This window comes from Coenobita brevimanus, chromosome 75 (genome assembly GCF_032717465.1).
Source record: "Coenobita brevimanus isolate Jiangsu-jjx chromosome 75, ASM3271746v2, whole genome shotgun sequence".
NCBI lineage: Eukaryota > Metazoa > Arthropoda > Malacostraca > Decapoda > Coenobitidae > Coenobita > Coenobita brevimanus.
The window spans coordinates 1975463-2044003 of record NC_137028.1 but is presented as its reverse complement, the minus strand read 5'-3'; the positions used below and the strand labels follow the sequence as shown (position 1 = coordinate 2044003).

Below are 68541 nucleotides of genomic sequence, written 5' to 3'. Positions count from 1 at the left end.
AAATTGAATCTACCAACACTACAAGAGAGAAGGAATAGAGGAGACATGATTATGCTATACAAATGCATCTCAGGGAAAAAGAAAACAGACTTATATGAATATATGTCCTACTGGGAAGCATCAGCAAGAGGACACTGCAAAAAAATACATAAAAAGAAAGGCGATAAAAACGTAAGGAAATTCAGTTTTCCAAATGGGGCAACTGATCGGTGAAATGCACTACCGAATGAAATGTGTGCCAAAACTATTCATAAAATTAAGGATAAGTAAGATAAAACTGGTTTAATACACGGGACAGCACGAGCATGAGTCATTCCTGTAAAGATACAATTAGGTAAGAACACACACACACACACACACACACACACACACACACGAGCGCGCGCACGGACCTAATAAACCATTACAGTACACCCTACAGAGCTATCGTCCCTGCAGGTGCCTCTCTCATTTTTGGATGTAACAAGGTAAGGAAACGCTTGGCGTCTCACGAAGAAGATAAAAACAAAACATCATCATCAGCATCATTATCCTACCCCTATTTTCCACGAGTCATGCTCTCCCTTACACAGGAGTTGGCCAGTAAGGATCAGTCGGCCCACTGCAGTATCTCCCCTACTGTACTCTAAGCAGGAATCTGACAGAGAAGAAAATATCGTTGCCCTCGAAAAAGAGACCAAAGAGAACGACTACAATAAAGAGAACTTATATGATGCATAACTTGCAAACTACAATAATGACACTTTATAAAATACCAAAAACCTAATAGAAAATGCTATCTAGTTCTGAAGTTCTATCTTGTCTTCCTTTACATACAGGTGCAGGATGGCTGGTAAAGAGATAGTCTGAATTAATGTAAACTATACAATATTATCTGTAACCCAATCATTCCACGAGACGAGCAGAGAACGATTAAGAATTATAGGGCCTTAGGGGACGCCGTGCATCTTGCTGAGGCCCCCTTACACTGATTTGGCAAAGCTTTAGACATCTGCTGCATTTTTAAGTTATACCTAGCCTATACTGAAATGTCCAAGGTCAGTGTCTACCCTGTCCTGTGGGGGCCCAGTTGTGTGAAGATCGCAAGGTTATATCCTCAATAGTCTTCTCTCCTTTGTAATCCGACTCAGTACTAGAGTTATTATTTAAATGATTATTTTTAAAAGGGTATCTGGTAAAAATCAAGGGCGTATTATGATCTGACCGTCAGTAGGGCTTAACCTCCAGTCCCTAAGAACTGAATTCACAATACTGTATAAAGATAACCTAAAATACAATTGATTTCACTAAAGTTGCACACGCACTCTCTCTCTCTCTCTCTCTCTCTCTCTCTCTCCAGACGTTTTAAGGTCTACGAGAAGAGGCGAAGGCGGGATAAGTCATTCATTAACCCCTTTACGACAGTGGCTAGAATTAAATGAAAGAGAGAGAGAGAGAGAGAGAGAGAAAATTTCGTGTCGACCCAAGTGATCAGCTAGTCCCCTACAGTAGTCAACATCACGTACATGCCATTATTACTTCATAAAGCTTTGGTAAACACGCGTCTCGGGATGACTTGTCAACAGTACCCACCCAATTTCGACTCTCTCTCTCTCTCTCTCCGTTAATCCCTCGATTTGCAAGAATGTGCACATGTAAGGCTTCGATTTCTCTCTCTCTCTCTCTCTCTCTCTCTCTCTCTCTCTCTCTGTATTCAAATTGGGAGGTACTTTTCGAAATAACGATAAATTATACATATCTGTTATTAACCTCTTCAATATAAGCAAGTTTTCCTTTGGTGAAATGAATTATCGGTACACAAATAAATACATAAAAACAAGTAACTAACTACAGTAAAAAATAAATAAATTCTTAATCGCATTGAAGGGATTGCACTTTGACGGGTAAACGCCTGAGGTTGTGAGACATCTTAAAAGTATTACATTTTATCTACTCAGGATGCACTTTCTGTCCTATATGGGTACAAAAAATCATCTTGAGTTGTGGGTAGGGCAGCGAAATGGCAAGGAACAGGGTGACGTGAGGGTGATTTGTCTGTGGCCACCCCATACGGCATTGAGGCGCCTTGCTATAGGTAGACAGATAGAATAACCCCTCTCATAATGCGGGAAACTTAACAATTTTATCTTTTCTACCAGCTGACGATTTTACTCAAGGGCTGCTCGTCCTCCAGGGAGACACACTTGATAGACAGGTATGAGGAGCTTCGTGCTGTCGATGAGTTGACATTTTTCTCTTGATAAGCCTCGTTCTGTATCAGTCTTCACCTTAGATCGAGTGTTGATGAGAGATTGGCCAGTGTTCTCGACAGTTAAGGAAGCTCCCTGATATCTCTTCCCAAGCGATTTATTTTGTTTGCTACACCTTACCGCCCTCTTTTGTTACATAAATCTTTCCAATATCACCATACCCTGCATGAATAACTTACACAAGGATATTAACCAGCCATACCCAAAAGTAAATCGCTGAGGAAGAGGTATTAGGGAACTTCCTTACCCAACGAGAACATCAGTTATTGTGTCGTGTCTTAGTTGGATTATGAGACTTCCTTGCACCTGTCCCTCAGCGATTTGTTTTGCCCAATTCACATTAAAACTCTCTTTTCTGACTTATACAATTCCTTAATACAGACACAGTTGGCATAAAGAACATACAAGAATATATCACCATACCAGATACAAAACAACAAACAAAACGAAAAAAGTGGTAAAAATGAGGTGTCACAATGCTTCCTTGGCCGACGAGAAGAGGACCAGTCATTTTTCGTTGGATTAAGTGACCGTAGCACCTCTTCACTGCCTGTTTATTTCAACTTATGGCATGTTAGTAATATCGACGACAATATTTATACAAATTACACCGATACTAAAGACCTGTAAATAATAGGAGAATATTAAAATGTGGCATATCGTTTAAATCGCTGAATAAGAGGCGCCAAGAGATTCGAAAAAGCATCCCCGTATCATTTTCTTGTTTGTAACTTGCCCCCCCCCCTTTTTTTATAAAGGTATATGTTACATAAATGACATGACGACAAAGTATTAATGTACAGTTGGGGGACAAGATTTTACATAATATTTCATCTCTAGCTTTCTCAATTCCCTCTGCTGGCAAAATATTCGTAAACTGAGAAAGGCTTGTTATATTTCTCGGGCTAAAGTTAAACGAATATTTCATCTCTTCTATTTCTCACTTCCCTCTCCTGGCTAAAGAGATACAGACGAGCGCTTTTATGAGCTATCCTTATCTTTAACGACGTACAAAATAGGTTAGCTCTCCTGATAACGCTTCTCTTTTGGCAGATAAAAGAGGTCCATAGCAGATGGGATGTTGACTGTTTCTCTCTCTCTCTCTCTCTCTCTCTCTCTCTCTCTCTCTCTCTCTCTCTCTCTCTCTCTCTCTCTCTCTCAGTGTATTACCCAATCATACATCTATCTATCCATCTATCAATCCAGTCATTCATTCATCCATCCATCGACCGTCTTTCTATCTATCTATTTGTCTATGTATGTGTGCTATTTCCTAACATCATGTAACACGCGCGAGAGCATGTGTTCGTGCTTAGTCTTTCCCAATAACGTGTGTGTGTGTGTGTTCATACCTAATTGTTCTTACCTAATTGTATCTTTACAGGAATGAGTCAAGCTCGTTCTGTCCCGTGTCTTAAACCATATTTATCGTACATATCCTTAAATTTGTGAATTGTTTTGTGTGTGTGTGTGTGTGTGTGTGTGTGTGTGTGTGTGTGTGTGTGTGTGTGTGTGTGAGAGAGAGAGAGAGAGAGAGAGAGAGAGAGAGAGAGAGAGAGAGAGAGAGAGAGATGATAAGCCCAGAGACACACACAGTACCCTCTCTACTTAGTCTACGTCTCAACCAGGAACATGGATGACACCACCACCACCACCTCCACCTCCACCCTCATTCTCTTCGCCGATCTCTTCCTTCAGAATGGTATTTATTGCAGTTTATCCCTCGTTTCTATTATCCCATTTTCTATTTCTATTTTCGTCATCATCTAACGGAACTGAGCCAATCCCTGAACTCATTTCCCTCAGCCACTTATCTGGTCTCTTCCCTCAATACGGTACGCATTATCGTTTGTCCACCTTCACCTCTTAAGCCTGAGTGACGATTCTACTATAAGATTCGGAAAATAGGCTGCCAAAGGACGGAAATCGCCAAGTTTAAGTGAATGGACTGTGGAAAATGGCGTTACCGAATTCATGGAGTTCCCACACATCGGTTTTCTGTGATTCATCGCTCGCTGCATAACAGTGTACGGTGTTTGGAAAAAAAGGAAAACATGAAAGAATGAATGAAAGAAAAAGGTAAAGAAAAGAAAAACGAAGAAAAAAAAATGAACAAATGAAACTACATGATTATTAAAGGAGGAATTACTAAATCTATGGCTCCTATAACACACCCTTAACTGTTTAAAAAAACAACAACTGCAGCAGCAACAACAACAACAACGGCAATAATAATAATAATAATAATAATAATAATAATAATATGATGATGATGATGATGATGATGATTAACAGGGACAATATCACCACTCTCAAGCTCCTATGATTCACTCTCAGCTTCAAAAAACCGTATGGTGTCCATTGAAACAGAAATCTGAATTTTCAAAGGAACATAAGCGTAAATGAGGCGGGGATTCTCGTTCTTTGGCAGATTATTTCCCTCAGCTCATTGGGTGAACATGACAGTACTATGGCTATACATCTTTTTCATAACACTTCTTCGTGACTAGCATAATTCATGAGCTCCCGTATATCACTGACTGGATGGGACTGATATAATTCTACAAACTTTTCATAGCACTTCTTCGTGTCTGGCATTATACGTTACCTGATATCACTGGCTGAATAAGTGGCTAAATTCTACAACCTTCTCACAACACTTCATCATGACTAGCATCAATTTCTAGTGTTGATCTCTTCTAAGAACAGGACATTCAAAACGGAGAGAGGGTAATTCTTTTAAGGGCAGGTTGGAGTGAAAGCAGAATCGTAATGAAGGAGAGCCATTACTAACGCATGACACAACGTTAACCGGGTTTCATATAATCACGAGTTGGTATTCAAGTAGTGCGGCAATCCAGCGCCGTTATTGTATTTAAGAGAGACTAGTAACCAAGGAGACTCATACATCTCATCGAATTTCATGCAGTTAAGACTTACATGTATAATAGTCATCGGGTTATGGGTGTGGTTCAGTTCCGTCAAAGAGAGAGAGAGAGAGAGAGAGAGAGAGAGAGAGAGAGAGAGAGAGAGAGAGAGAGGTTCCTCTCCAGCATCACATGATACAAAGGTCAAATCGCTCAGACACAGGTGTTACGAAACGACCAAAGCCACCTATAATGCGTCCTTAACATGAACCAAGTGACACGATATCCTAATATATGATAAACGTGATCCATACTTTAAGGGGAAAGGTGACTTCGGTAACTCTCTCTCTCTCTCATACTCTTTCTTCCCTTCTCAGCTCTCCTCCCTTTTCTCTCACTTTCACCATTGTTTCCTCTATTTTTCTCGACCCCCCTCCCTAACTCACTCGCTCTTCTACTCCTTGCTTCCTAACCTCCCTAGCCCATTCTCTTCACGTCCTTTCTAACCTCAACGTAACCTTTTCCTTACATTTCACTCTTACCCTTCCGTCTGGCCTTGCTGTTGGGGTGTCGGGAATAATTAATATCTTTTTATCAGTCAATCACCGTACGTCCTTCGTCGGTACCACAACACTTCTACCTCTCGTCCTTTTCTCGTCACGTACCACAGTTCTCCTTTCTACCATTTTTATCATCTCATCTACCCTGGGACGACACGGTACCCTCCTGTTACTTTACAAACTTCTCTTCAGTTTCTCCTCATATGCTGCAACTCACCTTTCTGTTATCCTATTACCTTACACGAATGACCGAGGGACAATGTTTGTGTGAAGTGGAGGTCTAGCTACAGTTTCCGACATTCATGCATCATAGTTACCAGGACACTTCACATAATATATGGCACGTTCGTTCATTCACGTCAGTGCCACCAACAAGTATGTGATTACGTCATGGTTGTTACGTGTACCAAATGCTAGACCTCTGTTACGTACTGATATTGTCCTAGATTTATATGTTGCTAACTGTACCATCCATCGCCCCTTCTCCTCGTTCTTACGTACCCCAGCATGCCTTTCTACTTTCCTATTAAAATTAAACACGTTTCGTTAGCCGTTCTCGTTCTTACGTACCACAGTCCGCTTTCTACCACCTTCCTATTATCATATGCATTTTTCATATCCCCTTCTCGTTCTATCTTCCCGTTACCGGTGCTATGCGTACTGGACTTCGTTCGCCCTTCTCGGTCTTACATACCACAGCAAGTCTTTTTAACTTCCTATTATTTTACAAACCGTTTGTTTCTCTCCTTATGTGCCAGTTCGCTCTTCTACCTTCCTTTTGCCACTCAATACTTCTCACCACCCCTTCTTAATATGCCTCTCATCTTTCCTATTGTGCCTTCATCTTACCTTATGTACCCTCCTCTCATGCCTTCTTCCTCGCTCCTTATGTACCGCAGGTCGCCTCTCCACTGTACAGTCTTATTATACTGTATTTAACTTTTTCTAATACCACATCTCTCTATTTTGAATGCTGAGTTTACACGATAGATTAACTCTAGAATATGATGCTAGTCACAAAGAAGAGCTATACAGAGGATGAAAAATCGTAATATTGACCTTTTCTGCCTAGTGAAAATGGACGAACTGGCAAGACTTGTTTCTATGATTACTACTCGTCCCTCCCTCCTACCCAGCTCGCCTTTCATCTTCCCATTACCATACCTACCGTCCCAGTTGTACGCGGAAAAGGAAAGCAGCTTGACCCACATTTATTCATAAAGGTATCCATCACCTTAGGATCAGATGAAACGAAGACGAACGATGAATACACGTACAGTTTTATTTATTTTTATTTTTTCGTTCGATTTGGGTCAGTACGGTTGATATTAATTTGACTATACCACTGGGGGCGGTAATTCCCTTAACTCAATCCGATGTCATATTTGGTTTTAATTTTGCTGTATCCAAACTTTTTTTTTTCTGCTTGGGGGAGATTTAAATTAGGAGGGGATGAAAACTCACTTCATTAACTCCGTCACTACTACGGATCCTTCCTCAGCTGAATAAAATCGTCTGGAGAGAGAGAGAGAGAGAGAGAGAGAGAGAGAGAGAGAGAGAGAGAGAGAGAGAGAGAGAGCGTTATTTGCCTGAAGGGGCTAAACCGTCTCGAAACCACCTCATACGCTAATAAGATTCATCTAAATTAATCAGGTGGCATGGAATCGCAACACCTTTTCCTCAGTGATTTATTTTGCATATTACTCTTCCATATCCTCTTGCACGTGAGTAAGGCAAGGTATGTTGATACCAGAAATACATAAATAACACACATGAGAGCAACTAGCTGTAATATGCAAAATAAATCGTTTAGAAGATGCTACCAAGCCTACTGTATGTCACCCTGATTGCGTGGGTCGGCAGGGATATCTGCTCTCAGGGGAAGGTTATTCCGTATTCTCGGCCCTACTGCAAGCCGCCCGTTACAGCACACACACACACACACACACACAATACTGTGGTTGCAAATTTCTCACACAGGCTATACTCAAACGATAATCCTGGCTGACGGTGTGTGTGTGTGTGTGTGTGTGTGTGTGTGTGTGTGTGTGTGTGTGTGTGTGTGTGTGTGCTATAGTGATCATATTTGAACTTTTCAGTAACCGTGGAAATAGGACTATGGCGATGCTGACGCTGATGATGACGATGGTGACCTCTTTATGATGTATTTTAACACGGTGATGATGATGATGATGATTTCTTAACCCATTTGTGCCCAGTGTCCTAAATATAGGACGGAACTAGGTATGTTCAATGGCTAATAAAGGGGGAAACCCAACGGTAGGTCCCTATGAGCTTTGCGAGTACGAGACGATAGGCGAAGGGAGGTACGCTTAGTACCCTACCTGGCACAATCCCTCATGCAGGAACCCTGGGTACTAATGGATTAATGAAGTTTCAGAACTGTTAATAAGATGAAGCTGTACGAAGATAACAGTGAAATAATAAAGTAAGTGGAGTAATTAATGATGAAAGAAATGTCCTTTAATGTTTCCAAAAACATTTTAACTTGGGCAGATCAGAAACATAAGCTGTAAGTCTGCCCTCAAATACATAGAAGAAAATGGTCTTCTCTAATGTAACATGCTCTACACATTTGGCTTTATTCTAGTATTGTTAAAACAAAAATATATATTATTGATATTTTTCATACCTATTTCCAAAAATCAAAGAGTAGGCTTAATCAAAACACTAAAAATTATGAAATACTAGTACCTGGCAACTCGCAGATGTAAACATTGATCGAGCGGAGACCGTCTGCAGTTCGCCATAAATACAGCAGTGCTTGTGAGTATGGAGGAAAACTTACTACACCAGCGCAGAGTGAAGACCAACACTGATTAATGTAGAATATAAGTTTGACTTTCATTCCCATTACTAGACTAACATTAAGGTGAGCACCTGAAAATATAAACTAGCAGAACAAACAATACTTGAACATTTTCTTTGCGTTATGCCTTCAGAAATACCGTGTGAAATGCGTGATCGAGCATATCGAATATGTCGGGACTATCTGCATGGAGCCTGGAAGCTTATTACGCCACGAGAAATGATCCTGAAGCAGATAAGGTAAGTGTAAAAGTAGATGCAAGGACACTGTCAACGCAGGACTCCTCCATCATCAGTGATCTTTCCCTATCGCTTTCTTCTACAACTGACCTTAGGCAGATAAATAGATGATAGATTATTTTATACAATACAGATGCTCTAGAGGACTGGACGGGGAAATGGCATATAAACAGATGCCATCACATACATTTCACACGATCTCTCCTCCATTCCGTTCCAGTACAAACTATACTGTATATAGCACCACCCTTGCCACACCCCCGTCAGTTAAATACTTATGTTTTTACCTCTCACCGAACTTAAGCTGGACAACATACACAAGCAGCATCAAGGCAAAGAGCAAAAATCTGCGGGGCAATTCGTAACAGGTGGTGGGCGTGTGGCGTGAGAAGTGTTGCTGTAATGGACGTGAGCTTGGTCCTCACCAGGGGTAGGGACCTAGTGAAAAAGATTTTACTGATGTACCATAAAACCCATCGACATGTAAAAACACTCCTAACATCAATACATCAGCCCGGAATAAGACACTTCTAGCATGCATTCGATATGGACAGTGGGTGTGAGCGCCTAAGTGGCGACCTGTGTAAAGTGTGTGGTACTTAGGAGGACTGCTGGGTATCAGGAAACTCCTTGTTAATCCTATACCCAGAGTAGACCGCGTAAGAAAAAAAAAAAACTTAATAAAACACTCGGGCGTACACTACTTTGACACCCTCTAGGACACACACACACACACATCGGGCGTACACTACTTTGACACCCTCTAGGACACACACACACACACACACACACACACACACACACACACACACACACACACACACACAAATATTTAATCAGAGGTTAAAAAAAAAAAACTGCAAGATGGATCTGACAGGATGGCAAGACGCTACGACAGTCACTTTGCTAATACAGATGATCAGGCCGACTTAAACGAGCCATATTCACAAACAGCACGTCATACAAAATCACAACTTTAATAACACGGACAAAGACACTTATTTACCTCCTGCACATATACGATCCACATGAGGCGGCCATAACCAAAAATTCCACACACATCAAGCTAGCAATGACATCTACACATCCCTCCCCCCTTTTTTTTTTTTTTCATTGCGAACCATCGGAGTAGAATCATCTCCCATCTCACTGAGTTAATCCTTCATTTCGAGGACTTTTCTTTTCTTTTAATACTTCATTTGCCATTTACAGGTGTTTAAAACCGTAAGCACAAGTTAACCACGATTACCCAACACACGTGCATCTCGTGAATAATAAACATAGGACCATAAATAAAATGGGGTGTTATTAAATTGTAAACTGAATAAATGGAGTATACAATCGAAGCACAAGCCTTTCACCCAATATTTTCCCACTTCTGTATGTCCATTACAGCTTTGACACTACAGTTATGTCATCAAGAAAGTTTATTAAATACTACAGTGTCTTATCAGTCGTATCTCATGAATTCTGAGGCCTATCTGCACCATACGTCAACAGATGTCTTCTATGAGAGAGAGAGAGAGAGAGAGAGAGAGAGAGAGAGAGAGAGAGAGAGATAATAATAATAATAATAATAATGTCTTACATGAAACTGAAATATATAAAAAAAAATCCATGAACCTTGGCTACTTTGCTTTACGGATCGGATTCTGAATGGCTTTGGAGATAACACTTCTTCCTTAGCGACTCATTCTGCACGCTAAAACTGAAAACCCTCATAATACTGACGCTAACTACATCGATGTTATGGTGATGTAAATGACGTACAGCACAACCCCAAGAGTAAACATTAAAACGAAAGAATATGAAAAAAAAAAGAAAAAAAGAAGCAAATAGTACACTGCTATGGAGAGATTCTGCACACCGAACAAGATGCAAGATAAATACGGAAGCTGTATAATGTCTGTGTTTTGGTAGTTCCTATGACGATGAATCGATCGCCGAGTTGCCCCACCCGCCACTCCCATACAGTCGGATTCTCTCTCTCTCTGCACTGATACGAAAATGGCTCGCAAAAGGTTTGAGTGAGAAAATGTCCTTTCGTACCGTACCGTGCTGTGAACATGTACAGTACCGTGCTTTTTTGGAAAAGAAAAAAAAAAATCCGTACCGTACCGCACTGCCAGCCTTACTGTGCTTTTGATAACACTGACTAGGCAGTGTCAAGCTGTGTACAGTATACTATATGGCTTCCTTAAGAAACCAAGTTTATTAACGTGTGACAGAATCATACGAAATTTTGCAGTAGTCATCGTCTGTGGTGTCTGTTGCGAGCGAAGTGTGCAACAATACTTTTTGATCGATTGTACCTGGGCCTGGTAATCTCAAGACTTTTTTTTTTGTTTGTTTTTTACTGAAATAAGCTCAGTGTAGTCTGGCACAAGAGTAATACCCCCCCCACACACACTCTCTTGTCATATTTATCCAGTATAGGTATCAGTAGCCTTGACACTGCCTAAGCTTCCTGTCTGGTATCGGGATCACACTCACTGTCTCCTCCCTTCAGTGTAGGTAGGAGCGACATTTTATAGTCCCATATAGTCCCTTAGTTAGCTATTTCACTGCAATGTCGTCTTTTACTTTATTTTGACTAAACCACGATGATCTTACCCAGAGGAAACAGTTAATAGTCCCGTATAGTCTATTAATTACTTTACTGCGATGTCGTCTTTTACATTATTTTGAGTAAAGCAAGCTGATCTTAGTCATTTTGTGTAGGAATTAAAGAATAACGAGGACTTCATCAAATAACGAGGATCATGTAGGACTTCATGAAACAACATGCATTATGACAAGACGAGGATTTTTCTGGCATTTTCGCTCGGCCAGACTTGGATTGAAGGCTCTAACCTCTCTTCGCTACCGTTTCAAGATATTATTTAACTTAAGAAAAAGCTCTCGCAGTGAAGGAGCTAACGACGTCTCCATTAGCCCTTTTTCATAATTTAAATCGGTGCCTTTTCTATTTTTCTGGCTACCTTCAAATTCTTATTCAAATTATGCAATGCCCTTTCTATTATATTTTCCTAATTGCGATAAAATTCTTAAATGGAATACGAGTCTCTTATTGTACATGGGCTAGAAACAGTATCCAATCATTCCTTCAGGATGATTTTGAGTGACAATTCTTGGTAAACAGGTTAGGTAGTCGTGTCTTAATATACCTGTAGTGTATTATCAGTAGATGAAGCTTTTTTATTTTTCCCTTTCAGTCCGACGTATTATTTTTAATTGCTTTTCTTTCACCACTTTATTTAGCTTAGGTTTCACTTTTCCGACTGAAGGTGTTAAAGAAGGCTGTATGTGTCTTCTCCAGTTCGAAACGTACCGGCATCCTAAGGTGAATAAAAACACACAGAGATGGCAAAAAATATGTGCTTTGGCTGGAAGAGTTAAGATGATGAAATGGATGGCAGAAGAAGAAGAAGAAGAAGAAGAAGACGAAGAAGAGGAGGAGGAGGAGGAAATAAAAATCATGTTTCTGATTCTGTGCGTGGTCATGACGATCTGTGTACACTTGCTTCCTGTCCCATACTGCTGAGGAAAGGGAAGCCTCAGCGTGCACCGTCTAAGCATTTTCACCCGGAAGACTTATCCATTCTCTCTCTCTCTCTCTCTCTCTCTCTCTCTCTCTCTCTCTCTCTCTCCTCTCTCTCTCTCTCTCTCTCACACACACACACACACACACACACACACACTAGTCCGTTTGCTTGTACATAACGTAACTGGATAGCTCGTATAACCTGAATACAAAGTCGCTGCTACAAGAAATTCGATGAGTCTTGGTTAAGATGTAGGTATCTGATTTCTTGCTTAACAGTCAAATCCACCCTCCAGTCTGACTACAGTACACTTGAGCATCTAAAACTGAAGAGGTTTGGGATATCCGTCTGGTTAAAAATCTGTCTATCAACCAGTCAGATTTTTTTATCTACCTCTCTCTGTATGTATGTATGTGTGTATCCGTATCTGCCTATATCTGTCTTTGTATATCTATTGTTTAGAATTATGTAAAAGTATGCTGCGCATAGGCCTAGCTATTTCCGTGGGGGGCGAAGTGTGCTAGATAACACATGTCATGCAGATTTTGACGGGAATCTTTTAATGAAAAAGAAGTACTATTTCGATAGTTGTGGACAATCCTTTAGAAGGCAGAACATTTTTTTATATATAAACTCGTCTAGTGTAGGCCCCCCCAAAAAAAGCATTTAATGAGTCTACTGCCCTCTGAAAGGAAGCTTGTACCCTTGTACGAAGATATTCATTGTTCTTTGTGGTATGACAGCTACGGTGGTGGTGTGGTGTTTATCATGAGTGTGTGATATGATGTGATACGATGCTGGTGTGGTATGCTGTGTTGTGGTGGCGGCGTGGTGTGGCGTGATACAATGGTGTGATTTGGCGTTGGTGCATGTGTTGTGGTGGTGGCGTGATGATACGATGGCGATGTGGGTGCGGTGTTTATCATGAGTATTGGGGTGATTGCGTGGTGTGGCGTGAAACGATTGTGTGGTGTGGGTGTGGTGTGCCATGAGCGTTGTGGTGGTAGCGTGGTGTGGCGTGGTACGTTGGTGCGATGTGGGTGTGGATATGGTGGTCGTCAGTGTTGTGGTGACGTAGTGTGGCGTGATACGATGGTGTTATGGTGTGGCGTGGGAGTGGTATATTTTACTGTTAGTCACGGGTATTGTGGTAGTGGCGTGACGTAATGTGGTGTTGGTCATGGGTGTTGCAATGGTGTGGCCTGGGGTAGTACGGGTGATGGTGTAGGTAACAGAGAATGCCCTGTAATTCTTCAGTGCAGCTAAGATACGGAACAGTCTCCGAGTCTGGATGTCAAGATGGTGTGGTGTGGTGTGAAATTGTGTGGTGTGGTGTAATAAGTGTGGTATGGTGTGGAGTGGAAGAGTGTGGTATGGTGTGGAATGGAATGGTGTGGTGTGGTAAACGTGTGGCAGTGTGTGGTGTGGAGCAGGGGTGTGGTAATGTGCTGGTGAGGGGGAATGGAGGCATCCCAAAGGTTGTCAGTGGTACGATCTCTGAGTCTGACAGTGGTTTTGATGTAGCGTGATGAGACGTGGTGAGGTACAGGTGTTGCAGTGTGTGGTACAGGTGTGGCGGAGTGTGGCAGAGGTGTGCGGGGTGTAACAGAGGTGTGGCAGTGTGTGATGGGATGTGGTATACAGTGATATGCATGTGGCAGTGTATTGGGAGTAATTAAATCACTTTAGAAGAGGCACTACGAAATCTCTCATTAACACAGATTTTTCCTGTCCTGATCATCCACTAGAAGACAAGCCACTGTACTTAGTTTACTTCTAGGTTCCCATTTGTGTTGGTGGGTGAAGAGGGGCAAGGGGAAAACAAAATGTGTCCGTGAGTCTGACCGGTCCAAGAATGAGACGATAATGTCATGTCTCTGCGTCTGGTTAGGAAGACTCACAAGCGTTGGCTGCAACCTATAGAGGGGATTCTCCTCTCTCTCTCTCTCTCTCTCTCTCTCTCCCATCGATCACAGCGTCCAGATCTGGTGGAAACTGGTATTCTTTCCCCCCTCTCCCCCTCCAGTGCGGTTAAATACAGCCAAATATAATCATTCACCCCTGCAATCTGATGTCGCGTTTTATATCTTACTCTTGCCATCTCCTGACGATTTTGTTTTCTATCCAGACGATTTTCTTTCAGCTTTGGAGACTCTGTTCTAATTGGAGGGGTTAGAGACGGCCTTCATTTACCCCTTCACTACAAGAGGTCCACCCAGGGCTGAATAAAATCGTCTGGAAGTGAAGGGGTTAAGCTGAGGGGAGAATCTCGTGGAAATCAGCAACTATCAACGACGTCATGTATTACAGCTACCGTCAGACGATTTTATTTTGCTTCATGGCTCAAAATCCGATGACACCTTTGATCGTAAAATTTCCTGCTTCCAGACGATTTTATTCGGCTTAGGAAGGACATCTTGGGGTGAAGGGGGTTAAATGAAGGCTCTATCTAACCATCCTGTTGGAAAAGTCTCTCTCAACCTGAATAAAATCGTCCGGAGGTAACAAGAATAAACCACAGAAAACGTCATGGGTTTCCGGGAGTTTAAAGAGAACCCCGACTGTTGAGGGAAAAAAAAAAAAAAAAAAAAAAAAAATATCGGTGTATATGGGTATTACGCTTAGATGCTTCAGATTATCATTCTTCTTCCGCTTCAGGTATTTCGGTCCTGCAAGATGTTTTTCTTTTATATATATATTCTTTGTTAAACGAGTGATTGCTGGAGGGTGGGGGGAGAGCTTCCTGCTTTGTCATTCTGTTTTGAAGGACCTGAAGTGCTGTGTGGTGTCTCTCTCTCTCTCTCTCTCTCTCTCTACCAAAATCCAGTAGGAACCGGTAGCAACCCACAACGCAGTTCAGGTTTTCGTGGCTATCCCCTTTAATAGGACGCTTTTACTCGTATTATATATTCATGTTGTAGCCAGATGACTGAATTTAGTATACCCGGTAACAGAAACTGGTGATGGAGTGGGATGCCTTCATGTGGTGGCACTGATATAACTGGGTGACTCCGCTGCTTGGTTTTGCAAACGTCCCTCAGCTACCACTCTGTTCCCCTTATGGAGGATTGTGGTCTGCAGGAGGCGGGCAACTTCAGCCTACAGGTCACTGGGTCCACGTTCAGATAAGCCAGGGTCCACAACAAGAACACAGTGGGGACCTCTCGAAGTAAAGGGATTATTGACAACGGGATCTTTTAATTCTCCGACCCCATAAGTTTTCCTCAGCTGAATGTCAACCACTTGCATTTTTATCTTGAAGAACATACCTAAGTGCTCTCCTAACACCGCAATGGTTATCTTGAATTACCCTTGCCAGTATATCCCCAACAACAGCCCTATCTCTCTCTGTGTGCATGTACTCTAACCTGAAAGAGATTCCTAACCCCCTTACAGCTCAGTTTATGGTCTCCTGTAGTCAGAATGGAGGGATGATTTGGCTAGTAACCAAAGAGACTCATTCCTACCCCATAACTAAGGCTCACTGAGTTTTTACATGACCATGAGGTAGTATTCAAGTTACGGGAGTGGCCCAGTTCCCTCAAATGAAAACAAACCAATTACACGAGACTATGCTATGTCCATGCAAAACCGGGGAAATCATTCTTAATTCCCTCTAATATAATTCTGTATAAAAATAAGTTATATTCCCGTTTCGCTTTCATATTATCCTACTGAAATTAAATATATACGAAAAATAATGCTTCCGTTTTACCTTATTTTACTGTACTGGAATAAATTATAAAATACAGGGAATTATTTTCCTGCTTCCCTCTTGCTGTATTGACGTATGACCTTTCCTGTTACGCAGCCACGTCTATTTTCATCAGTAAGCCAATCCTCCTACTAAAATAGAAGCGCTAATGAGAGAGAGAGAGAGAGAGAGAGAGAGAGAGTCGAACTTAATGCGATGGTGGTGGTGATGGCGGTAATGGATGTGATGGTGGTGGTGATGGCGGTAATGGATGTGATAGTGGTGGTGGTGTTAATGTTCCTTTATCTTAGCCCGTAATAAAAATGTCACACTCTTAGCACTATCAGGCTACCAGGACTCATTAAATGTTAGTTCTCTTATTAATCAGGCTACCATGACTCTCTTAAGTGTTTGTCCTCTTAATACACTGCGGCTACGCGGCCTCACTCGGTTGAATGGTATCGTCTGTGATTAGATGGAATAAAATACTAGAGTTGCCTCCACCATGAGACGGTTAATGGGGAAAGCATTAACAAACTCCGCTCTTATGACTCGTTCTCAGGTAAATAAGATAGTCTGGAATTAGAGATACAAGACTTATCCCGACCATGAAAGTGTTAAAACGTACCGGGCTTATCTAATGAAGTCGTCTCACTTTACTTTCCTCGCTTCTCACATTGACAATTATGGTTAACACTCGTACGTTTGGATTTTATCTTTTTAGTTTACAAGAACTCGATTTTCTTCATTAATTTTAGTGTCACAATACCGGTAAGTAACATGTGTAATACCGCACTATTTGCACATGACTGGTATAGGTAACGTCAGGTGAGGGTGAGTCATACGGGCGTGAATGTTAAATGCTAGTACTAATTGCCAAGAGATCTCTCGAATTATATTGAAGTTAAGGTCACATACTACTACTGGGCTGAGAGTTAGTCAAACCGACCCTTGAAGTGTTATGACGAGTAACAAGCCTTTCTTAGTATGATGCGGTTATGGCTTATTCTCGTTTACAATGTCTAAGCTATCTTGTGGAACCTGGGGACGTCTTTTTCATACACTTGCCATCCCCTGACGATTTTTTAAAGGTTTGTATAGCCTTCTCGAACTGGAGGGATTAGATTATAGCCTTGATAAACCCCTTCTTCTGTTTGAGAGGCCTTTCCAAAGCTGAATTAAACTGCCTGGTAGTTGCAAGCGTAAACTAAAATGGATGAAGAATATACTAAGATGGATGCCACTTGGATTTAGCGGGTTAGGCCTTGTGATCCTAGTAACTCTCACCACGAAAATGCGGATCAGTGATAGGCCTGACTGTGCTAAGTATGGAAATTTCCGATTCTGTACATTAGTTTGAAGCGACCTAATGAAACGGGAAATCGCATAAAGAAACGTTTCATTATTTTGATAATAATTTTTCATGTTTATTGTAAAAAAAATCCGTTTGTGTAGTGTCTGAACCTGTTTTTTGTTCTGAAAGCCGATGTTTTGTGGTGGGTGTGGAAAGTCCCCACCTGATTAAATATTAGGCTTAGCGTGACCGTCTGACTGGACGAGCAGGTCACACAGGCTGTAACCCGTATCACCCTGACCCACACCCTCACCTTACACTCACAGCCTCACCTTCCACCCACAGGCTCATCTTCCACCCATACGCTCACCTTCATACCCCACACGCCCACCTTCCATCCACACCTCTGCTTTCCCACCCCACACCCTCATCTTCCACCCACAGGCTCACCACCCAATCACACCCTCACCCACACTCTCACCACCCACTCACACTCTCACCACCCACTCACACCCTCACCCACACTCACACCTTCCACCCACCCTCAACCTCCACCCACAAGCTCACCTTCCACCCACACTCTCACCCCCCACACCAAACCATACCCAACACCCTCACCTCCACCTTATTTTTGGTCATTCATGGTACCCCTGTAAATGCTTGGTATGATCGGCCTGCATCCCAGAATAATGTATACAGTGTAGTTAGCAGCTATACAGAAAGGTCAGATGTACTCAATCATTATCACAACGCTCAGAAATAGCGAGAATTAATTGGATGTTTGTCCCTGCCTCTCACGACTTTCCCTGGTTCCTAACACACTCCCAGGCTCATATAACTCACAATCGTCAGACACTGTATGGAATTAAATATGAGTTGTCCCGATCTTGAAACGGTTACTATTGAGGTATTAGCATTCTCAGGCTCCTATGACTCACACTCAGCTGAATGAAATCGTCTGGCGGTAGCTTGAATAAAATGCTAGAGTTATGCCGACCATGAAAGCGCTACACCTTCACTGGGATGACGCATTTTTAAATATTATTCATGCTACCTCCACACAAACTTGTTCAATGATTATATTCTACTGTACTATTAAATGAGTTGATTAGGACTCCAGTTAGCCCCTTTATTTCGAAAAAATCTCCCCCACGGCTGGATAAAACCGTCTAGGAACAACACGAATCAACCAGTAACATACGTAAAGAGTTCGAAAAGCCTCCCGCTAGGTAAAGAATCGTCTAGAATTACCAAGAATGAATAAAATAACGTCACCGGATTAAAGGGGTGAGTAATTCGTCCCAAAATGCTTTTCAGGGTCAGGGCTGGCGCATGGTCTGGACTATTTTTGTCTCCACTTGCGACGTGTCTGGCGGGAAAGTTGAATCGGAAGGCTTATGACTTTTTAAATATTTTTTTTTTTTTTTAAACCTCTTCGGTCTGGGTGGCGTCCATTTTAGTTCAGCTTTTGATCTTTAGTAGTCTATCTGTGCATCGATCTGTCAGACTACCTATCCATATATCTATCTATCAATCTATCTGTACTATCTGGTATATCTGGTGCTCCTTTATCACATCCGTACTCGACAGCGTTTATCACGATACTCTCACCAGATTTAATACCGGAAATTACCGTCTCCCACGTGATAGTCATATATTTTTTTTATTTATATTGTTATACAGTATTTGCCAGTTCTGAATTTTACTTTATCGTCAGTAATGGAGAATATATTTTCCTTCACCATCAGTAATTTGATTATTATATTTTTTTGTTCACGTACACAGCAAAATATTGTTAATTTTTCCATTATACGATTCGCCAATGAAAACTTTTCCACGTACTGTCATGACTGAACTGTGCGCTGTGAGCAGGGTAAAAAATTATAAACATTACACCATACGAGAAAATGTTTATACGAGGAAATGTAATAAAAGAGAAAGCACAAATCAGCAGACAGTGAAAGAGAGGAATTCGGTACACGCTGCTTATTGTACCCCTTGCCAGACCTTGACTTTGTTGTTCCACGCGATGTTTGTGTTTTTGCTTTGCGCCACAACAGAATTACTTTGACTCAGCAGCCTCTGTTAGAAATCTGCTCTGTATGTACTTAATGTACTGATATATGTAAATGTAAATTAATAAATATGTAAATGTGTCCTTAGCATCTGCACATCATTGTTTCGTATTACGATGTGTGTTCAATAGTCATGAGCTTATCCATGTTATTTAGTCGATATGCGTTCAGTGTTACGACATGCATAATAATTGTGCGATGAGATTATTATAATTAAGTACCGGTATATAGCAGAACAGTTTTGATATTTTGAGCTGATACGTGCGCTATTCAAATTAAATTCTTCCAAAAACAGTTAAAAGCAGTTTGACTAGGATCTGTCAGGATACAAAAATCTTGCTGGTATCTGGCAATCGTACTAAATAGTCACAGTCACGTAATCCGGTTTCCCGAGCCAGTTTTAGGTGATATTTGTAACTCCTGGGGCGATATGAAGTTTCCTGAGCTGAACTTGTGCATAAGATTGTTTATTCAAACGTTCATTTTTTTACTCATACGGCTGCCAAATATTTCACAACCAAATCAGAGTGAATCGTAAAGCGAAAAATACGACAGAGCAAATTATCCCTTGTAATAATTAACCCATACAGAAACAATCGCAGAGAATGTCTAAGATCTCTCATGAATGTGGCTCCATACACTGTTCGTGGGTAGCCTCTTTTTCTGTCTTTTCCCACCTAGAACTGAGTTAGGGACCTGGATTTGTCAACTGGTGGTTTTGTGTCGTAGTCTGAGGGTTTCTGGTGCTTCCCTTGTCAGTCACGCGTAAACTTAACCTCTGGAGACGAGGATAAGGGTGGGGAATATGTAGGTTAAGTGATAATACGTATGGTCTCTCTCTCTCTCTCTCTCTCTCACTCTCTTTCGATTTGAAGGCTCCACGATATACTGCACCTGCATACAGGAATATCGCTCCACATTTTGGCCGAATAATTGTAAAACCCTTGCCAAACATTCTAAAAATTTGTTAGACACAGAAGACTGCAGTGCTAGGGTTCGAAAGTTATTGTTCTCTATCTCTTTATTTATCGTTATGAAGTGAATCGACATATATATACGTCCGCAACCGTACCTTCATCCTTGTCTGTCTATTCCCACATTCTCCTTTTATGGTTGAAAAATCTTGTCAGGTTCTGAAAGTATGTTTTTTGGAGAAGCAGTGAAATAAAAATGAAGGTAGCACTATGTGTGTCACTGCCTCTGTGGGGCCCAAGATTAGGGTGTGGGTGGAAATGTGGGCGGGAGGTGAGGTTGTGGGTGGAGGTGTGGGTGGGAGAGGAGGATGTGGGTGGAGGTGTGGGTGGGAGGGGAGGACGTGGATGGAGGTGTGGGTGGGAGGTGAGGTTGTGGGTAGAGGTGTGGCTGGAAGATGAGGGTTTTGATGCGGTCGTGGGTGGAAGATGACTGTATGGACTGGAAGATTAACATGCAAGCAGGTGTGAGTGTGAAGGTTAGAGCGTGAGTGGGAGGACAGGGTGTGGATGCACGTTAAGGTGAGGGTGGGAGGTAAGGGAGTGGGTGGGAAGTAGGCTAAGTGAATGGGTCAACAGTGCCTATGAATAAAAAGGAAAGAAAAATGAGTGAAGAAGAATTTGAGAAAGTTGAAGCAGAGTAGAAGATTAGCAAGGTTAATTACACGCGCCACTTAATACTTCAAATGCAGTTTATGAAGATTATTTTAAGTATTTATGTCTTATGAGTCATGGTTCACCTCTTTCTAAAGTTCAATTCTGGGTTTAAAATCGTATGGAGGGCAAAGGACCGGTTTTAGTGTGGTGGGGGTAATGTGGTGATGCGGTAGAGTTTGTGGTGTGCAGTGTGAAGTATGGTGTGTGGTGTGGTGTGGTGCGTTGTGTGGTAGTGGGGTGTGTGATGTGGTGTGGTGATGGAGCGTTTGCTGTAGTATGGTGATGGGGTGTCTGGTGTGGTGGGTGGTACGCTTTGTGGTGTAGGGTGGTGTGGAGTGGTGTGGTGTGATGAGATGTGTTGTGATGTAGTATGATGGGATGTGGTGTGGTGTGATGGGATGGGATGGGATGTGGTGTGGTGTGGTGAGGTGCTACGCTTTGTGGTGTGGTGTGGTGTGGTATGGTATAGTGTGATGTGATGTGATGTGGTGTGGTGTGGTGTTGTTGGGTGGTGCGGTGTTAGGTGTATGGTATGGTGGTGGGGTGTGGTGTGCTGGAGCGACTTCCTCCTCACTTCCCCTCCCACTCCTCCACAGTATTGATCGTACCTCCAGCCCTCCTTACCTCACACGTCATGCACGCTGCTTCATCACAGCTGCATTCTAGGTGACGCGGGAGGCTTCGTAACGTCTCTCCCGAAGTGATTTATTTTGCATATTATTCCTTGACATTCTCTCATCTGTTATTTATATCGTGTAAATACAGACAGTGTTTGCATCGTTATTATATAAGGCGATACTAATGTGTAATATGCATAATAAATCGCCTAGAAAGAGTTGTTACGAAATCTCCAAAGCCATTAAGAATACGAGCCTCAGCCATACACAGATCCTTAACCCCTCTTAGCTTTAATGATGGCTAAGTGTAGTCAGATCGGACAGACAATTTGACTAGTAACCAAGAAGTCTCATGCCTCGCTCAACCAAGGCAGATCGAATATCAAACAACTACGACTAAGCATTCAAATTGTGGTAATGACCCGGTTCCGCCAGTTGAAAACAAACCCACTACCCTTCCAGCGTGGTGAAGTATTATCTGTTTTATTCTTGTTGTCTCCAAAAATTCTGTCGGTCTTGAGAGATCTGACTTTCGAACTGGAGATGTCTGATACTCTCCTTCACATATTCCTGCACTACAAAATGTCTCCACAGAACGACGCGTTGTATTACTGCCTTGAAATAGCAAGCATATATCTCTAGAAATTTTAAAGCTAGAGGTGTTTAATATAGCCTACAATTAACAATATAGCCTATATATAATTAAACCCTTCAGTACTATAGGTCCTAAAAAAAAAAAAAACGACTTTTGGTAGTCTCAGTTAAATCAAAAATAGACATAAGATGCTGTAATGGGTAAGCCTGGGTATATATAGCCACACCTCGCCACGCAAGCACAGTTCCCACCACTATGCTTCCTTTATACATCAGCTTAATAGATGAACTGAGACGTCTAGCATCTTGGATCCTATCCCATCATGCATTCGTGTTTTTTTCTTCACTGATCATTCACAACGCATTGGTTTCATATATTTCCTTCTGCCTTATACCGTCTTCTCACAGTCCATTCCACGTACCGTCAGACTTATTATGATTTATATGGAAGAGACTTTTCAGACTGCAGATGCTGTCTATAATACAGCCGTCATCAGTTTCTTCACCACTAGGGTATTCTACCAAAGCTGGATAAAATCGTCTGGTAATAGTAAGAATATTGCAGAAAAAGGGGCCCTCGTCGTGAATGAGTCATATAGGTAAAGGTTCATTTTTATCTTCCGTCCCCTCAACCCGTGTTAAAATAGCCACCAACACTTTGCCACGTATGCACAAGTTCGCTGCCGCATTCCTGGTCCTTTTTTTTATCTACGGTACCATTTTATATTTACCTTTGACATAATACTCATCCATTAAATAAAATACCTTCATTTACCTTAAAATGGGGACTTGCAAGGAATGGCAGATTAAGGTAATGTGTAAATAAAATATAAACTAATAGTGAACAGCGGATGGAGAAGAGAAAATATAAGAGGGAAAAATTGCATGAAAACTATGAAATTTGTAGTGAATGAATGATTATTGTAGGAGGATGGTTGATGTAAGCTTTCTCTTAACTTCATTTTTTTTTTTTTAACCTTTCCCCGAACGCAGGTAAAAACTGCCACAGTCTTGCCACGTAGGCTATACACAGTCCTGACTGCCCCGTTTCCAAGACTCTTTTTAACTTGTCTATCTCAGCTGATTATATAAACTGAGATTTAATAACCCCCTATTCATCAATCGTAGCTATTTTATAAGTACCTAGGATATTATACTAATTCCTTTTAATTTCTCAGAAGTTAGGTTCCCTAGATATACACATGCGTTATTTTTTTTTATCTCTTTACTATTTACATGAGAGATAATACGCCCACTCATGTTTATCTGATTAAGTTAGTATATAATTGCCTATGATAGTCTGCCCATCCCAAAATAACTACTGACACTATTTTCTATATTCCTGATACGAGGTGAATGATTGGATAAGAAAATGCATTAAAAAAAAGTTGGTTATCAGATGAGGGAAAGAAAGGATGTGGAGATATGCTTACGAATTAATATTAGGCCTCTGGTGAACGATAAGTGAAGAAAAAATAACAATAAAATTAATAATCCTAAACTGTTGGAGGAAAAGAGAGGTGGAGAAAATTACACGAACAAAATAATACTTGTAGTGAAAATGTATGATGACTGAAGGAAAAGAAGTGAAGATGTGAACAGGGAAATGAATAGGTGGAAGAGAGACTGGGGTGTGATGGGGCAGGGATAACAATGAGGGGGAAGAGATGTGATTTAAATAGTGGCATTGGACAGGTTAATGGACAGAAAATAGGTGATACGTGGAGTGGACTAAAGGCATTGAAAGGGAGAGAGATGTGAGGAAATTCTCTCTCTCTCTCTCTCTCTCTCTCTCTCTCTCTCTCTCTCTCTCTCTCTCTCTCTCTCTCTCTCATGTCTGTCTGTATGTATGTAAGTGTCTTAGTCGGCGCGATATGATGGAGAAGAAGGTATCAAGATAGAATATATTAAGAAATGATGGGGAAGTCGGTTTGAGATGGATAGCGGAGTAGATAAGTACTGAGGGAGATGCAGAGGTGTGATGGTGAAGAATGGTGAAGATGGTGGGAGTTAATGGATAAAAAGACATTAGATATATGACATGGCAAGAATGGTGAAGGTATTAGATGGTGGTGGGGGCAGATCAGTATTGGTGTAGTGGAGATTCGAGACCGTGTGGTGGTAAGAAATGGTGGAGATGCATTTTAGACAGTAGAACATGATGGAGAAAAAGGTATTGGGTGTATTAGTAAGTATGATGGAGGAGAACGGCTTCGATGGTGGAGAGAGGGAGATTAGGTGTGGCAGAAATTTAGAGAAAAAGTGATGAGGAGTTACGAATTATGGTAGCGACATGGGAGGCTGCCAAGTAGGGCCTGGTGACGTAAGGGTTACCTTGGTGTGTGTGTGTGTGTGTGTGTGTGTGTGTGTGTGTGTGTGTGTGTGTGTGTGTGTGTGTGTGTGTGTGTGTGTGTGTGTGTGTGTGTGTGTGTGTGTGTGTGTGACATCATTTATTAAGTCTGACAGTGAGATAATTCTAAGAGGTTAAGTAATCACAGTTAGACTGATTAAATAACCAAAATAAAAGCAGATTCTTAGCTTCTATCACAAGCTATGCCACTGATGTTTTGGTGTTTTAATATTCAGTATGTTCCAGTCTATCATCATACCCCCCTTCCCTCCTTGATCACGGTAACGACTTTCTTGTACTTTTTTTTTTAAGTTTTCTTACCGCCAGACGACATTTTTCACCTAAGGAGAGACTTTTTGGCCTGGAGGGGTTTGATACAGACTTCGCCGGTCCCTTGAGAATAAGAAACCATTTCTACGATAAAAAAAATCGTCTGGAAGTAGCAAGAATTAAGTAAACTACTTGATACTGCTATGGTTAAGAATAATACTGATGAAGGGACGTTAAACCGCAAATACAGTGCAACAACAGCCACAAACCCAATGGTGTTTTCATACCTGTTTGTTGTCCCTGTGAAAAATATTAACCCTTTGGCTGAGGTGCCTACGAGTACGAGCTGAGGAATTGTTCGTTGTCAGCTGGAATAAAAATATTATGTTCTTTTTTCTCAATCAAACGTTAATAGTGACGAATGTTAATATTTCTGGTGCCGTAATTTCTCCAAAGCATAAAATCGTCTGACGTTAACCGCCATGAAATTAAAAGCAGATGTTTCGCTGCCACAGGTAATACCCCTTCATCAGGAGGACGTATTTTCATTCGTAATTCCCAGTAATCAGCCCTGACTTGTTGAACTGGGAGGTTGCATACAAGCCTTCTTTCATCTCCACTACTAAGGTGCTCTTTTGGTTGAAAAAAAAAAATCGTCAGGTAGCATGAAGAATACAATAAGTCACCGAACTGAGGGGGGTAAGAGCAATACAAAAATGCTTTAAATAAACAACGTATTTAAATTCCACAGCTATCACAAGTTATACCAATGACGCTTTCAAATTTGAGTTGTTCATGTGTAGTATTATGAGAAATACCGGTTAGAATCAGGCTTTAATTTTACTGCTGCCACAAGCAATATCAAACATGGATGTTTTCATACGTGAGCTGTTCCTATGCATAATATTAGAAATGCCTGATGCTGGATTGGAATTTTGCCTCCCCCCACTCTCTCTCTCTCTCTCTCTCCCTCCTCCAGCTCATAGCAGCACAAGTGTGGAACTATAATATGAGGCTACAAGTGTGAATCATTAATTTGTGTAGCTGCGTAGTATATTTCACCTTACGTCCTCTCTTCAAAGGCTGAATAATAGTAAGGAGGACCCAAGGACGAACAGCTAAGCGTTAAATCTGCGACCTGTCTGATGAAGCCTAAGATTTTCACATTTATTTGGTTGTCAGAAAATTGTTGTGCCTCAAACCAATACTGCATGCCTTTTGATGGCCCCCTCAGTGTGTGTGTGTGTGTGTGTGTGTGTGTGTGTGTGTGTGTGTGTGTGTGTGAGAGTGAGAGAGAGAGAGAGAGAGAGAGTGTTGTTTTTGTTCAGCTTTCTGCTACTGTGTTTGTTGTTGCCTGGAATTACCCACGGCAACTTTCATATTAACTGAGCAAATCTTACGTAGGATTATCATGCTGGTGGTTATTTTTGGCTGAGTATAAGGTTATGAGGAAGGCTTTGTTGCAACTCTAACACCTTATTTCTAGGTTTTCGGTATACTCTATATCTTTAAGTAAGATTCCGAAGTCTTATTACGCTTTAACTTTTAGACTGGCTAAGGTTGAGTTTCTTCAGTCTGATACGTACAGTCTTATTCCTCCTGTTCCTAGATGATTTTATTGAGCTTATGGATGGCCTCTTGTACTGATGGGTTAATGAAAGCTGTATCCAACCCCTCATCTTCTAAGAGTTTCCTAAAAAGATGTATATCACTAAAGGCAGCAGGATAAAAAGAAAAATGGGACTGACAGTGAAAAGGTTAATGTTAAGTCTGAATCTGAGGTGTTCGTCTGTTGCTATTCACCTGCTTTGTTACGTTAGGTTATTGTTTATTATGTATCTGCACTGGCTGAGGGCAAGTTTTTACTCGGTTTCGCAATTGGTGGATACTTGGCAGTTGGGTATGTGGTGCACGGATACAATCTAAACTGGATGGACACATGCACCAAAAACACAGATGATTTCACTATTTACGACGACGTTTATAACCGGTGATGGGGAGGTGGTAGTCTAGTGGACAAGGAAGTGATTTGTCGTTCGAAACAACGCAAGTTCGGTGTCAGGCTATGGAAGGGAAAAGTTTGGTGACTGGATTTTGTTATTAGTTGACTGATCTTCCACACGACTTACTTGACATCTCATAAAAACAACCCCGCTTGTACCATATCACCAATCCCCAATGGGACGGTCTTAGCAGGCATTCCAAGAGTGGGTATTAGTGTCGAAGTTGTGACATAAGAAGTTGTGTGACACAGAAGGGCCGCTGGACCTTAGGGGACGGGCTGTTGAGTTTCCGTCTAAAATAGAGCGTAAGGGAAAAAAAAGAGAAAAGAAAAAAATTCCGACATGATCCTTAAGAAGGTTGCTGGTCATTGAGTCATGTTGTGCTTCTTTCAACGTGTACTTATTTTTTTACACTCACAAGGTTACACATGTAGACCAGTACCTACGCTGGGTAAAACAATAAATCATGTCAGTTTTAACGAAACGCCATATTTTATTAACCATTTACTACAGTGGCGTCTTGGGTCTTTCCTCCTTACAAACGCAGGGCAATTTAACTTACCCTTGGGTATGTATTATCGTCGAGTAAGGAAGCTCCCTAGCACCTCTTCCTTAACAATTTATTTTCCAAGCTACCCATTAGTATCCTCATTTTTACTTTTGTATTTTTTAATACTGACGCAGATTGCATGAATAACACACAAGGATATCGTAATGGGGCAGGATAAAAAAATAAATCGGTAAGGCATAGGTGTTAGTAAGTCCTAGCCTCACAGAAATACTGCCCTTGGAAATAATTCTCCTAGTGAAGGGGATAGAAGCAACAATCCCTCTGGTGGTGAAGGGGCAGAAACAACAATCCCTCTGGTGGTGAAGGGGTAAAAACAATCCCTCTGGTGGTGAAGGGGTGGAAACAACAATCCCTCTGGTGAAAGGGTAGAAACAACAATCCCTCTGGTGGTGAAGGGATGGAAACAACAATCCCTCTTGTGGTGAAGGGGTGGAAACAACAATCCCTCTTGTGGTGATGCGGTAGAAACAACAATCCCTCTGGTGGTGAAGGGGTAAAAACAATCCCTCTGGTGGTGAAGGGGTGGAAACAACAATCCCTCTGGTGGTGAAAGGGTAGAAACAACAATCCCTCTGGTGGTGAAGGGGTGGAAACAACAATCCCTCTTGTGGTGATGCGGTAGAAACAACAATCCCTCTGGTGGTGAAGGGATAAAAACAACAATCCCTCTGGTGGTGAAGGGGTAGAAGCAACAATCCCTCTGGTGGTGAAGGGGTAGAAACAACAATCCCTCTGGTGGTGAAGGGCAAAAAAAATAAAAATAAAAAAAAATAAAAAAAAATCCCTCCTCCTTATCCCTCCTAAGTACATGCATGACATTTAATTCTGGGAACCGCCACAAGACACCAGTCATATGCAGCTTTTTTGAGACGTTGCTGTGAAGGAGTTGACGTGGCGCGAACTCGGCAACTTGAGAAGCATGTTGTCGTTGCCATGGGAGACGTGACACCTCTTCCTTATCGATTTACATTACTGATGCAAACTATACCGATATTAAGAAGGACTAAGATTCCACGTGACAGAATACTGAGCTATGGTAGGCAAAATAAACAGCTGAGGCAGAGACGCTAAGAACTCTCCCAAGTTAACGAAATGACAGCCCTAACCCTTTCAAGTGTATACGCGTTCTTTTAATTTCCACTAGACGATCCAAGCCGATGCATCACAGGCGAGACGCGGCTTAGTGATGGGGTTAATGCAACTTGAACTCTGGCCCTTAATATGCTGCCGGGGCCGTAGTTATAAAACGAACCCAGACCAATTTTACGATAGAGCCTCGATAATAATATTCACTAATTAGAATTCACACTGTTTCGTCTTACTGACTTTACTATTTATTTTGGCTGTGAAGTATTTGACAGCAGTATATTTAAAGGTGAATGTATAAATAATCAATGCTATAAAAATTTAAGCTTATGAGACTATATACAAGACTCCTGGAGCATGGCTGGGTGGGTGGTGGAGGCGAACGGTGCTGAGTGAAATATCATAAATCATTTTAGAAATGCTGGGTGGGAGAGAGACACAGGTTAGAGCTTGATTTTTTCTATTTTCTCTGGGCTTCACAGAACCCATCTTCAAAGAGAATTCAAGCTCTAACCTGCGTCTGTCTCCCACCTAACATGTCCACTTGATGCTATGGGCCATCTACAGAAATTGTTTTATTTATTCACTTTACTATTCACTCACTGACTGTGAGGTATTTGGTAGATTTATAAGTGAAGACGACAGTTTACACAATCAACCTTAAACACTCTTAAACGAAGGATTCTTTATAAACACGCCGCCTGGAGCACGACAGAGTGGGTGTGGAGGTAAACAGTGTGGTGAGTGGCTGCTCGCTCGCAAGGCCTCTCCCCATTGGCTGACCGCAAGGGTGTGTCCCAGACTGGCTAGGTGGGTTTTTTCACCCCTAGATGCGCCACGCCACACGCCGAATATTTAAGAATACATACACTAGAATACATATCACTGTCTTGTACTTTATATATTGCTACGGTTGTTTGTAATTTATTACTAAATCCAGACCTTTCCCAACCCAAATTGAAGAGGTAAGGTTCAGAAAGCCAGAAAAAAAAAAAATCACAATAGCATATCAGATAAAATGTACAGCTCTATGATACTTTTGTTATGTACCATTATAGAATTTTTGCATTAATATGTCAACGTAGCATTTATACTGTAACGTATGACGAACACTTCTAGTCGCATGAATTAATGGGAGTCACAAAGGTGAGCATTAAAATGAAGGAAAATAACGAAACTATGTGATTATTTAAATAATACTTCTTTTCTGTAGATAGCACGTGTACTCTAACCTGGCAGAAATCCCTAGCCTCTTTCTGCTCGGTTGACGGTCAAATGAACAGGAGGGATGATTTAACAAGTGTCCAAGGAGAGACATTCTTGCCCCATAACCAAGGCTCATGAAGGTTCATGCAACCACGGCTTAGATTTCAATTTGTAGGAGTGGCCCAGTTCCGCCAGATGAAACCAAACCGACAATAGTGTGTCTTTGATTAACTCCTCGAATTCTTCCCCTCGTTCTCGGCCGACCTCCTCTTCTACGTCCATCCACCGAACTTACGTATACTCTTCTAGTTAACCATTCCAGTACCACGAGGTAGTTTCCATTTGTTTTTGCTAGCCCACGACGATTTATTTATCTATGTATGTATTCAATTACTTTATTTACTCTTAGGACAGACCACTCAGTGAAGGGAATAGGAAAGATCTATGTTAACGTCTTCTGTACGGAAGTGTAATTTTCACTTCATTCTTCGTATCCTCAGACGATTTTCTTCAGCTTATAAGGGATCCTCTCATAGTAGTAGTATTGCAGCCCCGGGCTCATTTGAAACATGAACCCGGTGGACTGCCTGCTGAAGTTATACATCTCCAACAGTTCACCCTCCTTTTTTCCAGACTAGGGAGGAAGCTGAGGGACATTTGTATAACGGGGCAGATGAGCCGCTTGGTTATATCAGTGCCACCACTTGAAGGTTTTCCTATCCAGCTCAGTGAAAGGGTAATGTGCTCACTCCCTCTCTATTGGGTCCATATGGCCAAACCACCACTTAATATTTAATTGCTTCCAACCGCAACCGCTTTCACCCCACATGCACCTCGTTAGCGTCCATTCCACCCCTTCAGAGGTATTCCCTATGAACACAGGATACTTCGTAGCACCTCTTCCTTAACGATTTATTTTGCATATTACACCTTAACATTCTTTTGTGTGTTAGTTATATCGTTGACGTTTTTTCGTACTTCGCCAGTGTGTGGAAGGATAATTCTCGCTGTTACCCATCTTTCAAGTTTCAGTCCTGCAGTGGACCTAATATGGACTGATACAGAAACAGATGCAGACAGTACCGGTATCTACATAAGTTTGCATCAAAAACATACATGAAGAAGGAGGGAGATGCAGCCTTCAATAACCTCTTTCATACAGATCTCTCTCATAAATCTGAAAAAAAAAAGTTAAGTGGTAGCTTGATTAATCCGTACAAAGTCGTGTTCGAGGGGTTAAAAGACTGAACGGTTTTACAAATATGCCAGCCATTAGCCTACAAGTGCGGCTTTATAATGGGTAAACAGTGGTATGATACAGCAAGGGATGACTGGGCACTTGAGTACAACATGCACAGTCACAAAGTATTCAAGATTCGACTGTGAAACGCAAGCATAACAGTGGTGAAGTTTATATGACAGGAAATGTAATGCATGCACATAATCTCTCTCTCTCTCTCTCTCTCTCTCTCTCTCTCTCTCTCTCTCTCTCACACACACACACACACACACACACATGCAATCCCCCCCCCACCCACGCCTACACACACACACACACACACACACACAGCCAACACAACCCCGCCCCCACACATATCTCCCCCTACACACAGGATAAGCGACGGATCCATATTAGGTGGCCCCATTCTCCTTCCCCAGAAATTCACACACACAAAAGATAAACGAGAGGATGTGTGTTAAGTGAGGCAGACGTGGAGCCACTGGTTATAACCCGGCAGACTCTGTGACCTTAGACTGAGGAGTGCCAAGCCATCTGACACTGAAGGAATTACAAACGACGTCCACCAAGCCGTTCAGTATGATGATGATGACATTTATAATTAGTTCTTGCCCACGCCAGACCATTTCGTTTAACCTAGAAGAAACCATTTTACTCTAACCTGGTCTATATCTAACCCCACTCCAGTTCAGAAAGTCCAAGCCGAAAGAAATCGTCTGGAGATACCGAGATTAAAATGAAAAACACGTCCTCATGAAAAAGGGATTAACTGTGGATAATTTTTTAGTGTCATTCTTTTGTGAACATATGGGTATATTCGTTTCCTTATATTTTTGTCTAAGTGTTGTTTGCATTGTGATCTGATGCACCGATCAGGAAAGGGGAGTGTGTCGTGGAGTGAGAAATGTGTATTGGTGGTGTCAAAGGTCTGGAGTGGAGTGGAGTGGAATGGAATGGAAGGAAGTGGAGTGGTGTGGAGTGAAGTGGAGTGGAGTGGAGTGGAATGGAATGGAAGGAAGTGGAGTGGTGTGGAGTGAAGTGGAGTGGAGTGGAGTGGAATGGAATGGAATGAAATGGAGTGGAGTGGTGTGGTGTGGAATGGAATGGTGTGGTGTGGCGTGAGCAGGATCCTCTCCCCTACCCCCCCGACAAACACATGGGTTATGTTGTACAAGCTAGATTTCCTCCGCTCCTCCACACACACACACACACACACACACACACACACACACACACACACACACACACACACACACTACCGGTACTAAATAAATAAAACTTGTAGAGCTTGAATTCAAGTGCATGGACATGAAAACACCTGTGGACGACACTTGTGTTGGGTAATCTAACGTGTGTGTGTGTGTGTGTGTGTGTGTGTGTGTGTGTGTGTGTGTGTGTGTGTGATTTATGTCCTTATAATATCGAAATATTTCAGCCACTGCACCTCAGCATTCCCTTCTGTGTTATTTGTATAGTTTTAATGTCGACATAGTTTATAAATGTCCTGTGCAGAATAAATCGCAAAGGAAAAGTAATTACGAAGTCTCCCAGGCCACTTAGAACACGGCCGTCTGTTTCTTTGACGAATATGAAGCTTGAAAAGTCAGAGTTAGATATGCAAATCAGGAAGCTCGGTATTCTACGCAGAAAGATGAATGTCATTATATAATTACTGGTTTATATTTTTTTGTGGAGGGGTCGAGGAGCAGTGTGTGGCCTTCCTTGAGGGAACGACATGGTGGAGCCTCCCTTCCCCGTGCGCGCGCGTGTATCGCTGACTCATTGCTTGGCCTGTACCCCTCCTCCCGCTCTCCCTCATGTAATCCTGTGTGGAATGTTTCTACTTTAGAAGTCTTGGCTGGGGAAGTATCCAAGGGCCTAGGGCTATTTGCATCCTCTTAAATTTTTCCTAAGATTTTTATGACTTGAAGTACGTTTCATCAGTTGTAACGTGTCATAATTCCTGGCCTATTTTTTTTATTCTTACTCCTTTCTGAATCACTGACCACTTTCCTTTCCCCCCCCCCCAGTGAACTTGTTTTGGGTACAAGTGATCATCTACATAGAGTGGGTTAAAAACTGCCTCCATTTTCTTTACCCGTACCTTGCATCACTCTACTGATTTCAGTTTAGGAGAGGCCACTATCACTGTGTATGTTAAAATATCTTTATAAAACTTTCTAAAGTTGCTTAACCATGGCATAACACGGTGTCACACCCCTGTTATTATGTTTTAAAATGTGATTTGCTTGCTCTTAACATTAAGAATAAACGAGATCACTTGTACACTACTCTTAGGACACACTGGTTATAGTGTCTGACCCTTTGGCATTGGTTTGACCTCTGTCTTAGGTGATCGTTGGGTCTGCCACAAGGGCGGGAGGCAGTAACCAGGGCAGGAGTCAAAAACCACGGCGGGAGTCAAAAATCACTTCACGAATAATATACGAGGAGTTACCTTTACCACCACACCAACTTAGGTACAATGGAAGTCACAAGACGTCGCATGACAGTGCTGGTGGGTCAGACTTCTCCTTCGCCTTTCTCCCATAGCTTCCTAAGTTCGGTGGGCTTCAAAAAAAGAGCCCGACTTGTTAATTTAGAGTCACGTGAAGGTAGTAGCAACACATCACGTGAGTGGACGGTACGCGGCCCCAACTGCCACATTTAGGTCATAAATCCGTGATAGGAATCGGTGCTGGTATGGACGACGGGCAGGACTGGACGATCGATAAAAAAAAATGCACGTGTAAAAGCAAGTTTCGTCAGTGAGACTGGATGCATCTTGGGTACACATATCCACCTTTTGCCTGACACACACACACACACACACACACACACACACACACACACACACACACACACACACACACTTCATAACATTCGAGATTATCCTTTGAAATACACAATTATATGCAGATTGTAATTATCATACGTGTGCTGTGCTGACTCATGTCTGGCACTGAACTAACCATCTATCTATCTATCTGTCTGTCTGTCTATCTGTCTACCTATCTATCTGTCTATCTACCTATATTAATAAAATTTGCTAAAATATGTTATATACGCCTCCTGAATGACACAGAGAAGTACCGGGTAAGCCACTAGATTCACTGAGCGCTGTCACAATGATTTCAAATTAAATATTCGCCCTTCTTGTGTATTATTTCTTGGCAGCCATCAGACGATATCATATACCAGCAGTTGATGAAAAATATGACTTTATGAAAGATTTAATGACGCTCACTGGGTCTCCATGGCAACAACGCTTGACAAGACTCTGCAGTGTCTGTATGCAAAACCACGAGACAATCGTACTATCAGTCTTTATTAATTTCCCACATTACGATTGACCTACCAGACGCTGAAAAGATGGAGATAATCATTCACTCATCTTTCAAGCCCCCGAAATCTTAGCTTCACTTCACAGTCCAAGTTAATAAATATATATAACTATACTTACATACAAATAGGTACATGAATAAAAAAAAAAGTTAGAAACAACACTAACAACAAGAACCTAACTGTGTATTCAGTGCCAGACGCCTAATACCAAGTTCATCCAAGGTGGCAAAAAAAAAAAAAAAAAAAAAAAAAAAAAATCCCATCTCGTATCAGCACTCATCTCACCCCCACCACCAGTCACGCACGCTTCCACTTATCATAGTCGCTTTTTGGCCTTCTTATTCTTGGCCTTCCTTCAATTTTTGCTTTCGTACAGTTTACATTTATTGGTTTCTCATTCAGCGTTACCAAAAATCATCTCAACCCCCCTCCCGATACCCCATCACTACCACCACCCGTCCAAGCTGTCTTCAGTCACGTAATCCACTTTATAGTTGTCGTTTTTTTGGTCTTCATCTTCTTAAACACTCACCAACTTTCCCTTCATACCATTTTTATTTTTCAATTTCTCGTTTTTTCAAGCTTACCATGTGCCCCAAACTACCAAAATATGTTCCTCTTATCCTCGCCCACGTATAGTAACACATCATTATACTCTTCCACTTTAACTTGGCCTAAAATTACCATTCCTTCAACTTGAATGATGACTATGTAAGAAGGAATTTAAAAATGCTGGTAATGAAGAAGTGCTAGTATTGGTTATTTTGTCACTGAACTACGGAAAATACTGTAGGCTGCAAAAGAACAAAAAAAATCTCTCTCAAGTTAAAGTGGACGAATAACAACTACCCGCAACCCATCTGTTCCAATAGGGTCTTCTAACTTCACCTTCTTCAGGGCTATCATCGCTTCCTGAAGAGTAATAATAAAAGTAATGATATAACCAGGTTAATAATAAAAGTAACATTAATGCGCTAAACAAATAGTAAATAAAAGCAATAAATATACGATAAACATCACTGTAATATTAAGACAACGTTTTCAGGTAACAAACTACCGTCTCATTATAAGGTGGCTATATCCCGTTTTTTCTCACCTGACAAAGATTTTAAACTACTTTCAGCTCAGTTAATGGCCCGGTATAGTCAGACTGGAGGGTTGCTTTGACTATTTACCAAGGACTGTCAGTACTTCCTAATAACTAAGGCTTACTGAAAAATCACGCAACCACGTCTTAGATTTTGAAAGTGGCTCGTTTCCCTCAGATAAAAATAATCTGATCATAATTATGTAAGCTACTCTGTTGTCTTGCATCTTGTTATCCTTCTGTACGTTACTTATGCAAACAACTATGTCCACAATAAAAAAAAAAAACTGTAGTCGGTTTGTGTTTATCTAATCAAACTGGGCCACTCCCACAATGTCAGTACAGAGTCGTGGTTGCATGAAATTCGACGAGCCTTAGATAGGAGGTACGGAAAAGTTTTCGTGGATAAAAGTCAAATCACCCCTCCAATCTGGCTATCCCTGATCGTCAGCGAGGTAAATACTGATACTGTTATCACACTTATCGTGGGAACAAGTCTAGTGTTCTATTGCACCTTCCGCCAAACGATTTTATTTAAAGTCTATGGAGCCTGTGAGTCCGTGTAAACAGCTAAGCGAGTGTACACATTTAGGGATGTATACATAGCCCGTGTACATAGTTAAGGAAGTACACACAGCTAGGGATATATGCACAGCCAGGGGGAGTGCACACATTCGTCCGGGTGTGAACATACATGCAAACGTAGTCATGAGAACGTACACATGAGATAGGAAGTACGGTGCAGGTGGTAATGTTTGTGAACGGTGCCTGGTATTACGATATGGTGATGTAAGTGTTATGTACGGATGGTGAATCAGTGGTAGAGTAGAAGACGGCTAACTGAAAGAATGCGAGATCGAATCCAGGCTGAAAAAGAACTTACGGTAGTGGCCTGATTAGTATGAAAAAATGTGTCACAGGATTAAAGAGGCTGTTGTTGTTGTTGCTGTAGCCCCAAGTTCATCTGTAACATGAACCCGGTAGACTGCAGGTTAATGGTGGGTTCTCCGCCAGTCAACTGTCCTCCTTAAGGGAGTTGGGGTACCAAAGTAGTTGAGGGACATTTATATAACCGGGCAGTTAAGTCGACCAGTTATAATGTACTATTTTTGTTTTAAGTTGGCCTAAAATTCCAATCTCTCCTTCTTGAATTCATGCTGTGTTGAATCACTAGATAGATTATGATGCTAGTCAAAAATTAATGCTATGGAATGCGTGTAGAGCGGTAGCACTGTCTCTTTCTGCCACAGAGATACGTGAAATAAGCGGTAAAAGGACGAAATCTGAGCCAAAGTAGTGTAAAAACCTATAGTGCCACAACATGAAGGCGCCCCTCTCCAGCACCAATAAAGTGGTTGAATTATTAGATAAATAAAATAAATAAACTTCCTCGCAGTGCAGCCAATCGGACGGAATCATCAACACGTAAGTAAAGTGGCGCCTGTTAGTGAGAGTAGACGTTGACCTTGCTGCCTGGTAGGAGCGGTATCTGAACCCACTTTCTACTATGCTGACGTCATTAGTTGCGCATCTACGAACTCTTTAACCATTTGACTAAGACTTATCTATTTTTCATTTTTATTTTGGGTGCGGCATATCATGTTACTACCAACAGATCATTTTACTACCTATTGAAAGTGGTAGGTGGTGGCGGCCATCATCATCCACTCACTCATTGTAGTGCTGCCTACTTCTTCCTTCAACTGTGTCGTTCTTTTTCTGCGTCTGCACTCCGCTCTTCCTATTTCTCCTGTCCTTTCTGCTACTTCTTATTACTCTTCTTTCCAGCTCAGGTGGCTATACCAAGAAACCATTCACAACGCGTGGTGGTAACAATATAACCAAATAACGAGGTGTTATGGAACCTGCTACGGTACCCACGTTAACTGGGTGGAGACGCAAATGCAGCGACCATCTGGGAACCAAACCTCCACACACTTCCAGGCACCTCGCTGTGGCGAGGCGCTGTCCTCCGCAAGGGACCATTAATTATTTCAGTGCATGAGTCGGCTGTGCAGGGTCGGCTGCTTGCTTATGGTTGATGGGTCTGCTTACCCAACCAAACCTAGGTTACGCAGCATGAACAACCGATAAATAAATTGACTAAGGGCAGATTATTTTTACTATGTTCAAGAGACTGTGATGGAGTCATGTCTGTACCCTCAGGCTTCTACGCTGACGTCAGCAGTTGCGCACTTACAAAAATTTTTTAGGTTTTTTTACTGCGACTTAACTACTTTGCGTTTCTTTTTTTAACGACAGACCTTTTACTGTGCCCAAAGTATTTTGCTCATGAGTTTTCTGTGTACCCTCTGGTCTCTAGACGTCAACAGTTGAACACCTATGATCTCTTTCTCTCTCTCTCTCTCTCTCTGGATGTGGTTGTTGAGGCAGAATGACAGGCTATGCATTAAGAGCTGATAAACAGGCCCCTGGCGTTTTGGTTAGTGTGATTTACTGTGTTGTGATATCGGGTTGCAGTAAGATGAATGTTTGATAACACAGAAGAGAGTGGTAAAAGCCAATATGATGTTATGGATCGCAGAAAGTTTACACCCTCCCAAAAGGATGCTTGTCTGTAATGTTTGTCTGCCTGTCTATCTATCCATCTGTCTGTCTGTCTGTCTACCCAGCCATCCAATCATTCATCCATCCATCCATCCATGTATGTATGTTATGTTTGTATGCATGTACGCACAGTATTTATGTATCTATATATCTATGTCTGTCAGTGTCTAGCTATCTATCTATCTGTCTCTATATACTGTATAGCCAGTTGCCTTCATCCCGAAGGGGTAGCCACAAAAACAATCACAGGTGGAAAAAGTCTGAAAACTCCGCCTGACTAGCTCTGATTCCATTTAAACATGCACTGCACACTCATTCCTGAACTAATTATCTTGCTCTCTGCCTTTCAGTGGTGGCCTTTCCAACATGCTGTATTACTGTGCCCTTCCCGTCTCCCACCCGCCCAAAGCTTCCGAGCCTTCAGAAGTTCTGCTCAGGATCTACGGTCAGGTGGGTTTACTTGGCTCCCCTTACCTATGCCTTCACCTCTCCTGCCCTATCCTGACTCCTGTTTAGTGTACAGTGTAGGTGTACATCATTCATTTTACCTCTCCGGTTCTGCCCTGGCTCATGTTTAGTGTCTAGTTTAAATCCATCCTGGCAGGGCGCCGTCTAGGGCTTGGAAGTTGCCGCTCCCTATCCCGTTTTATTATTATTATTATTATTATTATTACAGGATGTAAACTTGCATAAGGATGATTTCTTCTTCAGCCCAGCACATCCCCAACAAAAACTACCCCAACACTTGCACACAATGGATGTGAAAATGGGTGGACGTAGCTAGTTATATTGGTCCAGGCCCGTACACATGTGCCTTGATCTCAGTATGAATTGGTATACATGATTATTATATGCAAGAAAACAGGAATCAAAGAAGCCAGCAAGATTACACCAAGGGGAAAAAAGAAGAGAGCCAAATTACGTAATCTAAAGCCATTAAGCTGGTGTATGGTGTACTGTTGTATGGGACACTATCCATTACTGACAGATACATATAAGGAGAGCTGTTTTCAGAATCTTCGGTCATATATATTTCAAAATGCATGACGCTTACGGCATTTGGATATTTTTTGATGAAAGTGTAAGCCTTTGTATTATATTCTTGTCGCCATCAGACGCTGTGCATTGAATTCTGGAGTAATTATCTACCACTGAAGGGGTTAAATAAGCCAAAACTTAACTTCACAGTTTCGAAAGTTTCTCTTCTAAGCTAAGTAGGAATCGTCTCTAACCCCTCTAGTAGAAAAATCTCCTAGTCTAAGCAAAAATCGTTTGAACGTGGCAAAGTAAATAAATAAACCTGAAAGAGATAACTCAACATGCAGCAGAATTTACTGAACTCCCTGAATTCTCACTGGCTGTGAAGGGTTGATTGGTATACATAAACAGATACCCATACTGACACACACTGTAATTCTGGCAGTGATTTATATCTCCGACACACCTGCACGAGGCAGCTTCTAGATTTGCCAGAATAGAGGGCGGTAGATAGTCACTACGTAAAGAGAACTTCGGAGACAGCAAGAAATAATGTCAAAACCTCTAAAATATCGCTAATTAGCGACGATAAATATAGAATTACATCAATCGCAATAATGTAATGTTAAAATTTCCAAACTATCTCTAAATGATGGAGAAATGTAGAAATATAGAGCGCGCACGCGCGCACGCACACACACACACACACACACACACACACACACACACACACACACACACACACACACACACACAGTAAGATATAAAAATTTCCTCCGTTCTGACAGAATTCAATGCCGTGAAGTGACTTGTACATGACCATGAGTTACAGTGGTCAAGGTCCTCAAGGACTGAAATTATAGTGAGTAACCATCACGAAGTAGTATGATAGTGACAGACGGAACACTTGATTTACAGCTGGCGAAACATAACTAAAATCTTAATCTTGACTTTTTTAAACTATGAATTCACCAAATCCTGGGGAGAGAGCTTGTTTCTTGTACCTTTAAGAGTGTCATAAATTCCAAGTGCTGTTCCTGTCGTTGCATACTACTCCAAACAGCATCATAACCACCAATGCAGTTCTTGTTACTGTACACTAATCCAAACAGCGTCAGAATCCACTACTGCTGTTCCTGTTGCTGTACTCTAGCTCTAACAGCACCTTCACCCTCTTCTCCTCCAGGTGCATGGAGAGAACGCCATGGAGTCAATACTGGCTGAGAGTGTGATATTCGCCCTCCTGTCTGAGCGTCGCCTGGGTCCCCGCCTCCACGGTATTTTCCCAGGGGGCCGCCTAGAGCAGTACATACCTGTGAGTCACCTTGTGTGTGTGTGTGTGTGTGTGTGTGTGTGTGTGTGTGTGTGTGTGTGTGTGTGATCTCCAGTCTTTCAAACGTAGTGTGTGCAGGCATTTCGAAATGAACGGATCTTGAATTTGGCTACCCTTTGTATTGTTTTTGTTTTTTTCCTGGAAGATACTGTTTGTAGGCTCCTAGCCTTTGGTTCCTTCTTCCTCGCATAAAAAAAAAAAAATACTGTATAGGTTTCAATCCCCTGTCGCCTCCCCTTTCTCTAAACTCTTTCACACTGCTGGGTTCACAGTTATTTGAATGAGATTTAGAGGATAAAGGTGCATATTATCACCCACCGATGAACGATGCTGTGCACTTCAGTTATTACGTCACACTGATGCGCCTAAGAATCCCGTGATAAAAGAGAGCCAGGATAGGTGGACGGACCTTAGTATATGCCTGTTCCTGCATCTATAGTTTTCCTGTGATTCGAGTTCCTGACGATTTGTATTTAAAAAGGACGAGAAAAGAATCATAGTGTTCATCGTTAGCCTATCACATATATAACGTCGGAGTCTGTTAGGGTGGCATATTTATCGTGTTTAGTAAGTCACAGTAATCGCCCACTGGAACTGCAATTTTTCGAGACTGAATCGAGAAGGACAAAACAGAAAGAGTTCTTGGACTGGGGAAGGAGGGGTGAGGGATGGCGTGGGAGGGATGGAGGGCTGAAAGGACGAAAAGATTGGGGGAGATGCGGTGAGGGATGGCGTGGTAGTGGCGTGGGAGGGATGGGGGGGGGGGATGGAATGGTTGAGAGAGGTCATATGGGGCACTGGAAGGAAGGAAGAGGTGGGGGATATGGGGTGGTTGGGGTAGAAAAGGTTGAGATTTAGGGTGATGGGGACAGTGAGGGTGGAGTGATGGGGTGCCGGGGAAAGGAAGAGGTGGGGTGATGGGGTGGGTGGAGTTGGAAGGGTTGGGAGAGGGGTGGTGGGGGAGGTCCACTGTGGTAGAGGAGGAACAAATATGTGGAGGGGGGGTAGGATGGTTGGAGGCACAGTGTAGAGTTTGAATCTGTACACTGTGGTTGGAGGTAGGAAGGGTGGAGGGATGACAAAGTGGGGATTGGAGGGGTGGGGTGATAAGGGTAGAGTGGTAGGGACACTGGGTGGTGACGAGAAGGAAGTTAACGAGCAATCAGAAAATATGCATACTGTGTTAGGGCGAAGCTAATAGCATGCTAGAGCAATCAAGTGCAATGGCATACCAGCAGACGAAGTGATACAGTCAACCTCTTCCTGGTCAGAGGTATTGTAAACTGAATAAAATCGTCTGCCGATCTATCAAAATAACTGGGTGCATTCCTCACCTCTTGTGACTCATATAGATAAATGAGTTTTGAGATATAGACGGAAACCGTATTTTTTAATCCCTTCAGTACGATGACAAAGCTCCCACCAAAAGATTTTATATAATTAATGAAAATATATTGATTAACGAAGGATATATCTTGTCCCTCCCGTTCGAAAAATATCTCCAAAGCTAAATAAAATCGCCACGGTATAGCAAGAATAAAAAAAAAAAAGTTACCGGATTTAAAAGGTTAGCAGTTCTATTCAATAGTACAGTACCCATATGAAGACTGGCTAAAATCATTTGCGGTATAGCAGTGCCATATTATTTTGTTATACTAAAAATGTTAATACTGTATACCCGTTTCCTGTGTGTGTGTGTGTGTGTGTGTGTGTGTGTAAAATATTATTCACTCCACTGTGTCAACACTATCCACACTATCCTTCCTACAAACTGATATTTTACTAATTTTAGGGCAGTCCCCTCGACGTGGTGAAACTACTGAAGGCTGAATCTAACCCTTCCACTTCGAAAAACCTCCTCTGAGCTAAATAAAATTAAGTGAATACAAGGATACCCTAGAAACACGCCACCGAACTGTAAGAGTTGTTTCCATATGTATTAGAGCTTGCTGATACTGCACCAATGTGTCTCTTGCTATGTGCTGCTGACTCAATGAACACACTTTGACTCAGCTGGCTTCTGTCTGTCTGTCTGTCTGTCTGTCTCTCCCTCCCTCCCCCCGCACTTACTTATTTTCCAAATGAACCTCGGAAAAATTTAGTTTCTGTACCTTAATACTCTTGTACTCAGTATGTATTAATCTCTTCTCTTCCTCTCTCCACCCTGTCTCCTTTACCCTCCCATGCCCTGCTGTCACATTTACCCTCCCCTTCCACCCAAATATTTACCCTCCCCTCTCACCCTAATATTTAACCCCCCTCCCACCCCAATATTTACCTTATCCTCTCATCCTCATACATGTTTTGGCTTCTCGTCCTCACACTTACCCTTGCTTCTAACCCTCACACTTACTCTTGTCAGTCTTTTCTATTTGTCTCTCTTCAGCATTCCCCCTCACCACCTTTTTCACTCTCAACCAGTCCCTATTGTTTATTTACCCACCTTTCTCACCCTTAGGAAGGCCTCTGTTAATTTGCTTCTCGCCAGCCCTTATCACCATTCCCCTCGTATAGTTCATTGTAATCAGCTTTTCACCTTTCTCCCTCTCATGCAGTCCTGTGTAATCAACTTCTCACCTAGCTTTCTCATGCAGCTCTGTAATCAGTTTCTCACCTTTTGCCCTCTCATGCAACCCCATATTTCATTTCCTAGCCAGTCCCTTATGAATCTCTGTATCATGAAGCCCCTTATAAACAGAATCTCACCCAGCTCGTTTCTCTCACAGGCACGGCCACTTTCTACGAGCGAGCTGGCGGATCCTGAGCTCTCCTTTCTTATTGCCTCCAAGATGGCTAACATACATTCTCTAAATGTTCCTATCAGCAAGGAGCCATCATGGATGTGGAACACCATGGAGAAGTATGTATGCTATATTTTTAATGGGCTGCTGAAGAATGTCTGCCTTACTGTAATGTACATGGTAATTGCTGTTTTTTTTTTTTTCTTGTCTTTAAGAATGTATTGTATGCTGAATCTAACATTTAAAAAACATATTTCAGGTGGTTAAAAGCATCACAAGAATTTTTGTCGAAGAAATCTACAGTGTGTGATGGTGTAAGCAGTGGTGATGTTGATAGCAAATGTGTGGAAAAACTGTGCCAAGTTAATTACACTGAGGAGCTGGATTACCTGCGACAGGTGGTGGCCAAGATTCAGTCTCCAGTCGTATTTGCTCACAATGACATGCAGGAGGGTAACCTCCTTTTGAAAAGAGACACTAAAGGTCCACATGATCGAATATGCCTCATTGATTTTGAATACTGTTCCTACAACTACAGAGGCTTTGACCTTGCCAACCATTTCTGTGAGTGGATGTATGAGTACAAGCTGCCAGTTCATCCCTACTTCACAGTTGACAAAAACAATTTTCCTGCAAAGGAAAAGCAGGTATGTTGCAAATTGTAGAGGAAGGGGACATAGATGTATATTGCTTTAGTTTATACAGGTTCAGCGCTATACAATACTTCAATGTATTTTACGTAATTATGCGATTTCAGTATACAGTAATTTATTCTGGATGCATCTACTATGTTTTATGTTCCATACTTATATTTTAGTTTATGTTTTTCTCATTTTGCTTTTTGTAATGCTTTGTCTTTTCTTACCTATAATTGCTGTAGGAGTTTGGGATGTAATGTTCACAGACTGGTATGGTACACAGACACCTGCTGGTTAGATTCTGTCACCATATCCTGTACATGTTTGATGATCATTGTATCAGTTTAGAAAGGCAAGTTGGTCCTGACAATAAAGATGAGAGTGACCAGCCTCACTCATCCCTTAGTGACATTATGTGAGCGATAAACCCCCATTATGTGAGCAATAAACCCCAACCATCCCTTTGATATAAACCTGCACTGGCTCAATTCGATTGGAGAGCCTTAATTACTTACTAAACAACCAGGTGCCATATAATTTTTTTTTTTTGGTTACAACCCAGCATAGTAAATGGTAAAAAGAAAAAAAAAGTATGAGATACTCAGAATATAAGTACTGTACAGTAGTTTTACTCTTATTGTTGGAAACAAAATAAATGATTATGACTTTACCTGTCATGTGGAAATGTTCATGTTTGATATGAAGCTAAATTAGTCACCCAGAATTCTTACCAAACAACCTAGTTCACATGTACAGTATGTTATGTTGATGAGAGAATTCTGTCCCTGGGAAGTGACAAACTTTCAATTCATCATGCTAATACAGAAGTCTTGATGTTATTTTTTCACTGACTTATTTATATTTTTGATTTTCATGTAATTAGCTGACAGCTAATAGATTAAATTATAAACACATCGGTATAAACCCACATGAAGAAACGAGGCTGGTTTGATCATTGATACAATATACAGCTATCTATTTACAGGTAAATTTCATCCGAGCGTATTTGGCTGTTGCTGAGAAGTGCCGCAAAGAAAAAGCTCCCACAGTTGGTACCTCCACTGCTGTACAGATGACACACTCACTGTAAGCATGGCTTCTTTTCTTTCAAAAGATGTACATGGATATAGCTGTATAATATAGTGTAATCTAATTTTGCAGTGTCAAAAATTTATCTTAACAGGGCATGTTGGGGACTTAGCAGTTGCTGATTTTTTTTTTTTTTTTTTTTTTTTTAATAACAAGATAAGTACTGGGTAAGACTGCTGTCGGCATTATGTAACAGGTATCAGGAATACTAATTGCAACATGTTAGTGGAATAAGTTTATGAATACTGTATACCAAAAGAAAACTTAATAGAAAACAGAATTTGAAGACACCTAGCTGAGACACAGAGTGAAATGTACTTCATATTTACTGAGAAAGCAACATTCATTGTCAAGAAGAATTTATCCAGTAAAACTGGAAGGGACGACAAAATGCTGAGAAGTCAGGTAAACAATGAATCACAGAAGAAAAGTAAAAGATGGTCCAAAGCAAATATTCAAACCTCCTAACCATGACCCACCAGGCAACAAAGAGTTGTTTATTAGCCATGAATTAATACTCAGAACTGATGCAAAAAGCAGATGGCAACACAGAACAAATTAAAGCAAAAACTATAATGATGGGGAGATATTATACCTAGAGCTTTCTTTCTCTTCAAATTCTTGTTTTCACTATGTTAAAGACCTATGTTCTGTATTATTCCACTTCATATGAATCTGAGAGTACTGTATATGTTAGGTTGCTGATCCATCGTTCTCTTAAGTAATGTACTGATAATCCATCTATCCATCATCCAATAATCATAAATTTCAGGACCAATGGTGGAATGGTTGATGCTGGGTGTGTTGGCTTTGAACTCTCTAGTCACCCTGCCGAAGACACACTGCTGCAGGAAGTGAAAGTTTTCACTTTGACATCACACCTCTTCTGGGCTCTCTGGTCCATGGTACAGGGCCAGGTGTCCAGTATACCTTTTGGTTATGTGGTATGTACAGCACTTGCACAGCTCTGGGGCAATGCATTTTTTTATAGCATAATAACATCACCAACATGATCATCATCCTGTCTGTATAATCATCAATTATCATCATCATCTTTACTGTACTGTCATCAGTCACTGTCATCACAGCCATCATTCTATTTCCACTGAATTATAAATGGGGTTGAAAGGATCAAGGCATATGAGAAGAAAAGCATTAAGTAGGAGACAAAGCAGTTTAGGCAGAGTGGCGGAGGCTGCACATCCATCCATGCATCATTTAATTCTGAAACTCTTTGCTCTACCTCTCAGGCATATAATTATTATTTATTTACATTTGTTCCAAAAACATTTATTGGAATAGAGACATTCCATTGACTACCAGGTTATAAAGAGGGAGCAGTCTATGTCTTACACATCTTCATATGTATTGTACATAATCCCCCCATTTATATCCTTTATAAGTTCTTTTGCTTCTTCAGCTTCCATTCCTTGCTTTCATACTCTTTCATTTTATGTATCCAGCCATCATCTTAGCTGTCCATGTCATCTCCCATCTGCAAGACTCACTCATATACTTTATGCCCTTAACACCTTTTTCATCAACTTATTCATAGTTATTCTTTGTATATGACAGTACCACCTAAGCACATTTCTCCTGCTCTTTAACAGACTTCCTTACTCCATGCATACTGTGAGCTTCTTTTTTTCTTAGTCTATCTGACCTAAGTGCAATCCAAATATATATCTTAATAGTGTCACTCCCACCCTGGGACCAGGGCAGTGAAATGGCGGGGTACAGGGCGACATGGAGGTGGTTTGTTCGTTGTCACCCCTTACGGGATTAAGGCGTCTGGCAATAGATTGATAAATAGATAGACTCTGCTCAAGTTTCATTCGCAAGTAAACACACCTTCATTTATTTCTCATGCATCCTCTGTACTCAGTCTTCCATCTGGTATCAAAGTCTGCAGAGCATCAGTCCCTCTTCTCTCCATTTCCTTTGCACATATGCTTCTCTTTTCTATTACTGTACTGCACTTTTAGTCTCTCCCCTTTGGGATGGTCAACATATATACTTTATAGTACTGTATGTATGAAATAAGTTAATACAAAGTAATGATCAGTAAAGTGTTTGTACACTGTATTTTCAGTATCTGTGGTAGGTGGTGGTGACCATCATCCACTCATTTGATGTAGTGCTGCCTACTTCTTCACTTTTATCATTCTTTTTCTGTGTCTGCCCTTCTCTCTTCCTATTTCTTTAATCTTTCCTCTCATTTTTTATTACCCTTCTTTCCTTTTCAGGTGGCTTTAGATTGAGTGACAAGCCTAATGGTTTCCTGTAAGCCAGGAAACTATTTACAATGCTGGGTGGTGACCATATAACCAACCCACACGTGTTCCCTACATGTCAACAAATGGGTTGGTGGAGGGTTAGTGCCCCTCCCTGTAAAACCACAAACTCAAAAAAAATTGGTCACTCTATACGGGATTATGGCGTCTGGCCAACACAGGTATATATCTGGGTGTGGTAAGTTAGGCCCGAGATCGATCCAATCAGGGTGCAAGGATTCTTTTCTCCCTACGTGTCAAGTGGGGTTGGTGGAGGATTAGTGCACCTCCCTGTTAAACAATTAACTCTAAGCCCTTGGCCACCCCGTTTGGGATACATGGCGTCTGGCAATGAATGAATGAATGATGAATATACTCAAGTTTGGATATTAGATTTCCAGGTGTCACCAGATAGGCCTAATGTTGTTTAATTTACTTTTGCCGAAAATATATTTTCTATCTGTCTGTATTATTTTATCTATATATTTCTATCTATCTATATATTTTCTCTCTATCTATCTATCTAGATAGATAGATAGAAAATATATGTTAGTCCTTAACTTCTTTTCTAATTATGAGCTTCGTTTCCAGGAGTATGCTGCTACAAGAATGGAGCATTACTTTGAAGATAAAGCAAATCTCCATGTGGATCAAATATCAAAGCGTAAATCGGAAGCAATCTCAGAGGGAGTATAGAAAAACAATCCAGCCGGTACCTGAGAACTGTACTGAGCAATGCTTTTACCTTCGAAATGTTAAAATAATCAGTGAACAATGAAGAATTCTTAAAATTATTATTTTTATGGTGCTACAAATTCTTCCACATTACTGCACTTGGAAATATGAACCCCATCTACCTGAGGATGTCTCTTGTAAGCTGAATAAAACTGTCAGGCATTAACCCAAAATAAGGAAAATGACATCTTTGTGCAGATGGGGTTATGGGAGGTTGTTTAATACCATTTCTGCCTGAGGACATCTTTTCTATCCTGAATAAATACTGTCTGCCATCAAGCACCCATCATTATTATAGTCATTGTCATCATCATCATCGTCATTAATATGTGGGTGTATGATGCAAAGTACATGTAAGGAAGAGTACTTATCAATATATTCTCCAGTACAGTGGGCCACAAGTCCATTCACTCATCGTTCAGATGTCCGGAATTCTCAGTTCTGTTTCACAGGCACACTATTCAGACAATTTTTAAAAATGTTTCATAAGTGTCTGTGTATAGACACCTTACTGTCAACTTTCAAGTTTAGCAAGGGATGCAACCATTGTCATACGCATCTTCATAACATATTCATTTATCATACCCAGAAGACAGACTGACTAGTATTAGCTAGAATATGAAGAAAAAATACAGTAATCCTCAGGCTGAATAGGTTGAGTGATCGTTTCACATATTGCTCAGTGAAAATCACGTCAGGTAGATTTAAGGATAATACTGATGTGTTGTCTGAGAGACATGTAATGTGATGCATTGTAAGCTAAGTGCCTCTTCAACAAAGGCATGATGCCATATTCCTCTTAGTCAGTACTGTACTTTGATTCCTAATTTTGTTATTTACAGTTTAAGTTACACACTGTGTTTCAAAGCATCCATAAATATCAGTGATATTTATTGCAGTTTATAGCTATGTGGTCTTCACTGCTTAACAGGGATGCAAATTTATTGCTGTAGTATTATTAGCTTTAAACAGAAGCATTAAACTGGTGGTGGACAGCAAGCTTGTTAACTGACTGTAGATTTCACTTATGCAGGGTACACCCAAAGATGGTAGAAAGAAGACAGGAATGATCAGATTAAAGGCCATATCTCTGATTTGGCTATTTGCTGTGACCATGCCCACTTTTGGTAATTCTTCTAAGATAAATAGCAGTATTAAGTTTAGTTTATATTATCTTTAAATATTTCTAGCACTAAGGGTTAAAATATGCTTTTCCACCTATCCATCATCCAGTCCTGTATTGCCCCACCAGGAGCAACGGGGCCTGGGACTAGGTTAATCAGTCTCCATATTTAAGGTGAGAGAAACCAGTTGCATATCGCCAAGCACCAATATGTGGGCAATAAGCCCTGATCACACCTTGGAATTTGACTCTTATTGGGAGTATCTGGTTAGAGTGCCTTAACTCAGTTGACTATCAGGCATCAAGAGAACAACGGGGCTAATGCACATTAGTGCACAGTGTGAAGGGCCACCCTTGATCTTCCTGTGGGCATCAGAGAACTCTTCCATAGAGTGGAAAGTAATCAAGTGGACTGGGTACTGTAATATGCTTTTTACTATCAATAATTTGGTACGTCATCTAATTTATTGGATTATGAACAATTATAACTACAGATATCATCTTTTAATGTGCGAATTTCAAGTAATGTATATTAACCTGAAGAACAACGGCCAAAAAATCTCAACTGATGTAACAGGTAGACCATATCTTCTAGAAGTATTTTGTCAGTCGCTTTACGTCAGTGGTAGCTGTTTTACCACAGTTCTTGGCATCTATCCATGTATTCTGCATCCACAGTGTTGTCAATTTTTCCTTAACCACATGAGAAAAGAAGTAACAGTTAGCTAATTACAGTATGCGCATAAAATTAGATTTTCCTTTATTGTCACTATCATAATACTGTACCTAGCATTCTTGATGGAGAAGGAGAGAGATGTATGATGAAATATTTGGATTATTTTTCCCATAAGTGTACTTGATGTACAGTATTTGGTAAACTGGGTAATTTGTCTGAAAGAAATGACATGGCTCTCTTTGAGCATAATAAAACGTATCTTTGCTCTGCCATCTTTAGGTACATCAATGAAACCAGGTTGGTGCTGTGATGTTAAACTACTCTGTGATGTAACATATTTGGGGGACAGTGCAAGTGCCACATCTCATCTTTGTACATAGTGTAAATATATTTTTTTAGTTGGACTATTTTGTTATCAAGAGATTCTCATATACTGCAGTATGAGTAAGAAAGTATTTTACTACTGTACTGTACAATCTTCATCACACATTGCTGGGACCCAATGTTGGATGAGAGAGGATTTGAGTGTAGTAGAAGAGCTTACATATATGGCTGTATATGGCCACTATAAACTATTGTATGGTATTTCTCTCTCACATTGGATTATACTGGAGATATCACCTGGCGGTGCCCTTACCATTTTGTTTTCTTTTAGCTTTTAGGTGCTGTATAGTTATTCTTAAAATTTTATACTCTGATGATCTACCTGTATAGATATTTTAGAGGCACACTGTTCTTGTAGTAAGGAATGCATACTGGCTATTAGAAAGAGAACTGGTAGAACACAAAAGTTGGAGTGATGGCTGTTATGTACAATGGTTCAAATCTCCCAGAGGTGACTGGAGGTTTTTTGATCGTGTAAATACTGCCAAGGTTGTACGGTTGTATCATATCCTTTAATGTTTTGGACTACAGTAGACTTGCCTTAGGCCCCTAAACCCTATAGGGGATAATGCAGCTGGTGCTAAATTTAACGAACTAATTCAGCCAGCCCCCATTTCGTTATCTTGAATTTTCTGCTAAACTGAGTTCCATAACCAAGGCTCAATATAAGGGAAAATTTTCCGATGTTTCGAGGTACTTTCCGTTAAATACTTGACAGCAATCCAGACCTAGCAAAATATGCTAACTCTCAATGCTACAGACAGCAGTCTGAACCCATAATGAATACTCCCACAAATGCATTACTGTATACTGAATTTCCTTAAACAGAAGTAATCTAGTTTTAACAGAAAAATTCCATTGACTAGGGCAGAAAATACCGGAAAAAAATGATTCGGTTATCTCGGGCTTCCCTTAAATCAATGTTTGTTATATCAAGCATCTACTGTATGTGACTGACCATTTTTCAGAACAGGTTGGATACATGTAAATATATCTGCTATGTATTACATACTGTACTGTATTAATATTAGTCAGGTCAACTGGTTTTTAATCTCTTCCATATATACTTGTCCTAATTTAACCCATCCATCCATCATCCAATCCTACGTTGCCCCACGACAATCATAGGAGCCTGGGGCTAGGCAAGTTGGTCCTGACATTTAAGATGAGAGTGACCAGCCTCAAAACCCCAACCACCCGTTGGATATAAACCTTTACCAGTTCAATCGCTAGGCAAGTTGGTCCTGACATTTAAGATGAGAGTGACCAGCCTCACTCATCCGAGTGGCATTACGTGAGCAGTAAACCCCAACCACCCGTTGGATATAAACCTTCACCAGTTCAATCCGACTGGAGCGCCGTAATTACCCACTAAACCACCAGGAGCCAAAATTTGGTAATATGGTTACTACCCAGCATAGTTCAGTGGGTAAAAGGATAAAAGTATTAAGAGTCTGGTATTTGCATTTTGTCTCATGTAATGTGTCATCTTCCTGAGAACTTCTGTAATTATGCCAGTTGTCCATTTATTTTTACACATTATTAAGGATGAAAATACTAATGTTTTCTGTTTAAATATAATTAATTTTATGGTAAACAAAAGCTTTGCTGCATTAGAGAAATACAGCATGTGTGCAACATTTAATGAGATTCACCAGAAAACACCTATTAAATTGATGTTTATGGAGTGGGCTGTAACTCATGGTATGTACTGAACACAATCAGTTTCACTGGAATTAGGGCACTCACTGTTAAACTTTGCAATATTTTGTTTATTACAGTATTCTCTATTCCCTACCAGATGACATATTTCTGTCACAGTGTTAGGACGGTACTTTTAAAAAGAAGTTGTAAACTGTAAGGAAATACTGTTACAGATATGACAGAGGATAAAATCTTTATAATGATATTGTTGTGTCTAGCATTCCTTTCCTTATTGTATTCACAATGCAGTTAACATTGTGTTATATACAGTATGACAAAGGATAAAATCTTTATAATGATACTGTTGTGTTTAGCATTCCTTTTATTATTGTATTCACACTGCAGTTAACATTGTGTTATATATTTTATGTAATGATCATGTTTTATATTTTTGTAGTGTGAATAAAATAGATGTGGTACAAATGAAACTTAGTGTTATTTCCTTTATGAAATACTGTATACTGTATACTGTAATACTAATTGTGATCTGTTGCAAGAAGAAATGCATTTTGCAGATATGTGAATTTAAAATTCAAGGTAACAGAGTAAGTTGTTATAAGCCACCCATGTTGGTTTTTTTTTTTTTTTTTTTTTTTTTTTTTTCTGCTATTAAGGCCACAGTAAACTACCCAAATAATTGCCTATTATGGCTGAAAAATGGGAAAGCAGCTGGGGTAGATGAGGTATATGCAGAAATGATTAAGTGTAATGGAGAGAGCAGAATGAAGAGCTTGTTGGAGATATGTAAGAAGGCATGGATGACTGAAACTGCACCAGCAGAGTGTAAAAAGGCTGTGATTGTAACCCTGTACAAAAATAAAGGTGGGTGAAGTGAGTGCAAGAATTATCATGGCATAAGTTTACTGAGTGTGGTAGGGAAGGTATATGGAAGAATTATTATAGAGCTCCTAGTGAGTGATGAACAGGGTGGCTTTAGGAGTGGCACAGGATATGTGAATCAAATATCTGCAGTAAGATAGATAATGGAGAAGGCTTGTGAGAAGGGCTATAAGGTGTTTATGGCATTCATGGATCTGGAAGAAGCATGCGAGAAGGATTGTGGAAGGTTTTGCGCATGTATGGTGTTGATGGAAAGCTGCTAGGTGCCATCAAGAGTTTTTATGATGGCAGTGAGGCATGTGTAAGGGTAAATGGGCAGCTAAGTGAATGGTTCAGGATCAGTGTGGGCATGCGACAAGGTTCTCTGATGTCCCCACGGTTGTTCAATATATATCTATATACAGGTATATGGATGGGGCGATGAGAGAAGTAAAAACACGAGTAATGGAGAGAAGGATGGCGTTGGTAATGAATGGCGGTGGATGGAATACCTAAAATTTGTTGTATGCTGATGATGCAGCACTACCTGCCAATACCGGAAAAGAACTTGGTAGGCTTGTGCAGAGTTTTGCTAATGTCTGTGAGTGTCATGCCTTCAAAGTAAATGTAGAAAAGAGTAAAGTGGTGGTTAATGAGAGAGAAGATGACTCTCAGTGTGATGTTACAGTGAATGAAGAGAGACTGGAATTGGTGAGAGAGTTCAAATACCTTGGTACAGTGATAGAAAAGAGAGGAAAATGTGCAAAAGATGTGGAAAGTATAAAGTGACACAAAGAAGGAAAGTAGCTGATGCTATGAAAGCCTTGATAAGAAACAGAGGCTTGAGTGTTGCAACAGCATGAGGCTTACATGAAGGAGTGTTAGTGTCAACTTTAACATATGGATGTGAGATTATGGTGTGACATGAAAATGACAAGTCAAGACCGAGAGCAATGGAGAGGGGACTGCTGGAGAATGTATGTGGAGTACAGTGAGTGGACTGGACACAAAATAATGTGATTCGTGAAAGATGTGGAGTGAGGAAGTCTGTGGACACCAGAATAAAAGACAGTGTACTGAGATGGTATGGTCATGTGGAGAGAATGGAAAACAATAGAGTGGTGAAAAGGGTATATCTGAGTGAATTTGAAGGAGGGGGGAGGCGAGGCAGACCAAGGAGAAGGTGGAGGGATATGGTGGATGAGTGTGTGAGGAAGAGAGGTATGGAAGTCGGTAAGGCTAGCGGAATGACGAGATCGAGCTGGCTGGATGAATGTTGTGAGAAGAAGTGCATGATCAGGGATTTGGCACCCCTTTTTAACACGACAGTGTCCGGACTGACTCTATCAGATACGTTTATGTGAAGCTGCAGAATGTGGTGAATGTTTTTGGTGTACAAGATACTGCCAGAATTCTGGGAGCTTGAATGATGACGTGGCCCCTTGAACTGGGCAAACTTGGGAAGTCTGGACGTTGCTACTCCTCACCCTGCTCTAGGGTGGGAAAGGAGGTCTGGATGATGATGATGACCAACAAAGGAGGTCCAGATGATGGTGATGATGATTATGTTTATGATCTGCCATTTTACCAATACTAAGTGTAAGGAAAAAGCTGTGATGCATACACAGCCCTGACTCATAATGAGGAATATCTGTATATTCGTGCAGTACACTGCTTCAGTTAACTGGCCATGGATACATATCTCATGATCAATCACATAAAACTGAACAGTGTTTACAATGTCTTCTGAGTTTAATTTATTACATCAGAAATTAAGCTTGAGAGATGTTTATTATGGATCATGTTGTTGCTCTACCTTTGTCTGTCTGACCAAGCAGAACCATCATCCACTAGTAAGTAGTTACTTTCCTGTGGCAGACAATGCCTAGCCAAGGTTCGAAGAGGGTCCTTCCCCATGGCAAGGTGCAGCAAAAATGGACATAGTCCAGTGTTATCCTTAACCATAATATAATCAGTTTGCAACAACAGTTGGGGAAACCCTCATAAAAAGTCTTCAGGGCGAAATATACAATAGGTAAAGCATGGGAATCTGGAGCACAGGCATGCAAGGGTACCGTTCAAAGCAGCTAGAGCTCCTGTCCCCTTGTCTTGCCAGTTACAAGTTGCCCTCTCAATGACCCTATACACCCGCAGGCCGACCTGGACAGGCAGCTTCAGCCAAGGATGAGCAATACAACTCGCACAAGCTCAGTTTTGCCTGGACAGATCCACTGATGTATATTACTCTGATTTCTGCGGGGGGCGGGGGGGGGAATCACTTCTGAGACTAAAGAATACTTAAAAGTAGATAGAAGACCAGATCAGTGCCGAGGGAAGTAAGCTGATGGAGCTGCTTGTATGAAAATGTTAAGGCAGGCAAAATGTCAACATTGGTAGCAGGAGACCATGAAAATATAGCACGGTTTTCAGATTGTATCCATATATGGCACTACTGCATCATCGCAATGGTGTACATGTTTCAAAAGCTGAGCTTGCTTGTCAGATCAATGTACATTTTCTGATATATTTTCCGCAGAAACTCTATTCCTGTTTTTGAAATACAATACTGTAGCTACATTCTTAATGTAAGGAGTGTATTTTGAGAGTGACTGTAGTTTTAACTTTGCTCTTCTTCTGGTTAGCTGAATTGTAAGGTCGGATTATTACACAGGACACACCCCTGATCTACGTGCAGAGGGCGATATATAAGCCACATAACTCTCATCATCCCCAGGAACTATGCTCATAGTGGTTCCGGCCGTAGGATAACCCGAACGGTTTTTACTTTATTTTGACCAAACTTGATGGAAGGGTTGAAGGTCATCTAGTGAGGAAATGTGCCATAAAAAAAAAAAAAAAAAAAAAAAAAAAAAAAAAAAAAAAAAAAACAGGTTAAAGGTCAAGGTTCCAAGGCAAGGTCAAAGTTGACCCTGCCCTGTGACCTGGACCATCTATTGTTCTAATAAAATGATAGGTTTGGTAATGGGCTGCTCCCCAACCCTTCAACAAAATTTGGTTTCACCTATCGTTTTTGTGAACAATAGGTCAAACGTCAAGGTCACAAGACAACGTCAACATTGCCCTTGCACTATGATCTTGACCTCTGTTTTTTTTTTTTTTTTCTAAAAATCAACAATGTTCCTCACAGGGTGCCCCTCTGCCCTTCCACCAATTTTGGTTAAAATAAGATAAAAACTGTTTGTGTTATGCCTGGAACGAATCTCAAGTGAGGAAAGCCTGTGAGAATCGTTCCGTGAGAATAATTCTTTTCTTGGTTACAGCCCCTGGCCCACAAAATGTCTGCTGCTACTACGGATCTACCTATCGACAGACTTATCTTGTCTCATGTCTGCCGGGGAAGGTCACTTAAATTACACTACAAAAACGTTTTGATGCTGGCTAAAGTAACACGCTTCGCGGCCATATTGTTAAGTAAGACGATTGATTACGATGTTTAAAGGAGTTAGAAGTGGAAAAAAAAAAAATGGACAGAGAAGATGCTTGTGAGGGCTGACAGACACATTTCCTTGGAAAGCAGACCCAGAAGAGTTACACTTGATTTTTTTAGAGTTATTTTCTCTTGTGCGCGAACAAGTAGAAAATGCTATCCAAACAGGGGGGACATCCGCGAGCGAGCGAGTGTGTGTGTGTGTGTGTGTGTGTGTGTGTGTGTGTGTGTGTGTGTGTGTGTGTGTAATTCACCAGGTGGGTAAGGATCACGTGATGGTTGTAATCATCAGCTGGGAACTCATACAGTCCGATCAAAGGGCAGTCTTGACCTTCACACACGCATACTCCCTTCCCCTTGCTCCAGGAGGACAGTGACCACCTGCTTCGTCAGTGAAACTTTTTGCATCCCAAGCAAAGAGCGAACCCCCGTCTTAGCGGGTGCTAAGCGAGAGCGCTACCACTGAGCCGGCGAGGTGTGTGTGTGTGTGTGTGTGTGTGTGTGTGTGTGTGTGTGTGTGTGTGTGTGTGTGTGTGTTCTTACCTAATTGTAGGTAAGAACACAAGTGTGTGTGTGTGTGTGTGTGTGTGTGTGTGTGTGTGTGTGTGTGTGTGTGTGTGTGTGTGTGTGAACAAAAGAACTCAAAGTTTTCACCCGATATTAAGCAAACTTGGTGGAAGGGTTAAGGGTTAGTTAGGGGGTTCGCCTCTTGCTTTCAAGAAACACAGGTCAAAGATGAAGGTCACGGAGATAGGTCAGTTTTACCTAACATAACCAACATAAATAGTTTTAGTGGATTTAGATCAAACTTTGGAAGGGTCGAATTTAAGGCAAAAAGAAGTAAGGAAATACTTGATGGACCCCACTGGATATACGCCGCAAAGGCCGTACTGGGTTATCCTTGGTTGGCATCGAGCATGGCTGGTACTTTTAAAAATTGATTCAATGTTTAATGTGCCACTCTCGATTGTACATGCCAAACCGAATAAAATTATTATTATTATTATTATTATCATCATCATCATTATTATTATTATTATTATTATTATTATTGTGAGAACAACCAGATTAAGGTTGATGAGGTGAATCCCCGAGCTAGGACTAACAGACCATAGTTACAGCTCTGCAGGGGAAGGGGAGATCCTTGGAGACACCGCTACATCTCTCCCCAGAAATACACTACCCTGGTGGGGGTACGAACTGCCAAACCTACAGTACGGTGTGAAGGGCGAGCGCTACCATTGGTTATTCTGGCCCAAAAGATCAAGGTCATAGAGGAAAATCAAATTTCGACCCGGGTGCCTGTGTGAACAAATTAACTAAATACGTTAGATCTAATTTCGAACAGACAGGGTGGATAGAACTGAGGGTCGGCCATGAAAGTAACCTACAGTGTAGTTTTTAAAACAATAGTTTAAAGGTCAAGGTCACATGGTAAGACCAACTTAACAGTTTTTAACCGAATTAGACCAAACTTTGTGGAAGGGTTCAAGGTAATGCGAAAACAGTCAATTAAATGTCAAGGTCACATAGAAAGGTCAAAGGTCAAGGGCACATGGCAAAGTCAACTTAAACAGCTTCGATCTGATTTAAACCAAACTTTGTGGGAGGGTTCAGGATAAAGCAGGATGAAGAAACTCGACTTTGAGAGCAATCGGCGAAGGCCAACGTAACAGGGCAAAGCCGTATGTGCGGTCCTTAAACCAACTGATGTATGCGTGCGGATTTTGCACCCTCAGAATGTTCCTGCTTGTTTTTACCTGTCATAACTGAACAACTCCCACAACCTGGATACTGTCATAATTTACGGTTACACGAGCCTTGTATACTGAGGTAGATATGAGTCTCTCTGTATACTATAATCGGTTTGTTTGCACCCGACAGAACTAGGCCGCTCCCACAACTTGAATACTTAATAGTGGTTGCAATCTGATAAGCCCTGGACAGGAGCTAGGAATGAGTCTCCCTGGCTATCTGTCAAATCGACCCTCCAATCTGAATACGCCTGACCATTAACTGAACTTAACGGGTATGATATACCCATGTAAAAAAAATAAATAAAATAAATAAAAAGATGATGATGCACTATATCTGCCTGGATTATGATCATGACTAACTGCCACACTATATGTTTTGTAAGTGATGACATGAACAGACCAACCCGGCATGGAGTACTATCGGCAGCAAAGTCTTATCACTCCTGTTTTCTCTCCATGGACTCTGAAAACCAGCTTGTTGAATCCGAAGCAAAGGAAATTGATGACACCGATATGTGATCAAATTACATCAGTGATGGTAGCTGCGGATTCACCAGATATTTTCGAAAGATGTGGCCAGAGAGGCAGGAGAGCAGACAAGATTTTTGTTGCTAGCAGCAGCTACGATTTAACAATATATATATATATATATATATATATATATATATATATATATATATATATATATATATATATATATATATATATCCTGAACAGCGAGGGGCGAACTGAGAACCGATTCCACCTAGTGGCAGCCACTTAAAGTGCAGTGGGTGTAGCGTAGCCTTATATGTGTTCTTACATCTTCGCACCCTATCGATGTTTCATCAACGGCAGCTCTCTTATATACTGTACAAGAATAATCACTCATTCTCGATGTCTTGTGCTAGAACTCTCGGGTCGGAGACGAGGGTGCGTTTACACGCTACAGTTCGAATCTAGATAATGGGATTTTTTTATTTTTTATTTTTTTTTTTTTATTTTTTTTTTTTTTGATGTATAATGCTGCCACGGATACTTTGGTAGTCTCTTACTCTTAAATCGTCTCGAATACTGTAGTATAATCTCTAGTCTTAATGTGGCACGGGACCCCCCCGGCCCAAAATAGTTAATACGTGACTGACTATTTTTTACTCTACATTCCGAAAGCCTACCACACCTGCACCTTGCATGAAAAATTGAGTAAGGGTGCAGCACATCTCTTGATACAAAAGTGGCTTAAGGTTATGCTCCTCGGCTCTACGAACTAACTGTCGTTCAGAACCCCGTACAGCAGGATTTGAACGAGTTTATCTGGGCCCCCCGCCCATGTAAGGGGTGTGAAAACAGGTCGCTACAGTGCACCATTCTAATTTCCAAAAGTTACGTCATTAACAGACACATGCTGTAATAATTTGAGATATAATCCCACGATTTAAGAAAGATATATGTCTTAAGTTTTTTCTTTCCAGGGGTTACCCTTTCCAGAATAAATATCGCCAGACGGGAGTGAAAATAACCCCCTAGAATATGTTCACTGTCTGACAAACGTTGCCGGTTATTCACACATCCACAAACAATCACCTAACACCGTGCCACAGCCATGCCACACAACACCACAGCAACAACCACCTAACGCCACAATACCTACACATCACTACAATAACCACATTTATTTGTTATTACTAACAACCCTTAGGATCATCACATCGCATCACGTTACCGCCACACGAAACTATATTATTTACCTAACCTATCCCAACGAAACCTAATAAAACCACAAAACCGAAGCACGTTAATTCCTCTGCATTAACGACTCTGAAGCTAAGCAAGTACCCTCACATTACACATCACATGGTCACATCACAGTATCAATGCCAAATCCCAAAATATTTTTCCCACCCAACCTCAACTTAACCACAACACATCAATTCGACTGCATTAACAACCCTCGGCAGGTAAATCAGTACTCCCACATCACATCACATCACCGCCACACCCCAAAATATTTTTCTCACAGCAGCAGGTAGGCGGGAATTGAGTTTGCATACATGACATCAGTGCCACCTCGCGGGAATGGAGGGAGGTGGGGTGCCGCGCAATTTTAACGCCAGGGGGACATGGGGGGGGGGGTATTTTATATTCATGTCCACTAACATCAATTCATCGTCCTAAGGTGATTCGGTTTTTCATCATCATCATCCGATCTGTAAAATGTAAAAATCTTCGCTCTTTTACTGATCACCCACTCATTATCATCGCCAACAAAGTTGCAGGACGTAATCTATACACCCGTGTCTGTTTGTTTGTCTATCTGTGCAAAACATATCTCCAAACAGCTGTTATCGGATTTCAATAAAATCTCGAGGATTGATGGGCAGTGAGTCAAGAAAGAGTTGAACAGATTTTGAGGTGATTCCGGACGCAGGAATAAGTAACAGATTCATTGGCGTGGGTGGAGGTATGTGCTGTTCGAGACTGTACAAGAGGGCAGACAAAGACCGTAGAAGTAACTGATTATGTGGGACCTTAAAAGTATTCGACTGGTTAAATTTGGAGGAGTATTCTGATTCCGATGCAGGGGGAGGTATCTACTCTTTGAGCGCTTATAATTTAATTTTCATTATCAGTCAATCACCCTGACGTTATCTTTTTTTTTTTTATCAAGCATTCATAATCCTAAAGTTTTTCATCCACCATTACTCTCTCTCTCTCTCTCTCTCTCTCTCTCATGCATTTCCAATTCTTCGGTTTATACGTCAAGTTTTCTGAAGCAGGAGGGACTTAACATCTCTTATCAGCATTGCGCTTAGAAGACGATATTTTCTTTTTGCATACAAAAACAGTAAAACAGTGTTGCGTGAGGGGGAGGTGCGACGAAGGCAAACGAATATTTTGAAGATACAATTGTAACTGTTCATGTTCAGCCTTGCCTCCCCCCCAGTGCTTGACTGTATCCACACCACTCCCACAGCGGAAACGATAAATATTCGCTTATATTTTGTATAACAAATAAAAATAATAGAACTGGGTGTGGCGCATTATGTGGTGGTACTTTTGAGGCTCCTACCCCCTCCTTGGCACCACTCCCGTTACGTTAGCAATTGCTTATAAATTTGTTTATGAAACATGCTGTGTCGATAGCACAGAATTTTTGTTGCTTGTGTAACTGCTGGTGACATGAAGCTAGGATGTTTTTTTCTTTACAGAAAGAAACAGCAACAGAAAGCTATCACACTTTTTGCACAACCGAAAAAATTTCCTTCAAAGATTTAACTAGATAAAAGAGCTTTAATATCGCGAGGCTTGGGTACACTGCTGCTAAAAGACCGATAGTTATAGACAGAGGGGAAAACAGATTAAAGAAGGCAGTTCCAGTGTTGAACAATCTTAGTCATGAAGGACAGGGTACTTCCTACGCTCTTAATGCTCTTCAGACAGATGTTCAGGAAAGAACAACTTGCAGGCTTCCAACCTATGATTCTTTCCGCCTTGCATAAAAACAAATGGTCTCTCTAAATCTAAATAAACTGGACTGGAGGTAGCAAGTACGAAAACAAGAGGACACAGAAAATGCTTAGCAAAATTTAACGACCTTAGCTAAGGAGCTAGTTTTACTAGATATTTCCTGGGTTCTGAAAATCTATACAAAAATATTAAAGATTACCATGTTTATGACCTGTGTGCAAAAGGTTTTAACGACAGAGCACTATTACGTTTTTCCACTTATAATTTGGGCAGATTTCACGGACGAACGGGCGCTGGGAACCAAACGTGTCGCTAAGCCATTACAAACGAGCAAACTGACTTGACCATTTAAGCTCCGGGACACCAAATGCAAAAAAATTCATTTACCTTGTTAATGGCACATCAGTCACAGGGTTTTTCTGGTTCAGTGGAGTGAGAGACGATGTGCCACACTTCATCATTTGCTTGCAACTCAGCCTTACTGTACTTCCCACTCTTCCTGGATTATATTTGTGTATTTTTGCAGTAATAGCTTTCTGGTTCTTCCCCCCCCCCCTCTCTCTCTCTCTCCCGGGTGAAAACAAACCATTTACACCAATCAAGGAGACTCATACCTACGACACTAAACTTCACACAACCACAACTTAATATCAAGCTGAGGGAGTAGACCAGTTCCAACACGGAAACCGACACTAGCCCGCTCCAACATCCATCTCTCTTCCCCACTGATATTGCATTTCTATTTTCCCATCACTACAGAGAGCCGATCTCTTGAACCCTCTTACCCCCTGCTCTCATCCTATCACACTTTTTGCACAACCGATTCATGTCCAAATATTTTACTGTGCGAGTTAATCAGTATTTACTCGGTACAGAATTAATCACGCTCCCAAAGAAATGTAACGAAATTAATATCTCTCCCTTATTACTGAATTCAAATCTTTGTATTGTACCCAGACGAGCTGAACGAGGCAGACTTTGACACTCTAAAAGACTTTTCCGTTTCCCCTTCAGTAGCATGCCTTAATTTTATGTTATTCTTGATACTGAGAGAATATTTTTGTCAGCCTGACAGACTTTTTGGACTGGGGGGACTGAGACCTTACCTTCCAACCTGGACTTTTTACCAATTGTGCTCCGTTCCAGAACTAAATTCACTGTGGCCCTGAGAATACTGTAGTTCAGGCCTTTATGTAAGGAGGAGTTTTTGTCCGATTATGGCCAAATTAGCCGGAGAAGTTGATGACGAAACCCATTTTTTTTTTTTCAAACCAATATTTAAAACATCAACGTCATAACATATGATTAACTTTGACCTTTCCCTGTTACCTAAACGTCTAATAATAATAATAATAATAATAATAACAATAATAATAATAATAATAATAATAATAATAATGATAATAATAATAATAATAATAATATGCTCAAACCTTGTAGCAGCATAAACTAATTAATACGTCAATGGATTCAAAGAGTTAAGCTCATTCCCTCATTTCCCCTTCAGTATATTATTCCCCCCCCCCCGTATTTATTTTCCCGGTGCCATAAGTGAGGCCCAACCATCACAAACCGGCACTACGATCATCCTAGGTGAAAAGATCAGCTTTAAAATGATATTACAATTGCCACCTACATCACCTGCCGTATTCAAGCCGAGAGATCACCTTCCATAACGTACACACCACACTTACCCAGCCAATCGATATAGATCAGTATTTCGAGACCAGCCTTACAAACATTTTAATATCAACTTTAAATGATTACACAGTTATCACCTACATTAGCTTCAGTGTTCAATCGCAGAGAGCACCTTCCACAACATTCACTTCCATCCTAAATCGGTCAACTAATACAGAGATGTATTTCGAGATCGATTTCACAAACACCTTATGATCAACTTTGACAGATTACAAACACACTATCCAAATCAAGAGAAGTGTTCAAGAGGAGACACCACCTTCCACGCCGTCCACTTCACCACAGTTAGATTGATACAAGGCCGTATTCTCGAGACCGAACTCACAAATTCATAATCAGCTTTACTCACTTCGCTCCCAGTGACGTATTATACAATCTACTAATGCAACTATCACATTATTTTTTAAAAGCTTTGGGGAGACTCATCGAACTGGAGGAGTAAAATATACCCTTCATTACCCTCCCCTCACTACTACAGGTCTGTCCAGAGTTCGAAAAAAAATCGCCTGCAGATGGCAATAATAATAATAATAATAATAATAATAATAATAATATGTAACCGAAATGAATGGGTTAAATGGCAACACCCCACTTACATCAACTGCAGAATTTAAGCGGAAAGATGGCGTTTCACAATATACACCCCACTACACTCACTGTCGATAGAAGCCCTTATGCAGAGGGGAGATTCAGAAAAAAAAATGAAAATCTTTACATAATATAACTACCACTCACACTCTCCGTTGCGTTCAAGAGGTAATATCACGCATTACAACGTCCACATCATTACATTAATTTAGTTGATATTGTGCCTTATTCCGGTTGACAAAGATTTCGCAGTACCTCTTCCTTTGCCTCTTATCTCACATTTTACACCTTATTATTCTCTTATATGTTATTTATATCTCCTTAGTATTAACATGCTCTGAATCAACCTATAGAGAATATTACGCCTCCTTAACTTTACATTATTTTATGCATAGTTTTATGATGTTCTTGATGTTTTATGTGAATTTATATATTAGACCCATATCAATTTTCTGCTCTTATTCTTCTTGTACGGTAGCAATGACCTCTTTTGTTGTGATGCCATGATCTTTTTATTGAAATCAACCACCCAACCCTTTTGACCGTACCCACCCCCCAGTCCCCCCTCACCCAAGCCCCAAGAAGGCAATCACGTCTTTCCACCACTCTTAGATATTCCATTATGGGCTCAGGTTAGAGAATAATTATTTTTCCTCGCCCTCATCATGGGTTTTATTTTAGAGAAGAGAGACGGAGGCCAGGGAACGAAAATTTAACGGGATGTTGAAGCCGTCTCTCTGAATTTCCTCCTTAACGCTTGACGGAACCCGCGCTAAAGGAATTCGCGCTAACGGAATCATCATTTTTTTTTCCTGTGTGTGTGAATGCCTGGTTTGCTGGTACTGGCAAGGCGACAGGAGGCGAATCGAGATCTTTAAAACTCTTATGTACTTTTTTTTTGCCTTGCTACTCCCAAACTATTTTATCCAGGTTTGGGGGAGACTTTTCTGATGGGGTTATAAATTGCCCTTCTTAACTCCTCCACTTCTACAGGTCTATCCTTACGTTAAATAAAATCGTCTGGAGATAGCAAGAATAACGTCATGGGACTGAAGGAATTCGCGTTTGGAGATTTTTTTTTTTTCTCTTTCTTTGCATGCGAACGTGTCGTCTAATAACGCTGACGAGGCGACGGGAGGGGGAGACAAGAGCCGTATATCCTAAGCCCTTCCCTACGAGGACGTCTTATTTCTCTTGCTGCCGTAAAACGATTATATCCTAAGCTTAAGAAAAAACTCCACAGTGAAAGTGATAACTCTGTCAATAAGATGATGTCCTTTTTGCTGTCTTCTTTATTCAGCTTAGTAAAGATTTTTCGAACTGACGAAGTTAAACAACATTCTTTAACCCGTTCTCTCAAGGAATTTTCCTCTAAACTGAATAGAAATCATCTGGTCGGATTCAGATTAAACCCAAACAAGACTCTATCGTAGTGAAATGTTGAGTGGAAATTTTGAATGGGAGAGAGACGCAGGTTAAAATTTGAATTCTTTATTTTCTCAAACGTTTCGGGCTACACAGAACCCATCTTTAGAAAGTCTGTGTGGCCTGAAATGTTAAAGATAATAAAGCATTCAAGCTCTAACCTCTCTCTCTCCCTGCCAACATTTCCACTTGTAAAGGATCACCTACAGTTATGTGGTGTATTTTGTTTACACCAAGGAATATCACCAGCTGAAGAGGGTACGAGCACATCATATCCTGGGTACGAAGGCAGACGAGCGTAAATCATAGGAGAGAAATGACACTGAGGCGGCAAGAGTAATCACCACGACATCAGTGTTATGAAGAAGGTATGATTGTTATCTGTGCCGGAATTTATTATTGTCTGCTGGTATCCCATTTTTTATGTTATGTAAAAATATGATGAACATGATTAATACGAGGGAAGTAGACAGTGGAAAGAACAAAAAATAATTCCTATGACTTCAAAGTACTGACACGGTTAAGGTGTTTTTTGTTTGCGTCTGAGTGTACGAGAAGTACCTACCGGTTTCTCATTTTTATATGTTAGGTAAAATTAGACGGAAGTGATAAATATGAGAGAAATGAGCGCTGGATGTAGCAAGATTAACTCCAAGATAATATTGTACTGACACTGTTCAGCAGGAAGACCCATGGAACTAATAACTAGGTACGAGTACTAAAAATGATTCCCCTCACAAAGTTAACATATCTGTGAGGCACTGATCAGTGAGATAATTAACTTCCCGAGACAACTATTTACGGTCTCTTCTACCTTCCTCACCAGCTGCTTCTCTCGGACCGATTTGCTTTAGTTTTATGAAGCCTTCATTGCCACCTCCTCCTGATGTCAGTACGGGATACCATTTTTTTTTTCAAATCATGGGGACCGTTTCCGATTATTTCTTACAATTTACATCATTAGAGGAAGTAGTAAATTAATTTTTAATTATTATTTGAAATCTGATGCAACAGTATTTCAAGCATTAGGGGACCGTCACTAATGAGAAATTATACAATAATTATGTTAATTTCTCATTCACCATTCTGACTTAAATACATGCATTTTATAATCTTTATAATATTTACAATCTGCGATGGTCTGAACATGTGAAGAGGATGGAAGATGACATTTGGGTGCGGAAAGTGAGAAATGTGAACGTTGGGGGTAGAGCTGCGATAGGCAGATCCAGGGTGACCTGCAACAAGGTCACAGTGTGTGACCTCAGGGACTGGGGACTAAATGGGGAAGCAGCATGAAGAGCCGAAATTAGGTGAACAAGGCCGGCGCATGGAAGCATGTTGGAGCCTTTATAAACGATACGATACGACGACATTGTCCTCTCCTGTCAGTGATGACATATAAATAAGAGTATTCCCTTCACCAAACACACCTAGAATATCGTCATAATATAATCGTGTATGTACACATACATTTATTTACACTATCAAAGAACTCAGACAACTGGCATTCCGGGCCACTGGTAAATTATACCTTCCTTGCTTTCCGCCCCTTTTCCCCTTCTTTCTTCTTCCGTCCGTTCCCCTTCTCTCCTTATTTACCTTCTGCTTACTTTCTCTCTCCCTTCTTTCCTCCCTCCCCCCCGCCTTTCCATCCCTCCATGCCAGCTCCTGTGAGTGAGATGAGGTGGAGGGGTAATGAGGAAGAGCCAGCGTGATGTGGATGATAGGGCACATGTCCTGGCACCCCTTACCTGCCCTTACCTTGCCCTTCACCACCACCATCACCACCACCATCATCATCATCATCCCAATCCTATTTCCCACGTAACAGGTCAAGTGAGATAGGATCCAAAAATAAAGTGAAAGAACAAAAACAGAAGAACTATTAAAAAGTCTCTGCGAACAAAATTCAAAATAAGTTTTCCTCTCCATCTATTTTTCTTTCCTTTTCTTTCATTTCTATATATTTCTCTTCCCTCTTCCCACACACGAACTATCAAAATTCATCTTCCTCGTCTCCGCATTTCTCCATACACACTTTCCACCACATATATCCCTCCTCCCTTCCAGAAAAACAAAATGAAAAGCGTAGACAAAAGGAAAACAAGTAAAATTCCACAAACAACTTGTAGGCCCGTCCCTCCTCTTTCCGAACAGATAAAACAAACCTGTATTTTACTGTCCCGTCTTCAACAACAACGGATCTCTATCACTGTCTCCATCACAACATAAGTCCCCCCTTCAAAAGGTAAAATAAAAAAAACAGACGAAAGCGAAAGTAAACCCGAACGAAGAGCCTCCAGACCTGTTGCTCCCCCTTCCATGCAAGAGAAAAAGGATCTACATATTCTCCCTCCGTCTCTTCAGCAACGGATCTCCATCACCATCTCCAAAATTACATGAAGTCCCTCCTAAAAAAAATGAATATAAAAAACTGCATGAAAAAGTAGAATTGCACAGACAACCTGTGGGTCCGTTGCTCCTCTCCCCACAGAGAAAAAGAACCACTTTCTTGTGCCGTCTCCCCAACTTTGCTTCTCCATCATCATCTCCAACTATGCATCTCTATCATCATCTCCAACTATGCATCTCTATCATCATCTCCAACTATGCATCTCTATCATCATCTCCAACTATGCTTCTCCATCATCATCAACCACTACCACCACGTACTTCTTTAGCATGAGCATTCCATTTAACCCCCTTAGCACGAGATTGTCTTCATAATGTTCTAGTTACTGCTAGGCTATTTCATTCAGCTTCCTTCCAATCCCTCTTTCCCCAACCTCACTTAATTCATTCCCCTCCCTGCCTTTTAATTCTCTCTCTCTCTCTCTCTCTCTCTCTCTCAGCTCCTCACCTTTCCAGTCGACGTCAACGATTAGGCTTGTTAACCGCGTCGCCTAGCCACGGGCACCACCACTCCCCACACACCGCCATATTTGCATACATATTGCCAAAAAATTTCACACCTGCACACAGTTTTCCTTCCACCGCCACTCCCTCCCTCCCTCTCTACTCTGTCTCTGTCTGTCTGTTTACCTGTCTGTCTGTCTGCCGTCTTCACAGTTTTTTTTTTTCACTTACAAATCATCAATCTATCATTTTTCCCTGATCTACTTTTCCCCTCATTTACCTTAATTATTTTTACATATCATTAGTTTACCCCTTTTCCTTGTCGCATTTTCCCCCCATTTTCCAGCATTATTTTCAGAAACATATGAAGTTTTCCTCGACTAATCTATCTCGTTGACGGGGTTGCTTTTCCTGGGCTATGACACCACCTACGTTAATATAATCTTGTAGGATATTTTGGCAATGCATGTTGATATAAAGAGATAAGAATGACACGTAGGAGAATAGTAAAGCAAAATAACAGGCAAAATAAATCGATTAGGAATGGATGATACGAAGCCTCCTCTGCTACCTAGTGTACGACCCTCACTGCTGGGGTGGATATGAATAACAAGAAGAAAATACAAGATAATAATAAGGCGTAATATGCCAAATAAATCGCAAAAGAACGGATACTATGATGCCCCCTAAACCACCTGGAATACGGCCTGCATTGATTTATTTATTTATTTTTTTTTTTGTGACCCCCAGGCTCATTTGAAATGTGATCCCAGTGGACTGCAGGCTTAAGTTGCCATCCTCCTACAACCCATCATCATCCATTCGAGGGACTGGAAAATATCTGAGGGACGTTTGTATATCCTGGCAGTGGAGCCGCCTGGTTTATCGGTGCCACCACATGAAGG

At 41.1% G+C, this 68541-nt stretch overlaps 1 protein-coding gene across 2 annotated transcripts; it reads left to right on the top strand.

Moving 5' to 3' along the window:
- The first annotated feature begins 8433 nt into the window (after positions 1–8433).
- On the top strand, positions 8434–52004 carry LOC145408047 (choline/ethanolamine kinase). 2 transcript variants are annotated; one of them, XM_080278847.1, is made up of 9 exons: positions 8434–8463; positions 8640–8745; positions 38269–38368; positions 40083–40211; positions 42956–43089; positions 43230–43617; positions 44594–44694; positions 45470–45641; positions 47562–52004. In XM_080278847.1, exons 2-9 carry the CDS (start codon positions 8654–8656, stop codon positions 47664–47666), a joined length of 1221 nt encoding a protein of 406 aa, XP_080134973.1. In that variant the 5' UTR covers positions 8434–8463; positions 8640–8653; the 3' UTR covers positions 47667–52004. The 2 variants fall into 2 exon arrangements, with proteins under 2 accessions (XP_080134973.1, XP_080134972.1); XM_080278846.1 differs by lacking the exon at positions 8434–8463 and having other exon boundaries at positions 8471–8745.
- Positions 52005–68541: the final 16537 nt, after the last annotated feature.

Excerpts from the sequence above, each read along its gene's own strand:
- LOC145408047 (XM_080278846.1), top strand. The coding sequence starts at position 8,630 with ATGCCTTCAGAAATACCGTGTGAAATGCGTGATCGAGCATATCGAATA. Across the intron at positions 38,369-40,082 it reads TGCTCAGGATCTACGGTCAG|GTGCATGGAGAGAACGCCAT; the intron begins GTGGGTTTACTT and ends CTTCTCCTCCAG. Across the intron at positions 43,618-44,593 it reads TTCCTGCAAAGGAAAAGCAG|GTAAATTTCATCCGAGCGTA; the intron begins GTATGTTGCAAA and ends ATCTATTTACAG.